Source organism: Otolemur garnettii, unplaced genomic scaffold, assembly GCF_000181295.1.
Source record: "Otolemur garnettii isolate 467f Iridium unplaced genomic scaffold, OtoGar3 scaffold00236, whole genome shotgun sequence".
In the NCBI taxonomy this organism is placed as follows: domain Eukaryota; kingdom Metazoa; phylum Chordata; class Mammalia; order Primates; family Galagidae; genus Otolemur; species Otolemur garnettii.
Window position 1 is genome coordinate 816,991 of NW_003852631.1, and position 65,210 is coordinate 882,200.

Sequence of the window (65,210 nt, forward strand, 5' to 3'; positions counted from 1 at the left end):
GTCTCTTCAAAAAAAAAAGTGTAGCATAGCTAATCCAGAGGTGTGGATCCCACGATGCCACAGCTGACTGATTTGTACTTAAATTTGCTGTCTTTCCACTCAGCCAAGTGTAATGAATAGTGAGCCCACTGAAATTCAGGGAAATTCAGGGAATTTCAGCATCTGCAGCATAGCCCAGGCCAGAGGCCCCGGGAGAAGTGGCTTCACGGGGAGCAGACTTTCCTCCGCTGCTGCCATACGGCTGCCCCCGCCCTCTGCTCCTTTGCCCTCACGCTTCCCCCTCAGTCTCTCTGGCAAACAAGGCTCTGTGCTGTCCACCAGCGCTGTCTTCTTTTACTTACAGCTAAACGACATTTCCCAGCCTCCTTTGGAGCTGGGGCTGTGGAGTGAGCCTGCACCAATGAGATGAAAGTGACCTGTGCCATTTTCACACCTGGACCTGAAAAATATCTCATGCGACCTTCCAACTCTCTCTTCCCCTGGAGCTGCAGACTGGGCAGCCGTGAGATGCCAAGGGAAGGCTCCAAAACAGAGGTGGCTTCCTGACTGCCTGGGGCACAAGCGCTGTGAAGAAACTTTCTCAGTAAAGCCACTGTGTTTGCAGGGTTACTTGTGACTGGGCTTGGCCTAACAGCCTAGCCAGCAAGGCCCCACTCTCCAGGAACGCTCTTGTGCTTTCTGGAAAGAAATGCTTCTCTAGATTTCTCAAGGGGTGAAGGGGTACCCTCCACCATCTCCATTTGGCCACTGTCTGTGCCTCTCTCTGTCCTTTGTGGCCCCGTGGGCACATTACCCATCACACACCGAAATGAAGACTACAGAGTAAAGAATGAATTCTCCGCATGGTTATGTAAAGAGTATGAACTCCGCTCGTGCCAGTGTCCTTCAGAATTCTTTCTGCATGTGGATTAATTAATTCTTTCTCATTATTCAGAAAGGATTTACCTTGCACCTGCTATAGACACAGCTGCATGACAGGCACAGACGATTGGGGGAACTAATGTAAAGAGTCAGGAAAAAATGTCTTTCTTGATGTTTTGTTGAGAGCAGAGAGGAATATCCTTCAAGCCTCTCTTCATATTCCTTTTAAAACTTCCATATATCATTAAAGAAGGAGTTTTAAAAGTTTACCAGTAAAAGAAAAATCAAATGACATTCCTTAACTACATACATTTTTTAAAAATCCAATCCTAGGGTTTCAGTTTTCACAAATTGCTGGAAGAACTGTGTTACTTAATGCTTAGAAGAAGTTTTTGCTTTTTCATGTCTGTCTAAAAGAGCTGGCTGGGAGGTGGGGAAGGCTTCCATCACCGTTCAGATTTGGGAGTTCACCTGCTTCTGTTCCTACTCAGAGCAGAGATTCCCTCTAGGAGGCCTGGCTGCTCCCTCCACCCTGACGGGTGGGGCATTTGGATGACAGATTCACTACAGCTCCGTGTCAAACTACATCTTGGGGCATAGATAAGTGCCCCTCCTGCAGGTCCCTTACCTGTCCCCTGCCATCAGCTCCGTCTCACCTGGACAGCAGTGAGGAGGCTCTGGACACTGGTGACTCAGTTTTCCAGTGTTCTCTAGTGCTGGAAGAAGACGGCCCCTGCTCTGGCAGAGATTCTAAACTCTTAGAGTATTTCCTCTTTACCTCCTGCCCACCCCAAGCCCTTGGAATTTTCCAGCTAGTTTAGACATAAAAACAAACTCACCCTATAAGAACATACCTGACTGTTTTACACCTAGCCAGTAACTATGGAACTTAAAAATCGCTTTTGTCCTGTGGATCCAGAGTCACCCCCTCCTTCTGAAAGTTTCTGCCCCTGGCTGGGCAGAGTACAGGTGAAGTAAAGTGAACACAGGGCAACGGAAAAGCACATTGAGAAGAACCAGTGAAATATTATTCCACCACATCCACGCTAAACCGGAAACTTTCTTTCTTTTCTTTTTTTTTTAAAGAGACATAGTCTCACTTTATCCCCCTCAGTACAGTGCTGTGGCAATCCCAGCTCACAGCTACCTCCAACTCCTGGGCTTAGGCAATTCTCTTGCCTCATCCTCCAGAGTAGCTGGGACTACAGGCGCCCACCACAACGCCCATTTTTTTTGGTGGTTGTTGCAGTTTGCCGGGGCCAGGTTTGTGTCACAGATACCACCCAAAACTGGAAACTCTTTCTTTCATTTTTTTTTTTATTCTTTAACAAACTTCATAGATGCTCCCCCAAAATATGTTTGTTATTTCCTTTAAAAACACATGACGATATAAAAATAGAAAACATATGCATGCCATATCAATCACCTCTCTATTCTATGCCCCAGAGGAAAGGCTTCCTATTTCACTTACTGTCCTAGTCAGGGAGCATTTAATGTGAGGACAAACCCACTTACACCATCTGAAAGAGCTTGAGAGTGAGAAGCAGAGAGCCCGCTGAAAGATGCAAGGACATGGGCCATAACAGGGACACCAGAGCATTCAGGCCCCGTGAGGAGCAGATCCAGGAATCAGAAAGTCCGTAGCTTCCCTTGCTGTCCTCTGCTTCCCCTGCCCCAGCACACGGCATGACACGCATGTATGTGTGTATGTACTTATACGTGTGTGTCTCCAGCTACCTGCCTCTGGCCCTGTTTTTCTCTTGTGCCTCTGAATAATTTAGTTCTCTGTCTGCATACCGGCTTTCTTTTTCCAAAGCACAAGGGGGAAAAACGTCTCACCTTGGGACCTAGATCATATCCTAGAGTCAGCACCAGCTACTAACGCCTCAGTCTCTCTGTTGCCCATTGCCACATTCCAAAGGGAAATAGAGAAGGACTAGAATAGTGCCGCCCAGCCTCTGGATCAGTTCCCCTTGATCGGATGGCCACCCTTGTGCCCCACAGCTCAATCAAGGGCAGTACCTCTCATGGCTGCAGGGGCCAGTGCAGAGGGTGGGGGTGGGGGAATTCTCAGAGAAGAGACGTGAGCCGGGCAGGTATCCAAACCCGGCCATCGTGGTTGGTATGAAATATGTGATTCTGCATCCTTTACATTGATATGCCCTTGTAGGGGCTGTTAGGTCCAGTTTCTTGCCTTATAATGACTGATCAAATTGTTTTCTCATTTTATTATTTTCTCAAATCAGAGAAAGAGATTTTCCATGTAGCTTTTTTTTCTATGTGTCTCATTCATAAATATCTCACTTAGCGACCAGTACCTCCTTAAAAACAATACATTCTCCATGGTTTCTACTTTATCTCTAAATGTATTCATTCTATTCTAACATGACAGAATATTTCCATCCTTTCCCTGGTCTTCCCTCACCTACATCATAGCACACCTACAAGGCTGGACAATTAAGTTCACAAACTCATTCTAGAAAAAGTGCTACGTACCTCATTGCCAAATGTCACTATGGTCACCAGATGGCCAAAGGGGATACTTAGAAGGTGACTATAGTGACACTCACCAATGAGGTATGTAGCACTTTTTCTCGGATGAGTCTGGGAACTTAATTTTCCAACCTTGTATAGTCAAGCCCACACATAAACCAAGAATGAGGCTTGAGCTGCGATTGTTCTGACTGAGTTTATGAACTCACATTTCTCTGCAAGGTACCGACATCAAGGCTTCTTGTCTCACTGCCCACCTCCAGCTATTCTGAGAATCACAGTACAGTTCTTCACCTCACGAGATGCGTGCAAGACACCTCGTCTTTGCCACATAAAGCTAGAAGGACTCACTTACCAAGGCATTGCCTGGAGACTTAATATCAACTCACAAAGACCTGATCATTAAATTCCAGGTGACAGCTCTACGTGGCATTTTGTTCCTGATGTAGTCCAGTGGCACCTCTACAGAGCGTGCTATTTTTGAAGGATTCTTAGAGACGTTTCTTGATGGTCTTAGCATTGGGATTAGTTTTCTTTTTCCAAAGAGAGATTTTCATTTTTGCTATTCTTTTATCTTAGTGGGTAGTACCATCATTTGCTACTGATTTGTCACTGCAAGGCCTGTGGTGGCATCTGTGGCTCACTTGATGGGGTGTCTAGAATGTCATGTGTGGGTTCTGCTACTGGGAACCAACTTTACTCCTAGCTTGGTTTGGGTTCCAATTCTTTTTCTTTAATTTTTTTTTATTTCTAATCCATCTCTTCAACTTCTGATTTATAATCTTTTCATGAATTGCATACACCTTTATAAGTTGCTTTCAGGGTTTTAGAACAAGGTGGGATACCCATTTTACAGATACAAGTCTTACTGTTCTACTGTCCTAGGAGACAGTAAATAAAAGAAATTTATTAAGGAGAAATGTAAATAAAATGTAACCTCAGTCTCAAAGGCTTTCATTTTAAGTCAACTGTTTTGTCCCCCACTAAATCCTGGTCCCTAGGGCAATGTTTGACATGCGCCAAACACTTGACAACTATTTCTTGAATGAGTAAGGGACAATTTAATCCTTTCTGCTGCAGTGACCTGACTTCTTCCAACCTTGGCTGAGGTCCCTAAGGCCAGTCAGCTTCCCACCGTCTTGCATTTACCATTTTCCTTAATTTTCATCTAGCTCCAAGTCTGACAAAACTTTCACTCCTTCATTTTGAAGGACGTGATTATTTTGAGACATGGGATCTATTGTGCTGCCACATCTTTCTGACGCTTTGCCAGTAACTGCCCACAGCCCTCGAGAGAAGATGCTGATCCCGGCTCTAATGAATGAATCAAATGACTCATAAGATATTGATTAAGCTTTAACCATGTGCCCTGCAGGAAAGAGAAATACAAGGCATGACCCCTGCTCTTAGGACTTAAATCAATTTCTAAAAAGCTCAGAAACCATGCTGCCGCTAAAATACAGACTGTTTTCTCAGTAGGTAAATTTGGTTTGAACCAGCTTGATCAAGTGGAAAGGTGGTAGCTTTAGACCCAACCTCTTCCTCACACCAATTCTGTAAGGTTGGGAAGTCACCCAGTTTTTTCTGAATTTTGTTTGCTTATCTGAAATGAATCTAAATGTCTCCATAAATAAATCTTCCATCCTCCATATGTGAACATGACTCACCATCATACTAGCCTTAATTTCCAAGTTTGAATGGCCCTTCCTAGCCCCTCAAATAGAGAATGAAGGCATTGCCCCTCCTCCTGCCCCAGTCCTGCCCTCTCTTCCAAGTCCCTTCCATTTCATTCTGAAAGTTTCTGAGTTCTGTTCTGTCCTCAGAAATGAGTTTATCATCCTGGTTTCCACATCGAGGTAGCTCACAGCCAGCTTGCCTCTGAGGCCTCGGTGAGAAGACCTCCTGGCCAAGGGCAAGGAATTGTTCTAGAATGCCCTGAGGACTGTGGCTGATAGAATAGGGGCAGGGTGGAGGGAGCCCCTCCCCAGTGCCATTGTGCCCCGAGCCAGGCTTGTTTCTGTCTGGAAGCTGCCACACATCTGCTCATATTCCCTCTTGTCACAAGTCCATCTTTTCTCCTCTCCAGGCACCTGGTTACAAAATTTCCTTCTGACCAAAATGAAGCAGCCTCATGCTTATCAGCTCTCGTCAGGGTCTTCCCGATGCATCCAGAAGGGTCTTTATCCAATACGCTGCCCAGTCAGCGTTCAGTCCTCAGCTTCCTCATCCACTCCATGAAGGAGGATCTATCTCAGGGGTTCTCAACCTTCCTAATGCCGTGACCCTTTAATACAGTTCCTCATGTTATGGTGACTCCCAAACCATAAAATTATTTTCATAGCAATGAAATAATTGGTGCTGTATGAGCTGCTGTATGAACTCCAAGTGCACAAGCCCTGTCCCTCATCCCTGAGACCTGTGCTTGCATCCTCCATGCTTCTGTGGCAGGGTCAGCCTCCACTGGAACACCGAGCTCTCTCTATGTGTGGGGGGTCACCACAACATGAGGAACTGTATTAAAGGGCCGTGGCATTAGGAAGGTTGAGAACCACTGATCTATCTGAAAGATCTCAATGTTCCCCCATCGCTAACAGGGCCAGCGGTTCACAGGAATCAGCTCTGCTTTGGGAGCACTGTACCGCCAGATGGTGTCACGCATCACTGGGAGCATGTATTTCTGTCACGCAGTGGTGAGCAGGAGGCGCCGGAGCAGCCACAAACTGGCGGTCTCAAGTCACAGGCGTCTGCGAGTCGGTTCCACGGATGGTCCCACCATGCAGAGTGAGGAGACAAGAAGACGGGCAGGCAGGGTTTTCAGCCTGGCTCTCCCTCACTCGTCTTTAAGCTTTCTTCCTCCCTTTTCTTCTTTTCTGCATTGGTACTACTTTTCATTTTTCTTTTAGCAGTGAAAGGTTTACATCATATTTTTTAAATGCCTCTCTTCGGAAATTGGAAGTTTCTTTGTAAGGCACCTTAACGACTTCCCACATCTGCTCCCTGCTCAGAAAGTTCAAAGCTGTATCTTCAGTACCTCTTAAGCTGCAAATACTCCAGATTCTAAGTCACATGAATCATTGCCATCAGCATCGTCCTGACACCTAGGGAGGACTGTGTTGATTTAGCAAACTGATAGAGCCTAAGGAAGGAAGGAAGGTGTTTGCGGTGCTGATTTAAATCTACCCAACCATAGAGAGAGCTCCGTGTTCCAGTGGAGGCTGACTCTGCCACAGCCGCATGGAGGATGCAAGCACAGGTCCCAGGGGTGGGGGGCAGGGGCTGTGCACTTGGAGTTCATGCAGCAGATCACTGAAGGGAAATGACATCCTCAGATTTGCATTACAGAACAAGCTGTTGGGGCCTGTCAAGGAGGGAGAGGAATAAACTGGTGAATCAATTAGAGCTTTGAGAAACTCTCCCAGGCAGTAGGGGAATGCGGAAGGGTGTATCATGCTGATGTGTAATTGGGATTTGCTGATCAAATGCGAGGCATCAGGAACAGGCTATCTGCCACATTTGGCGTTGAGCTCAGTTCAGTATTGAAGTCTTTTTCTCCCACTGCAGTAGTTCAAAAAAACCCTGTCGTGTTTTTTTAAATATATTTAAAAGAAGCAATGTCTTGCTATGTCTCCCAGGCTGGCCACAAACTGCTGGGCTCACTCAATCCTCCCACCTCAGCCTTCTGAGCAGCGGAAACTACAGGTATAAATCACTGTACCTGGTTGATTTTATTCTGTGTTTTAGAGGTGAGGTCTCACTAGTTGCCCAGCCTGTGTCTTGCTGGGTTTTGTTGTTATTGTTTTGACTGACTCACAAGCTGTCGCCCTGGGTAGAGTGCCATGGCATCATAGCTCATAGCAACCTCAAACTCTTGGGCTTAAACAATTCTCTTGCCTCAGCCTCCTGAGTAGCTGAGACTACAGATGCCCGCCACAACGCCACCTATTTTTGTTGTTGTTGTTGTTGTTGTTGTCATTGTTTGGCAGGCCCAGGCTGGATTTGAACCCGTCCACTTTGGTATATGTGGCTGGTGTCCTAGGCGCTGAGCTACAGGTGCCGAGCCTTTGTGTCTTGCTGATTTTAACAAGTGTTCAGTGGAAAACTTTTCTATTATGTACAGACATGCCACCCAGATATTACAAGGTGCAGGAGGAGTCAGAAGACAGAAGGTAGAATTGGCACCTCAAAGGTGGGGCCAAAAGTCCAATGAGGCACCTGGGATACCACGCAAGAGGTCAAAATGCTTGGGTGCTGCTAAAAAGGGCAAGGAGAAATAGCCAGGTCAACACAGGAGAAACTAGATCTTCTGTCTGCAGATCCGGTCTAGCTAAGCTCACCTGTTACGGCACACAGTGCAGTGCGGGTGTGTGCAAATACATGGATGCCTGTATGCGGCCATGCACACAAGTAGACAGGACAGCGCTTTGTATCTCCAAAAAGTCCACTTCCTTATCTCTTTCCTCATATGTAAAATTCCTTTATCAGGGAAAAATACATTTTATCATGTAATTAGAATTGAAGCTTACACAGTCACTCTGGGGAAAATATATAGATCTATAAATTCACATTTTATAGTGGTAATGATTACTGTCAGAGCCTTTTCTAGTTTTCTAAGTTCGATGGGGGAAGAAACTGGAAAACAGAAGAAACCACAATTTACTTTTCACCTTCAAGGGGTGGAAAGAGCATAGATTTATACACCTAAAGAATCAAATGTTAAACTTTATCAATAATAGAATTGCTTAGTTAAGATTCTTCTAAGAAAGCATGATTACCCTAACAAATTTAAGCAAAGAAGGGGAATTTATTGAAGGAATGAAGTATGTGGCTGGTGCCTACAGACCTCAGCTGTTAATAGGACTCAGTCATCATCATATGACCCTTAGGCTAAAATGCCGTATTCCTAAGAGAAACTATCAAGTCTATCTGGGACAAGATTCTATTCCCAGACCAACCAGCTGTGACTGGGATAGGGGACCTGTGCAGATAAAAAAGGTGATGTGATCATATTAAATCAGTGCACTGGGGCACTCCCCACACATTACTTCCCATCCATGGTGTTCTTTACCCTTTATGAAGCCCAAGTCTTCACAACTCTCTCTGGAGCCTCACGATTATCACATAAGGTAGGCTAACCAATGATACAATGATGCTTTCTTTGAGATGAGGAAGATGAGGCTTACAAAGGTTGGTCAACTTATCCAAGGGAACAGGTGACTAAATATCCACATCTCCTGGGCTACAAAACCAAGTATGTGAATGTGGATATGGCTGTTAGGCAACAAGTGACTGAACGGATAGATATGCAAGAATAATAGATGAGTCCTTATCAGAACCACCAGGACTGAACAAATGTAGTCAGCTCTCTGTTGGGGAGAGAGGTATCAGAATACAGATAAAGAGGAAAAGGTAATACATAGGCTCATATCAAGAGGGACGCTCCTAGAGTTCACATGTAAAGTTATCTGTAAGGTAGGCAAGGCAGAGGCTGCTCTTGTCCCCCATCAGTTATTCTACCCTCCTGTGCAGTAATAATATTCTTAGTAGAATGGGTGGCTGCCCTGCCAAGTCTACATCTCTAACTTCCTCTGCAACTAGAGGCCTCACGATTCTGATCTATGGGACCCAAGTGGAATTGACATGTACAAATTCTGTCTGATTCCCTCAAAGAAAATGCTCTTTCTTTCCTCTTTCTATACTCTGACATGCAGAGTTAATGGCAGGAGACAAAGCGGCCATATTGGATAAGGATGGCAGAGCAACAAAATAGAAGGAGCCTGGATGTCTGATGATTGACAAGCCATCATATCAATCACTGCCAACCTAGACTTATTTTCAAGTCTAAGAAATAATTGTATAATTCTCATATTGAAGAAACATCATGTATCATGCACAGTATCATAGTGAACATTCTATAAATGCTAAATGTTCTCATGATTGATATATGGGCTAAAAATATAAAAGAAAAAGTATTTGACTAGGAAATTAATAGTAATTTCTCTGTTCCTAATTTTTTATCTACTTAAAAATTTTAAATGACTATATATCAATAATAAAATATATTCTATCATTGAAAATGTTTAAGTGCTTGGAAAGTTGATACAATCATTCCTTTTCAAGGAATTTTTTTGGCCATAAGGAAACTTGTTCTCAGGTATTTCTATTATAAACACAGCTATAATAGCTGTGTTATACTTTTGGCACCTATATGAGATTTTTCTTGAACTAAACTCCTTTAAAGTACAAATTTTTAATTACTGAACATCAAATATTTAAAAAAAATTCTTATGGAAAATTTCAAATATATACATATAGAAAAATTTCAAATATATACATATTAGAAAAAGTAGTATCATGAATCCCTACACATTTTCAACACTACCAACTCCTGGCTAATTTTGTTTCATCCATATGGGTAAAAGGTTGGAATGAATGAAACATTCACTACCTGGATTATCTTGCAATAAATCCTAGACATCGTATCATTTCATCCATAAATATTTTAGTATGTATCTCAGGACTCTATTTTAAAAAACATGAACCTAATATCATTTTCATACTAAAGGATCAATTCTTTATTATTATCAAACATGTGGTTGTTTCAATTTCACCAGTTATCTTATAAATATTTTTTGCAGGATCTAAATAAATTCAGTATATTGCAATCAATTCATATGTCCCTTTTAATGCATAGGTTACCTAAACGTTTATGGGAAAGATCAATAAGCTTCTGGCTTCTTTCAGCCACTGTTACTTGGAATCTCTCTGTCACAGCACCCACATCCTAAGCCCAGAACCTGTCCTCAGGAAAAGCTCATGGTTTATCTCCCTGGTCCCCAGGGCTACACTAACCGAGAGCGAGAACAGGGACAGAGGGGAGCATCTAACCTCATTTCTGGTCAACAGACCTCCCAGTCCTTTCAAGGACTTTCTGGAAACAGCCCAAGCCTGGAATTTTCTTCTCAGATTATGACAGAGTTGTGCTGGCAATTTAGGGACCTCAGAGACCATCTCACTCAGGGGTCAGCGAACTTTTTCTGTAAAGGGCCTCATATGTGGAAATAACTCAGATTTTTGCCTTTGGTCATATAGGACAATGATACAAATGTTATGGTTTTATAAAAGTTTCTCTACAAAAAAAAAAATTGAAAGATAATCACAAGTCAAAATGTATCTTTGAAAGAATGAGTATGTACCTTCACAATAAAAATAAAACAAGAGGTATCAAAGTGAAATCAGGGATACCAACAGTCAAAGTTAATACTTAAGGAAGTCAGACATTCCATACTTAATAACCTAATATTTTAGGATCAGCGGGCCATAGAGTCTGTTCACCTCTGCTGTTGAGTGTAAAAGAAATCATAGACAACATGGAAACACAGTTCAATAAAACTTTATATATGAACACAAATTTGACTTTTATAGAATTTTCATAAGTATATTACTACATATTACATCAAATAATTATACTAATATACTGTTATATGATAATATAAAACAGGATAATATTTTGGGTCATGAAATATTCTTCTGATTTGTTTTTAACCATTTAAAAAAGTAAACACCATCCTTAATTTGCAGGCCATATGTATACATAAATAGACAGCGAACAAATTTGACCTAGGGACCATAGTTGGCCATTCTTCTTCTAGCCAAATGTTCTCATCTCTTTTACTGAGGATTAAACTGAGGACCTGAGAGGTAAATTAATTCACTCAAAGTCACAAAGCAAGTTGATGACAAAGGCCTAATTAGAACCTAAGTGTTTGTTCCTTAAAATACACAAAAGAATACCCTAATATGTAAGAACAATATGCTCCAGAACAATTTGAAAGGCCAAAGGCAAGAGAACCAGAGCTTATACCCCAAGCCATATGGATGCGTGATGACAACAGAGAGCCTGACTGCAGTGCTGGTTTCCTAGTAACCACAGCCTCTCTGATGAAAGATCGCTCTGACTTGTTATTTATAACTTATTTCCCAATAGGGAGGGTGAGTGACTTGATTATATTTAGTTACAAGAGCCAGGGAAATCCTGCTCTACCGTCTTAGGATAGATAAAAACCTTATAGCCACAGCTGCCGGGAGCTCGGAGGAAGCAGAGAAGGCTGCCGCGTACAGCGCTGTCCCTGTTACTAACAACAAGGGTCACATACAGCAATGACTGACTGCCTGACACGAGTAACAGATGGTGTGAGGGGGGACAGGGAGGAGAGGGATGGCTTCCTATTTATACTCCCCTCGGAGGCAGTCATTATGAAAACCTTTCTGCACCTTGTTCATCACTCCAAGCATCTGTTAATTCTGCCTCCCTTTTGACTCCGTTGGCATTACTTTGCTTCTGGCTCCCAGAATTATGTTGCTGAACATGAATTCTGCTGCCTCGGAAAGGGCTTTTTGGATTCTATAGGATGACTTCAAGTCCAGGGAGGGGACGCAAAGCATTACAATACCATGAACAGTCTGTAAATAGACAAGGTCTCCTGGGCCTCTTCTAGGGCTCAAGAGACTCCAGGGGAAGTTAAGTAGAATTGACCAATGAGGCAAAATCAGAGATGGTAAGGCATGAAGGGGTTATCAAAAGATTATCTAATGTTGTCCATCCTTATGTTTTACCTCCCCAGGCCCAGAGAGGGTACACGACTTGAGAAATATCACACAGCAAATTCAGCAAACCCAGATCTTGTTGCTTGCTGACTCATGACCTTTCTGATGTCTGAGCGGCGTCTAAAACAGGAATGTTCAACCTATGACCCGTGGACTGCACACTGATTTTGTGAGAACTTTTTTGCTTATCTGTGGTGTAATACAAAAAGTATGCACGGACTTATTTATTTACTTAGTTAATCAGCTTTCATTAGGGTTTCTGTATTTACTGTGTGACCCAAGACAACTCTTATTCTTCCAATGTGCACAGCAGAGAAAAAAAAGGTTGGACACCCCTGCATAAGGCAGAAAATATCTCAGAACAGACAGAGGAACAGATGTAAAACGCCAACATGATGAATCACGAGCCTTCACTTCCTTCTGTCCACAAATGTAAACAATTATGTGTCATTGCACAATTATAGGAAAATAGAAGAAGAGGCAGCATTTGTTAAAAGAAGAAGGAACAAAAAGAGACTAGAGGTCACCAGCTGCTGCAGGCACCCCAGGGGATGCCTCCAACACATCATAGAATGTAGCTCTAAGTTTAGTGGCTCAGTCTGGGCTCTGGAAGTACACACACGGTATCTATTCTTTGAACAAAAGCCATAAACACTCAGGAATGTTATACAGTTTGTTTGAAACAGCTACTGTCTTTTTCCCTGTCCTCGTTCAGGGTACAATATGGTTTGAGGTGTATTTTTTATAATATGCATACATATACATATGTATTTTAAGTGAGCAGCTACATATCAAGGATAATATAACCCATTGTCATTTTAGAAGTAAATAAAACACTCCCCGTTCAGTTCCCCACTAAGCTCTGCCCTCATCACACCCCATATACACTTGAGGTCTGCAAGATGGGTAATAGGGGCCAGGACAGCAAGGACAGGAGGGTGATAAGCACAACCATGAGCAGACTTAGAAAAGCAAGGCTTTTGTATAGAAGAAAGAATAAGAGAAAGACAAAGCCACTGACAGCATTCGGGGGTGCTGGCTGACCGTCTGCAGGGACATGGGAAGGGGAAGTTGACTAGATGGCTTCTGTGGTCCTTGCATCAGTGATGGTCTTTGACTCAACAGGAGAAGACCACATGCATTTTCAGAAATAGCTCTTACATTATTTTTATTCTTTGTTGGAGGGCAAGTCTATTCTTGGTGTCCATACTTTATAAGAGTACAGCGAGCCTCTTTTGCAAGCAAACATCCATTCCCCAGTCTGGCCCCAGCACTTCTGTTTTCCACTGGAGATCCATGCTCCCTCACACGCAGACTCTGTGGTTTAGGGAATCTGACGTCATCCTCCAGCTCCGAGAGAGCACACAAGCCAGGCCTGGCCAACCAGCGCTTCCCATTGCCCTAGCCACAGAGATTGGGCAAATGACCTGATAAGAATCAATCCTGGGATTCTGGTGGAACTACTAGAAATAGGTCATCTACCCGCCTACACCAAAAAGTCAAACTTCTGTGGAATCCTGTCCCCTGAAGGAGGGTGGTACATGTACTTGCATCTTACCAAGGGAACATGGCAAAGTCAATGATATGTCACTCCTGTGGCTATCTATGGCGAAGGGCTGGGATTTTGCAGATGTAATTAAGGTCCCTAATTAAGATGTAATTAAGGTCCCTAATCACTTGATTTTGAGCTAGTCTAAAAGGAGATTACCCTGGGTGGGTCTGACCTAATCAAGTAAGTTCTAGGCTTTTCCCAGCAACAAAGACTTCAAGCAGCTGAGACTCCCTCTTTCTTGCTGGCCTTGAAGAAACAAGTCCTATAGTCACAAGGAAACGAGTTCCTGCCAAGAACTGCATGAGCATAGAGAAGGATCTCAGATGGAGATGTTGGTGCAGACCCAGCCAACACCTTGACTGTAGCCTCATGAGACCCAGGGCCCAAACCAAGGGCTGCTCAGCCCAACTAAGCCCTACCCAGGTTCTTGAGCCATGGCAACTCTGAGATAACAAGGGGTGGGGGGTTGAGCTGCCAACTCCATGGCAATCACTTATTCCACTGTATACAACGGACACAGAAGAGGAACAGAGTCCCACCCAGACCATCTGACTTCAGGACCTGTGTGGTAAGTACTGGTTGTCAGGCACCAAGGAGAGGGGTTTTTGTCTGTTTGTTTGTTTGTTTTACCACACCAATCAATTCTCTAATTCCTCCAAATCAAGTGAGTGTCCAGCAGTTCAACTCTGACACTAACTACCCAGAGTTACTGTCAGACTCCCTGAGTTTAATAAGCTCAGTTCCACAAGACTGCTCTGACTGCACCTGTACAGACTGGCAAGAAATGAGGGGTTCCATGACTCTCGTATAATCTGAGAATCTGCTAGAATGACTTAGAACTCAGGACTTACTTACGTGTACCGGTTTGTTATAAAGGGTACAAATAAACAGTCAGATGGAGAGGCACACAGGACAGAGTCCAGAAGGGTCCCGAGTGCGGGGACCTCTGTGGGATGCACCACCCCTAGCACAGGGGTGTGTCTGTCAACTTGGAAGTTTCCTGAACCCTGTTGTTTAGGGGTGTTCTTAGAGTTTGCAGACAGAGGCATTAATGATTAAGTCACTGGCCATCAGTGATTACTCAATTTCCAGCCTCACTTCCCTCCCCAGAGGTTGGGGAGTGAGGCTGGATGTTTCAAACTTCTAATCAAGGGTTGCTCTTTCTGGCTGCCAGACCCTCTCCTGAAGCTACACAGGGATACAGCAAGAGTCAGCTCATTAAAACAAGCGATGCTCCTATAGCCCTTATCACTCAGGAAATTCCAAGGCTTTTAGGGACTATGACAGAGACCAAATACATATTTCCCATCACACCACCCTGGTGTTTAGGCCTTTCCCATAGTGACCAGGGCCTACACCAGTGACTGAGTGACCAGACAAAGGCAGATACTGAGTACTTGCCTGTGTATCCTCACTTTGGGACTTTTGGCTTCCAGCTCCTAAAGAGGAGAATTTTACATATAAGATTACAATTAAGATTTAGGAGTTTTCACATAGGTTATAGTTATTATGATTTTATGAGATCAGTTAAAGGAGTGTGGAAAGGGAAGCTCAGAGACAGTAAGCAGCTTCTCCAAGGCTGCACAGCCACGGAGGAGGGGCTGGGATTTGACTTTGAGCCTGGCTCCACCTTCCAGCCCCTCCTCACCATACCACCAAAAACAAAGGAATACATCAGCCATCTTCTGGTTTCCAGTGGATAGGTAGAATTCTTTTACCAAGGACTCTAATCAGGAAATTTCCATCTTCACAGAAAGTGGAACGAAAGAAAATGAATGATAATTAAAGCGTAAAGGATTTAACTTAATCCTAAGGAAGAGCTTTCCAGGGATAAGGTTAATTAAATACTAACAAGATTTCATTTAAAAAAAAATCAAAATCCTCTAAAATTCTGCTTCCAGATTTCTGTTTATGACTCATCACATGAAAACAGCAAGAAGAAAAGTTGGGGATAATTTTGCAAGCTAGTCAAAACGCTTGCAAGCCTAAGGTTTTCAAATTTGACTCTAAGGCTGGATTGAGTAACTGATTATAAAGATTAGACACAGCTTTCCGGGAGACTATGTTAATGATATTAAATTTTTATGTACTAATATCCAAGTTTGGAACGCATACTGGCTTTTCTCACGATATCATCAGTATTATTTTTTACAATTATCATCAAAGAAAGAAAATAGTCTTCAGCACAGATCTCTGTACTTACATGGTGCATTTCCTTCATAGATGAATGATTTTCGACCTTCCACAATCCCCCATCGCTCCCTTGCCAGGCTGCAAAATCTCTCCTCCCACCCCACGACCCTCGACTTGTACATTCTCTTTCCTTTTGCTGCTGTAGACCCCTTGCTGCCTGAGGCCCCATATTCAGCCCTAATCCTTTGCTGCATCAGAGGTAGTCAAGATATTGAGGTGAACTCACAGGCTGTGGGGTAGGAGCAAGGGCATCAAAATGTAGAAAAGGAAAATCTGAGATTCCACATATCTCTGTACCCTCCCTGGGCCCACCCCTGCAGACCCAGTTCAGAATCCCTAAGCCCACCTTTTCTTTCTACACTGCTTCTTACGCACAGGGCTCCTACTTTAAATCTTTTAATAAAATGCCCAAGAGAGTAGAATTTTCTCTGGATGTGTCTGAATCACATTCTCAACTTAGTGCACTTCAGAGACCAACCCTTTCCATCTGTACAGCCCTTGTCAGCATCAGCTGAACAGGGAGGGACAGGCAGTGAAGTGGAATCATGAATTCCAAACTGGGGATAAAAGTAATAAGAGGGGCTGGGTGAGGGGTGATCACACACAGTGATGAAACTTGTCCATATGTATCAGCAGTCTTTAAAGTGACCATATCATCTGATTCGGCCACTCCACCTGTGGGCATTAAGTCTAAATAAACGATAGGGAGATAAAGTCTGAACAAATGAAAGTGGTACTCCATGTTCCTAAAATAGAAGTCTCCATATGCTCAATAGATGAAATTATCCTCATTTCTCAGATGAATCAACTGAGTCACAGAGAGCGTAAATAACCTGCCCAAGGCCATACAGAGATGTTAAGAGGTGAAGCCATGACTCAGAACCATCCTCAGAGCTCCTTCAGTCCCCAAGATACTGTGCTCACAGCACTCCTCCCCTCCCCCAGGTGTCTGTTTTCCCCACTAGAAAGAGCAGAAACCACGTCTGATTCACCTTGGAATCTCCAAGTGCCTGCTATGCGGGGAATATTCAAAATATATTGTTGACATCCCCCCAACAGAATGGTTCAGTGGTAAATTGTCTGGTTATTGAGATTTATGCTTCTACCTTTATGGAATTCTTTGTAAATTAGGGCACAAACTTACCCCAAAATATACAGATTTAATAATGATTTTTTTTTTTTGAGACAGAGCCTCAAGCTGTCCCCCTGGGTAGAGTGCTGTGGCATTACAGCTCACAGCAACCTCCAACTCTTGGGCTCAAGCGAGTCTCCTGCCTCAGCCTCCCAAGTAGCTGGCACTACAGGCACCCGCCACAACACCCGGCCATTTTTTGGTTGCAGCTGTCATTGTTGTTTGGTGGGCCCAGGCTGGATTCGAACCTGCCACCTTAGGTGTATGTGGCTGGCACCTCAGCCACTTGAGCCACAGGCACCAAGCCTAATAATGATTCTTAAGAAAAATAGTTTTCTTAACTATTCTTCTTTCCTGGGTTTGGATTATTAAATAATTTAAATGGCAGATCCAGAATTTATTTTTTAATATTACTTTCAAAATAGAAAATTCCAGAATATTCCTCATTATTTTATTATTTGAGGGCAAGAATCATGTACTTTATTTTTTTCTACACTGAGGGTGCCCGATAATATTAAACACTTATGCCACCATTAAAAGTATGAAACTATGAAAAGGAGAAAAATAATGCTTTTTAAAAAAAAAAAGAAAAAAGGGGGGAATGTTTACGGTTAGATATGGGAAATAAGAAAAGATTTATTTATGCCTCTTATGTTTATAATAATATCATACTTGTGAATATGAATGGTTAAACAACAACTAAAAATTAGCTTAAGAGCCCAGGCATAGTGGCTCACGGCTGTAAACCACAACCTTACAGTACTCTGAGAGGCCAGGGCAGGAAGATCACTTGAGGTTAGTTTCAGACCACCCTAAGCAAAAGAGAGACCCCTGTCTCTGTTAAAAATAGAAAAATTAGCTGGGTATTTTAGCTGTAGTCCCAGCTACTCATGAGGCTGAGGCAGGAGGATCGCTTGAACCCAGGAGTTTAAGGTTGCTGTGAGTGAGGCTCAGGCCATGGCACTTTAGCCTGGGCAACAGAGTGAAACTTTATTTTCAAAAAAAAAAAAAAATTAACTTAAGAAACTAGTGGTAGAGCATGCCCAAGCAAAAATGTGGACACCTATATTCACTTTTGGTTTATTTAACATCTTGTTATAGTTCAAGGTCTTTGCAATATTATAAATATCCAATCCCTTCAGGCCTAACCACTCTAGGTACAATAAATCCAGATAGCCCCTTTGCCTTGACCTTCTAGCATTCCTGGAATTTTAACTCATGATTAAGAATTTATAGAGAAAATGACCTCCTGCTGAAGAGGTTCAACTTTGCTATTCATCCAAGTCAGAAGTGGCAAGAAAACTTTTATTGATAACCAGTATTTGTTTTTAATAAACATCACTGTATTAGTCCCAGAGAAACAGAATCAATATACAATAGAACCTTTGTAGGTTAAGGTTTTACTTAAGTTGAGTAATCCCACCCAAGGGACTCTAACAAACTGGTCAACACATGGAGGTGGTCAACATAAGGAACTAGACCCACTATACTGATATGTACATGTGGTGCACATCCAGTCTATAAAAATTAGGTTGGGATGTGGTCAATGTAGAAAGATTAAGTCAACTACGGAGGGTTGACTATATATTCGGTGCATATAGGTGCACCTAATTATGAGGCTGGTGAGTCTGGAGTCTGCAGGGCAGGTCAGCAGGCTAGAGACCCAGAGAAGGGTCGATGTTATAGTCTCAATGCCGAAGGCTATCTGGAGGCAGAATTCCTTCTCCTTGGGGAAACCTCAGTCATTTCTCTTAAAGCCTTCAACTGATTGGATGAGGTCCATCCACATTATGAAGAGTGATTTGCTTTACTCAAAAGTCTACTGAAATAAATGTTAATCACATCTTTAAAAAATACCTTCACAGCAATATCTAGGTTGGAGGCATAGCCTAGTCAAGTTGACATGTAAAATTAGCCATCACACCCATCAATATCTTTTATTGTGCCAGTGGCTGCAGCTATAATTTATTTCACCAGTAGGAAGAGACGTAACATTTGGATTTCTCTGTGGAACAAATGAGACCAGTTCTGCTTCAACTATTCATGATTTCTGTGTACTAAACTCTACATCAAACACCTGCTGGCCAGTGTCTTCCTTAGCCTGTATAGTACCCCATAGTAGTTGATAAAGTTTTGCACTGTCAGCAGGATGACATTTGCCCACCCTGGCGATGTATTTCTGTTTCACACACACATCTGAGGAGGCATCACAGCCTAAGGAACTATCACATTCCACCACCAGTCTGGTGTCCCTCACCAGTGAAATTATCCCAGTTGCTTTGATACAAGATAAGTAATTGCAAGCCCTTTGTTTATAAATCTTTGTCTTAGATAAAACATTCATGATGCCTATACAGTGAAATAGATAAAGTATTCCACCTCTAATGAAAATTTAATCATGATCTGTCAGCGTGGGCTTACAGTGAACCCAGAGGAGCCGATTGTGTGGAGTGATCCCTTTGCTGGTCCCCGGTAGGGACAGCACGCTGATCCAGCCGTCTGTGCCGGCCATCTCGCTGGCTTCTCCACATCTCTATCTCTGTCTCTATCGATTCCTCTTTCTAATTCCTCACATTATCCAAATGGATACGGAGGTCTCCAGCCAGGAACAAAGCTCGAAAGAGCTGGATTTAGAGGAGATCACTAGGAAAATTTCATTTCTTGACAAGTGGAGGGAAATTTTTAGTTTTCACAGGTAAGATGCTCTCATTTTCTCATTTCTCTAGAAACGGGGATTTTCTGTGTTTAAGGAATCAACTTCAACGCTGGCAACGCGGGAAGCTTCCATTACAGGGGTACCTATAACGTGCTTCGGGTACCGCTGTTTGTAGACAGAGACTTCCCTAGCAAGGCTGAGGTTTGGGGAGGTTTGGGGAGGTTTGGGATGTGAGGTTTGAATAGAGTCATTGACTTGATGTTTTCTCCTTTGCTTATAGGCTGGGAACCAATAATACAAATCCTCAGGTAATTACTTTTCTCAAAGCCAGACTGTTTTCTTCTAGTTGCTTCTTCAACCAATCACATTAACATCATAACCTGCATCTATTCTATGCAGGTAATGTCACTCAGGCTGGCGTTTAACCCCTGAAAACATACAACTACAAAGCCTGTTAAAGACTTTTTTCTCGTGCTTTATTTTATATATATATGTGGGTATGTGGGTACACATGCATATATAAATTTCTCTTCCTACTTCTACGAGCCACTCTTTAATCATTAAGAGCATCATATGTTATTATTTTAGAAAAAAAATGTAACATTCCAATCTCGAGTTCCCAGACTTGTGAAATAACATTCGATGCTGACAGCCAAGTGCTGTAGTGCCCTCCAGGAGAAGTAGTTTTGCAAATAGTTATCATCTTTATTCAGCTTTTGAAAAATTGTCTTCCTTCACCCTTTTCAAATAAGCTAAAGATGACTGAGTTCAGGTGTTCAAAAGGTATTTTACAATCTGATATACACCCTAAGAGGAAAGGTGTTTGTACTCCGTGTAAAGGGGAAGGTTAGAACGTAATGGACTTTGGATTTCACGTATTATTCCAATCACTGAGCAAACAGACCTTGATATTAAGGTGTTTTTCTTGGCACTAGCATATGTGATAAAGCACTTGAATTATTAATATTTTAACGGTAATGCTGAAGCATCTTGCAGCAAGTAGCCTGTGATAGAAAGCTTTATTTGTACTAAAACGCTCTTCACCGTGGTCTAAATTAAAATCAAAGAGATAAATCTTTCTATTTTCGTCCTGGAAATATGAAACAAAGATAGCAACCATTTACGGGGATAGAGAATTCAAAAGACAAAACAATCTTTGGAAGGAAAAAGAAAATGTCAAGTTACGGTTTACCCAAGGTAGGGGAAAGCCACTGGCACCAATGTAAAGATTTTCCATCTGATTTACAAAATGCTTCTTATGCTATCAGTAGTGTGCAATTTGGATGCTGAGTTTCTGAGATAAGAATGCATCTTTGCTTCTAGGAATACAGGAAAACTAAGAAGGCATTTTCCTTCACGTCTCAACTACCAATAGGGCAGATCCATTTGGCTAAGGAAGTTGGAAGGAAAGTTGCTACTAACTTATCTCGAAATGTCATGAGAATCAGTCAGGAAAAGGAAAACTAGATTTTTTAAAAGATGGAGGGTGAATTGTTTAAAAAAAAAAAATGATTATACTTACTTGTTGGGGAAAAGGAATCTGAAAGAATTAAAAAGAGATAATCCAACTCCATTTATTTAACACCATAATGAGACAGATCTGGAGAGACAGGAAAGAGTCGTTCAATGTTTACGAAATGTCTCCTCAAAACAAGAGACAGTGACATTTACATTCTTCTCGAAACATAATTTCAAGCCAAGGTCTTGATAGCATTAATTATGTTTCCATAGTTACACTTGACCTCTCCAAGTCACATAAAACTTACGAGAAACCCCTGTGACACAGACGTGGATTTTTCTGCCTCTTCTATTGCTACTTATCACAATTTTCAGACATCTTTCAAAGTGAGACCACATTTTATCTGTGCTGGCATTTCAGAGAGAGAGAGAAAGACAAAAAATTTACAAGGTCATCACTAGCTGTTTGCTTTGTTTTTTTCTGGGGGGGGGCAGCATTTTACACAGAATCATGAAGGCAGCCACATATATGCTGAGGAAACTGAAGCTGGACCAGGAATTCCTCAGCCTACGGGACAAGGACATTTGCCATCAAGTAGCCTTTGTTCTGTTCCCAAACCCTCCATCATCTCTTCAAAATTGGGCGGCACTCCTATCTCCCTGGCAATGGCCATGGTAAGTATAGCTTGTCGATTAAACATGAAATGAAACACAATCTTCCCAAAACAACAAGGCTGGGGAATCTTATCTGCTGTCATGTGAGAGTATTATTGAAGATAAGACCACAGACAGCTGTTATTGGTAAAGGGAGAATATAATTAAGATGACTTATTTATAGTATTTTTCAAGGACGCTGGCGATGGTACAGTCTTTTCTACCCAAACTCTGAGAATCTCTTTATATACCTCCTCAATTTGACAGGTACATTTGACAGTCGGTTACAGTGAAACAATCACTCTGTAAGGTCGGATAGGACAGACCCTCTGAGCAGCAGACCATAGACAGCTGCCCATGTGTACAGGGTTGTCACTGTGGAAAAAACGCCCCTGCCCGTATGTGGGAAGGAGGGAGAGAAGTGGGGGAACCTGCCAGTCTGAGTCCTGGGCAAGGACCTGACCTCAGGAAGGACATGTTTTCTGGGCTGCCAACTAATATGCATATTTGCAAAGAACCTGGCATTTGAGGATCCAAGTGTATTTCTAAGCTCCCAGTCCCAGGGGCTGCTCACTCAACCCAGGACTTGACCAGGGTGGGGGCAAGGGACCGAGGCAGAGATCTAGGCGGGAAGCAAATCTGGAGGCAGCTCGTGAGGTCAGACAGGCCACAGCTGGAGGCTACGCCTTGACAAATGTCCAAAGGACCAGCTGTCACAGTCAAAAGGGCAAGAACGGAAACTGGGGAAGACGAAGCAGGGATGAGGCCAAGGTGAAAGTATCAGAGAGGATGAGAGGTCCTCACTCTGGGACTGCCTCCCAAAGTAACCCTTTAAATCAGAATGAAACTCGGGGCTCCGCAAGGCGATTCTCCCACATTCACCCCATTCTCCCCAACCTCCACACTACATTCTAGAAGCTCAGGCTGAAACCTCTCCTTGGGGTCCTATGAACAAGAGCGGTAAGAGGCACTTTTCCTGAGGACGTGCTGGTGCGCACCTGGGCATGTTTTCAGAAACAGCCTGGGAGCAGCCTAGTCATCTGGGCAAACGTCGGCCACATTCGCCCTGCACTCAGGCCCGCCTGTATGCCCAGTTGCACGGTTTGTGCGCTGCACCCGAGATCCCAGCTGACAGGATGAGTGGGGATGAACACCTCTTCCTAGGAAGCCACACAGAACCTTTATCCAAAGTCTCCATCTGCATTTTGAGCAGGGAGGCTGCTGACTGCAGCGTTTCCAACACTCAATACAACCTTTCCTCAAGTTCCCTGGGGAAGACGCCATCAGATGTAGAGACTCCGGCCCCCAGATTCCTTTTTATCACACGTATCCTCTCGGGCTGCATGGAGCAACTTTCCCCACTGTTGCTCTTGCAGTTCAGGCATCCTTGGAGGCCTCATTTGTTCTTTCTTATTGTTGAAAATCTATCCACCTTGATCCACCTTCCTGCCCTCTTTTGCTCAATGCCTGAGGAATGTCTCAGGAGTGAGACAGCAGGGACAGACCTCTACCGAGGCCCTGCGCTCAGCTCACTGGTCTTGAAGGCCCTAGATGGAGCCTTAGCTGTGTCTTCTGTACCCAGCTAACCGCTCTCCTTTCAAGCAACAGACAGGGTGTGCAACCCTCTTAGCGCCCTCAGGCCTCAGTGATTATGCTACCTGTACTGTAGGTCCTAGATCCGAAGTTAGAGCATTTTACTCTACAAGACAATGTTTTCAATGAAAAATCTTCAGTAAAAATGTATTGTGGCCTCTATAATAAATTTCTATGGAGAATGTCATTTTAAAATTTACACAGATCTGAAAAATAGGCCATCTTTTATGTATGAGAGAAAACTATGTTTCTATGTTGGTATTTGATGAAAACAAAGAAATGAATTGCAGAAGTCTTCATGAGACGCAACAGTGGGGTGGGCGGAGACGGGGACAGGAGGGATGGGTGCCTGCCCAGCAAACCTCTATGTACTCTCTGGTTTTTGAACTACGTGAATGTAAGGTCTATCTTTGAACCCACACACAAATTTAACAAATAGTAAAAAGCACTCAGAGTCGTTTGCAAAGTCTCTCTCTACACTGGGGAGGCGGGAGACCCTGGGTCTGAATGCTCCCTCTTATCTGAAAACGTAAATATGATGCCCAGAGCCCTCCCCAGTGGCTCTTCCCAGGTAATTCTCTTCCTTTGGAAAAGGCTGGGAGACAAAAGATTCAGACCACTGTAGCTGAATTGAAGTTGAGGTGTGGAAAAAAAAAAAAAAGCCCCTGGAGGAGAGATAATTGATTTTAAAAAAACGGGATTTGGATTTATTCCCATTATATGGGCCAGATGATATTGTGTCCTTTAAATAGTGGTAGCATCAATTAAACACATCCTGGGATTGCAGGATGGTGAGCCTTGGGATTCTGAATACGTTTGTTCCAGGCAGGTGGTTTGGAAGCTTGACCAATTCTAATCCACGTTTCAGCAGTGCAGCCACCTGGCAAATTGTCAGAGCTACTGAATCCTAATATTCACTGGAGGAAGGCTGTGTTGTCGCTCCTTCTTGCTCTCTTTTGCAGTTGGGAAGCTGGTATTTCCTGACAGGGGCACACACTGCCTCTCACTGGGGATCTGCTCAGAAAGTGGGGCTTGGGTAAAGCACCCCCACCCTATCTTCACTTCCCTCGCCTCTCCTGTTCCCCACCTGTGTTGCCCTCTTTCCAATACTGCAGTGTTCTTACTTTCCCCAGCCTGACATCTTATGGCAGGTGTGGTGGAATAAACACTGGCCTGAGGCTGGTGGCCGAGGTAAAATTGTAGACACGGTGAGTATGTCCCCTGGGCTCTTCTACTGGGCCGCCCAAGGGGCTCCCTTCCCCCAGTGGGGCTCCCCATCCTCCTCCCCTCCCAGGCCTTTCTCTGGGATGCACACCTGTCACCTCTTACATCACCCTGGTGTAGCTGAAATGGCACTAAGCACTATTATAATAAAAATGTAATACCGGGAGACCAAACATTGTGAGCAGACAGAAATGAAGGAAATCTAATAGAAGAATAACAGGCAGGGGGTACTTGGGGGAGCAGAAGACACAGCCTATGTGCCCCTCCCTTGAGCTTAGCCCTGAGACTTAATAGATGTTAATTAATTATCCACTGCCTCCAGACAGTCCCTAGAGGCATCTCAAGCTGGGCAGCAGTATCCTCCATGTGCCCCTCCAGGTGCGCCATCCACCCTTCTCCCCGTTTCCCCCACAGGAGGCTGACCTGCAGTGGCTCCATAAACAGGGCACCCTCCTCCTCTGGCTGCCTGCTGGGTTTGAGCGATGGGGAGCCCCACAAGGAGACTGAAGGGAGGGCAGGGAAGGAAGTCAGGCTGCTCACGGCTGGCTGAGCACTTCTCCTCTCCCCAGGGCCCTCTCCTTCCTGGCTCAGGTCACTACCTGATTCAGGTCCCCTGCACCTCCAAGTCTAAGGGTCATCATGACTCCCCACTGTTGCTAGCCCTGGGACACCACATTAGCCACTGTGGTGCCCTCACACCCAGCCCACATCTTTATAAATAGTTCCTGTCTTGAACATTCTTGAGATTAATTGTCCTGACTAGAGAGTGACATCTGTTTCCTGCTGGGACCCTGGCTGGTACAAGTTCAAAGGCTGGCATTTGGGTCCCAGCACTGCCATTTATTATATTTGTGACCTTGGACATGCCACTTAACTACTCTGGACCTCAAGTCCTTTAAGTGTAAAATGAAAGGACTGAGTTAGTTTGGTTTTTTTTTTTTCTTAATTCAACAAATACATAGTCCTTAGTGCGAGCCTCTCACATACCAGGCAGTGCACAGAGGCTGAGAGATCAATGGTGGACGTTAACAGAGCCAAGAGGCCACCACTCCATTAGATGGTCTGGCACATAAACGTCTATCTAGGACTCACTAACTCTAAGGTCTCTGATTCCTTGATGGTCCAGTGGTCCAGTAATTCACAAGCCAAGAGGGGATTTGGGGAGGGAGCTTCAAAGGGAATTAGTCCACCTTGAGTCAGGGGGAGGGGTGGGAGAAGACTGCACTGGGACAGGTGGCCACAGCAAAGCTCTAAGTCCAGGGACAAGGTCCTAGGCAGTCAGGGGAAGAACATTAAACCTGTTGGGCAGAATGACTCAGGACCTCTGTCTTCGTGTGTGTGAAATGTGTGCGTGTGCCCGTCTGTGTGGGCAGGAGGATCATCACCAGTATCATCGTGACAGCAGTCACGTGGAACGCAGGGCCAGGAAAGAGAGAAGCTCGTTACAAATATTGGGAAACCAGTAACGTGAAAAAAAAATGCCGCTTAACATAAACCGTGCTTGGTTGTGTTAAACGCTGATAATCATTGCAGCCATTTATTAGGACCATTTGCATCCAGTTGCATCCAGTTCCCCAGCAGCACAGTAACACACGCACAGCATTACGTATGCTTCAGGTTGATCTCACTACAGATTGTATTTGATAGGAAAGTAAGCGTGACACAGGTAAGAAGGGATTGCTGTGGTCTCATTGGCCAGTGGGGCCTGGCTGGAGACACCTGCAGCCCCTCTGATTCTAGGTCCCACCAGAGCCGCAGCTGGAGGTGGCAACTGGCCACAGAAACAGGAGTGTGGTTTGGCGTGCAGAGTTTTTCTAAATTGAATTTAAATCCTAAGCCTTCTTAGTCTCCATGGTCTTAATCTTCCACATTTGTACACAGCTTTTCCTCCCGTATTTCTGCCAGGCTCTGGTCCTTTTCCATCTGTGTTTGGACTTTCTTCCACACTGCACAAGATGTTCTTGCATAGACAGGCTGTGTTTTCACAAAGGTAATAAAGCTACATTTACTCAGTACTTAGCATTCCCAAAGTCCTTTTCCATACTTCCCTTTCAATAATAGCCCAGGATGGGTACCAGGCAAGGGTAATCCCCTTTTCTGGATAAGCAAATAAAGTCTTAGCAGTGATTGGACATTTGTCCAAGTTGACGTGATTGATAAGGAGAGCAGAGGCTTCTCGGCCCTGACGTTGGGAGTGGTCAGTCTCTCTTCCATACTGGGCATCTCCATGTCAGGGAACCACTGTGCCAGAGTTCAATGCCTCTCTGGGGACATCCTGGGCTGACGGCCCTCTTGGCCTTACTACACACCGAGTCTTTGTCTTCCAATACTAGTTGTGTGCCTATCTGCTGCCTCTTCTCAAAGTGCTGCTACCTTGAGACATACAGTCTGGACAGTTTTCCTTTGAATGCACCCTGAGGCCCTGGCTTACACTGAAATGCACCTGCCCCTATTTCTCTCTGGAGACAACCTTCTTTTTTGAAGGTTTAAGTAGAAATGTCAGGAATTATACTCTAACCATAAAACCAGATCCTAAGCCAACATGGGCAAGAACATTCCAGATACACGCTTCTTCTGGCCCTTTCCTTTTTGGACACCATGAGGACCTGCCCTCGGGGGCCTGCTCCGTGCACAACTGGGAAGAAGGACCCCAGCTCTGGACCAACTGGGCCCACGTTCCTCCATTTGTTCCCACTCTTTAACTGGCTCCAAGAGCCTGAATATGATTTTCAAAGCCCTGCAGGATGAAGCCCAAGGTACTGTCTGGTCCTTCCACTTTCCTTCCTGCCCTTTGGCTCCAAGTCCAAAAGGACTGGACCCACTGTTCCAGTCACTCTAAACTGCTTACTCCTTGTTCCAGGACACAAGATCTTTCTCTCTGTCTGGGCTGCCCACTATTACAGCAAGGGGCTATTTTGTGGTCTGTCCCAGAGTGTGGGATGTGTGCCTCTGCTGAAACATGGGGTGCCTTTAGGGATGTGGCATTAAGTACCATAGTACATGTCACTGAGTCAGCTGGTCAGAAAGTTATCTGCTTCTCTAACGGGTCAGGGATGAAGACTCAGTACACATCCAGGCCTCTTTCATGCTTCTTACCTTCTTTTAAATTATTAAGAGTGCAGGGCTCAGTCAGAGCTTTCCCAGGCAAGAGTTTCTAGCTGTAATTCATGACATTGTTTTATTTTCATTATTTTTAAAATCATGAATGGCAAAAGTTTTTTTTTTTAGAGACAGTCTCACTTTGTTGCCCTTGGTAGAGTGCCGTGGTGTCACAGCTCACAGCAACCTCCAGCTCTTGGGCTTAGACAATTCTCTTACCTCAGCCTCTGGAGTAGCTGGGACTATAGGCACCTGCCACAATGCCCGGCTATTTTTGTTGCAGTTGCCACTGCTGTTTTTTAGCTGGCCGGGGCCAGGTTCGAACCCACCAGCCTCGGTATATGGGGCCAGCACCCTACTCACTGAGCCACAGGTGCCACCCAAGAGATTTTGATTTCCATTTAAGGAAGCAATATAAAGTGTCCTTTTAAAATAAAATAAATGTTTTCTAAGTTATAAAATGTGGCCCATGCTAGTGAAAAATATTAGATAATTGATATAAAAAATGATAGAGATCATAAAACGGCACATACGGGCTCACGGTGGGAGAAATGTGAAGACTCTGGGTGCAAATCCCAGCTCGGTTCCTACTAGCTGGGCAACCTATTCTGTTTCACCCTTTCTGGGCTGCTGTTCTCATCTCCGGATAGAGGGTAACAGCAGCACCTTCTTCTCAGAATTAAATTAACGTAACGAATGTAGAGCACCCGTCCCAGTGCCTGGACACCAGGTACTGGTGAAAATGCTCATCAAGCTGGACACCATTTACCAGCCTGCTGCAGCCACCTCTCCCGTGAAGGCTTCCTGAGTACTTCAATAGGAGTCCTCTTTCCTCTCTCTGTTCTCCAATGACACTTCATATACTTGTCTTATGCAATGTCACCCCTTCTATTTTGTACATAGTTTTGGACGTATCTATATCCCACACAGGCTGAGCACGTGCTAAATGATTAATAAGTCTTCAATTATGAATGGATTCCCTCTTGTTGTTTTATTTTTCTCTCATGTGTTTGGTTTATAAGGATCTGTTCTCTTTTCTCTGGGAAGCCCTAAAGGGTCCTCTCAAATCTCAGTGTGCCATAGAGTATCCAAAAGTATCTGAGGAGAGGTCCTGGTACAAGAGAACAGAGAGTGTTCATTGGTGTCATTTAAGTCGCTGCTGCACTCAGGCTGGAAACATGAGGTCCTGTCCATTCTTCATCTGCGAAGCAAGAGAGAAAAACCCAGAGGTGGAAGAAGGAGGGGTTGCAGAGTTGTGGATACGGGGAAGAGGCAGGGGAACAGGGGGCATCGCGTGGTGGACTGCAGAGGCGTGGCTGTCGATGGACAGCAAGACACCAGGGACAGAGATTAATCGGGGTCAACTGGTGTAGGACTCACACACCCAGCCTTTAGGACAATACGTCCTAAGCAGACCTGGTGGGAGCCTTCTGCCCAGGTCTCCACATGAGTAAAGCTGAGGGCTAGAGTAACATGCAAACCCAAATGCATGAGGCGTGTGTCCAGGAAGAATTACCTTTGACTGGATCGTGTATTTCCCCTCTTTTCAGAAGCTGCGACGGGTCCTCTTTGGAAATACAGACTATGTCTTCAACTATACCTGGAGAAAGGCCCATTTCAGGTTCCATGATCCTTTTTCTGAACTGGCTTTTGCTTTGGAAGTGGGAAAGGTAACAGTGTGTAATTTTATTTATTTATTTATTTATTTTAGACAGAGTCTCACTGTGTCGCCCTTGGTAGAGTGCTGTGGTGTCACAGCTCACGGCAACCTCAACTCTTGGGCTCAAGCCTCAGCTTCCCTAGTAGCTGGAACTATAGGCACCCGCCACAACACCTGGCTATTTTTTTAGAGATGGGATCTTGCTTTGGCTCAGGCTGGTCTTGAACTCCTGAGCTCTAAGCAATCCATCTGCCTCGGCCCCCTGGAGTGCTAGGATTATAGGTGTGAGCCACACTCCCAGCTACGGTTTGTAATTTTAAAAAGCGAATTCCATGTCCCTTATCCATGTTTCCTTCCTCCCACACCCCTGGTGTGCGTGTTTTCATTATAATCATAAGTAGAGACATATATCTATTATAAAGTTTAACTTTAAATGATAATAGACAAACACACTAAGTTGAAATAAAGTCTTAAACTCCTGTTTCATCCCACCCCCTCTGAATTCTAGCTTCCCTGCCTCTTTTCTCCATGTTTTAAGCATCCCTGAGGGTGACAAAAGGCAGGAGATCTAGGAACTTCCTTCTGGTTTTATCTGAAATATCAGTAATGCATGTCATTGATCACTAGTCACATCTAAATTTCCAGGGCTAGTCAACTAGCTCTTACCTCCTACCAATCTACAAGTCCGATGTGAAGCAGGGGCATGGAGATGGCAGGACGGAGTATGCCACATATCCCCAGGCTCCACCAAGAAGCTAAGACAGGGAAGAGTGGCACTCTTAGGGTACAGCGTCCCTTCACTAAGCCCTGGGAGCACCAGGAGGGAACAGGCTGCAGAGAAAGTAGATTGCAGCATCCACTTCTAAGAGTGCCCTTCTGTGATATTGGCCTCAGTGGTTTCATGACAACTGACCAGCTCTCGGCCTTCACACCTCACTGCTCACCCTCCCCGTTTCAGGGAGGTGCCCGAAGCGTTCAGATGGCTGTGCAAGGATTCATTATTAAATACTTGCTGTTTACCAGGAAGGGAAAGGACTGTAACTTTCACAGGTAAGAGGATGGTGGGAAGGACTTGGAAGAGTTAACCTGTTTCACTAGCACCTTTCTATTCTAAATAATCACCACTGAAAAATTCAAGTTGCCTCAGGAAGGAATCTGCCTCCCAGGGCGAAAGCGGCTCTGTCCCAGAGGCGAGGCTGGACTTTGCCTCTGGGGAGGGCTCTGCTGGAGTCACTGTCATGGCAGTGGCAGGGATGATGCTGACAGCTTTATGCTCTACTCAGCCCACACTGTCAGGCAGAATTAAGCACCATGACTCACGCGGGCTTACTCCTCCGTATTTGATGGGACGCCCTAACCTAACAATTCTAAAGAGGAACAAAAAAGATGATTATAAACTAAATAAATCAGGCATCCTCAAACTACGGCCCGTGGGCCACATGCAGCCTGCCTAGGACATTTATCCGGCCTGCCAGGTGTTTTGGCCGCCGCTGCCTGTCCTGCTTAGCAGCCGACTCATCCCGGGGCCCGCAGTCCAGCCCTCCAATGGTCTTAGGGACAGTGAACTGGCCTCCTGTTTAAAAAGTTTGAGGACCCCTGAAATAAATGAAGGATTAGTCCCCCTATTTAGCCAGGCTGACAAGGTATAATGTTTGGTAGTTGCCTATTTTTAAAAATCAGTTCAGATTTATTCAAATTTACTTTATTCTTAGAAGTTAGCAAACCTCTATCACATGCAAAGCCTTATGCTAGATATTTGAGAAAATAAAAATATATCTGCCTTCAGGCAAGAGATGTGATCACCCAAATCAGGAACTAAATGTATAATATATTCCAAGATCATGAATTACCAGGTTCCCTAGAAGCAGAGCCCATGATGGAGATTCTTTATGCAAGTGATTTATCAAAGGAGTGCGCTCAGGAGAAATCTATCAGGGAGAGAGGGAAGCAGGAGAGGGCAGGAGAAGCAGCTGAGGAAGAATGTGGTTTCCAGGATCACCAGCCTGGTGCCACGGGGAGCTCAGGTGCGGAGATTGCCACGGTGGAGCCTGTCCCACCTTCAGATAAGGGAGCAGGGCTTCTGCACCCCCTACTTAGGGAATGGGCATACCCCCAGCACTTCTGGGCAGGGTGGCGCCAATCCTTTGGAGAAGGTTAAAAAGTGGGAGCCACTAGCCCCCATACCCAAAGCAGCCTGGGGACGAGTCCACCATCTGAGTAAATTGGACCCCAGGGAATCCAATGGAACAGGCACACACCCCTGCTAAACGTAGAGCGCTTAGCAGAGCACTGTAGCTGGCACACGCACGCGTGGGGGTGTTCCTGTGGCAAATGTTAAATAAATGCGGAAGAGTCACTGCTCCTGTCGACCTACCTGCCCCTTAGACCTTGCAAAAGAGTTCTGGAGTACCAGGCTCCTTGTTACTCATTTCTGTATCAACACGGTAGATGGATTGAATATATTGTTGCTGAGTTCATTAATAAACTTTTACCATGTTTATAAAGACAACAGTGTCCATGTTAAGTTAGAAAACAAGCAGAGTAAAGGCGTCCTGCATCAAGCCCAGCTCCCACCTCCTGGAATGCAGGGCAGCCCCGGGCATGCTCAGTGCGGGGAGTGGTTGAGAGCAGCTCAGAGCTGAATGGCCCAGCTTCCTTCCAGTCACTGCCCTGTCACCCCATGGGTGAATGACCGAGAAAACTACTTCACCTCTCCGGTCTGTCTTACCTCACCTCTAAAATAGAAGGATACTATTACAGAGGGTGACAAAAAAGTATACGCATTTTTTAAGAAAGAAAAAAACTATACTAAAATTGTAATAGATGTCAAATGTGACTGGAGTGTTACCATTTTAATACAGTTTTTTCCTTTCTTAAAATGTGTATACATTTTGGCTCGGTGCCTGTAACTCTGCAGCTTGGGCGCCAGCCACATACACTGGAGCTGGCGAGTTCAAATCCAGCCCGGGCCTGCCAAACAATGACAACTACAGCCAAAAAGTAGCAGGGCATTGTGACAGGCACCTGTAGTCCCAGTTACTTGGGAGGCTGAGGCGAGAAAATCGCTTAAGCCCTAGAATTTGAGGTTACTGTGAGCTGTGACATCATGGCACTCTACCAAGAGCAGCAAAGTGAAACTCTGTCTCCAAAAAAAACAAAAGTGTGTATACATTTTTTGTCCCCTCTGTATCTACCTCATAGGGACAAGTGAGATGACATGTGTGAAGTACCCAATGCTGGGCTCAGGGAGTGCTAGGCAAGTGTGAGCTACAGATTGTTAAGGTTGATCTGAAGTGGGCCTCTGACAACGTGTAGGGCATGATGAGACCATCTTTAGTGGCCACTAAAAACCCAAGTGAGAATGGCAAGGAGGTGGAAAGTGGAACATATGTTCCGAGGACTGGTCCATCTGGGAAGAGGGTGCAAAATGGAAACCTCAGAGACAAAACTGCAAGAAATATTTGAAGTTGAGCTTGACAAGGGCTTGTTTCATTGGCCTGAAGAGATTGGACTGATCCCTGCTGGAGTTCAGGAGGAAGGACAGTGTTGGGACTCAGCAGAAGTCATCGTGCAGGGTGAGCAGGGCGGGATCACCAAGAGAAATTACACTGTGCAGTGAGGATTCCAGTCGCAATCCCAGCAGAGGACCAGGCCCTCCTGTGAGGGTGGTGGAGGGACCAAACAGAGCCCCCTGTATCCAGGAGGGATCCTCCGAGCAGACGCCCCAGCATGGCGAGGTGACTGCATTCTGAGGCTTTCCTACCCTTGCCTCCTGTGTTGCAGTTTGTGTGAAATAAGCAAGCAGGAGCAGGAGGGAGCCCTGGCCGTGGTGTTAGCTGGCATCCTGTGGGCTGCAGGAGCAGCTCAGAAGGCCACTGTCTGTCTTGTCACTGAGGACACTTATGTTGCCGCTACTCCTGACTACTCCGTGGATGATTTCACTGAGCGGGTAAGTGCACTCCCCACCAGCCTGCCAAATAAGAGGCCAGAAAGCCCTAGCTTCTGTTAGACTTACCATGGAAATGGAGGCAGAGCCCCAATCATGACCCCAATGTGGCCAGAGGCACTCAGGCATCCTCAAACTACGGCCTGCGGGCCACATGCAGCCCACTGAGGACATTTATCCAGCCTGCTGGGTGTTTTTGCCGCCACTGCCTGTCCTGCTTAGCGGCCCGCCAATGGTCTGACGGACAGTGAACTGGCCCCCCGTTTAAAAAGTTTGAGGACCCCTAAGTAATCCATGCAGCCCAAAGGAGCCAAGCAATTGTGAATTGCTCTTTCCAGAATTCACCATGCTCAAGAATGTCCCATACCTGATATCATCATAAACTGTTATGTAAATTGTAGCATACTCTCGTTGTGAGTCCAGAGCCTCGTGAAGCATATATAACTCACACATCTCTTTGCTAGGTTTTGCTAGGACCTATCTTGACCTAGCAAAACGCCACAGCCCCAGTGAAAAATGGGGCCACATGGCAGTCAGTGTGGTAAACTGCATTTCCACATTCACTGTCTTAAAGATCGCTAAATCCTACCTATTAAATAAAAAAACCTCTCTGTGGCTTTGCTGCTCAAGATGTTATATTGATTGAAAACTAAGAAAAGTAGAAGTGCTGCCGGTGGCCAGGCAGCTTTACCCCGTATGTTCCGCATGGCGTTGTGCAAGGTAATATGTCAGTTTTCAGTAATGTGATTTTTGCCATGAAACAAAAAAACCCTCCCTTGAGGTAATAACAGGGAGTTGACATCTCTCAGATGTAACTTTCATCTTTCTTTCCATTTTTCTCTTTTGTCCCTGATTTATAGCTCCAGCTGTTTGAATTTTTAGAGGAAGAAGCCACTGAGAAATTCATCTGTGATCATTTACAGTGTGTAAGTGCTTAAGCCTTGAAATAATTCCTTTATGTCGAAATGATCTCACAGGGATCTTCATTCTTTTATAAAGTCTATTTCTAATGATGCTTGTTAAGAAAACCAGGTCATTTCGAGGGCTAAGGAAGGGCAGAAGGAGAGAATGAGAAGCCCGCCTCTCGCTCCTTACAACCCAGAAAGAAGCCGGATCACACACAGGCCCACTCACAAATGCCTCCTTTTCCTTGGCTAATCAAACCCAGAGGGTAATACTTTAGAGGGCAGATAACAGTATTTCTTTTGTGGCAAGAGAGAAGGTTAAAGTAGTTTTCTCTCACCTAATGGATAAAAAACAAAAATAGGAAAAAAAAAAAAAAACAACTAAGGTCCTCGTCTAAGCTGACAAAATGACCATTGGCCCTGAGTCTGACAGGATGGCTTCTGGCCCTAGAAAGGGAGTCCTATTTAATTTCTTCTCTCAGCACAATTCATACAATGTCTTTCACTGCAACAATTCTCCCTCTCCCCACCCAGGATGGGGCGGGGACAAAGCAGAGGGGCAGGGATGATGGAGAGGAGAAGGTGCTTTTCGAAAGAGTCCTCTGTGTAGAAAGAAATAAAAACTGATTTTCTGAAGAATCAGAAACCTACCGTGTTTCCCCCCAAATAAGACACAGTCTTATATTTATTTTTTCTCAAGAAGACACACTAGGGCTTATTTTCAGGGAATGTCTTATTTGTATTAAATATTATACAACAATCTACATTTATTCAAATACAGTTAAATCATCTTCTTCTGGAACCTGACAGGGGGAGCCGACCTTGGTGGGGCTGGTGCTAGTAATGCATGAACTCCTTTCCCCTAGCCATTTGCATGTGTGCAATAGGATGCCTGCAACAGCGATTACCATGCGCATACTGGCGCAAGTGCAAACAGCTCGGAGAAAGGAGCTATGGCAGATAAAAGGTATTTCAGTCTTCCTTACTGCTCTGCGCAGAAATGCAGGGCATGGCTATGCAGATACACATCGCCACACCCATCACTAGGTCTTATGATCAGGGTAGGGCTTATATTTAACAAATGCATAGAAATCCTGCTAGGGCTTATTTGGGGGGTAGGTCTTATTTGGGGGGTAGGTCTTATTTGGGGGGAAACACGGTCTGACATTAAAGCAGAGGGCAATTAGCTGGATAACCATGAAGCTATCAACTGTAGACCATATAGAGACATGAAATGTGATCAGTGAAACTCACTGTTACTTTTTTTTTCAACAGCTATAAAGGCAAACCTTGGGTGGGAGTTCTCAGCCTCACACTAACTGTATAATCCTGCATAAGCAAGTTAGTTCCTCCAGGCCTACCTTCTCCACTATCTTATAGTTTCATTGTTAGCCTGTGTGATAGGCAAAGGGAGGAATGGTCCAAATTCTGTCCCCAGAACTTGTAAACATGTTACATTACATGGCAAAGGAGAATGCAAGTTGCTAGTCAGTTGACTTTAAAATGAGGAGATGACCCTATATCACCCACGTGGGCCCAGTGTAATCATGAGTGTTCTTAAACGTGCAAAAGGAAGGCAGAAGAAGACATCAGAGTGAGGTGACATGAGAAGAGTGCCACCTGCCTTCACTGGCTTTGATGATGGAAGGAGCGGGCCATGACTCAAGGAATGAGGGCAGGGCCTCTAGCAATTGGGAAGGACAAGAAAGCAAATTCTCTTCCCAGTCCTGTTGACGTCTTGAGTTTAGCCCATTAAGACCCATTTCAGACTTCTGACCTCCAGAAATATAAGATGATAGATTTGTATGATTTCAGGTATTAAATTTGTGGTAATTTGTTACGTCTTTATATGAAACTAATAAAACCTGTATGATAGATTGTAAGTACTGGACATGAAATGCTCAGCTAGAAGGCAGCCTCGGGACTCCTTATTGTGGGCACGACATATTGAGTGCGATTATTCTGATACAGAGGATCCATTTAAGAAATTACCCTTGAAGGAATAATGGGCAAACCTCTCCCTTTCTCCACTTGAAAACTGGGAGAGTCTAATTTAATAGGAAGAACTTCCCACATCCACAAGAAATCCTTAAATGTAGGCACGATTGAGTTCAGAGAATCAGAGTTGAAGCTATCACAGGCGTTCCCAGTCTAAGACCAAGAGTTGAGCTGGAATAAGTAATCAAGGGCATGTGCGGAAGTGGACTCCATGATGCAGGTGGCATAGGTACAAGAGTTGAACATGACCTGAGCCACACTGGGGAGGGCTGCCACCACTGGACTAATGAATGGGAACTTGATGGAATATATGGAGGATGCTGAAAAGATGTATACACATTTTAAGACAGTAAAAAAAACTGTATTAGAATTGTAATACTCGTGTCACAATTGACTTCTGCAATTACAAGAGATGCAAGAAAGATAACAAATGTTATTGTAATACCAACTGTTACAATTTGGCACTGTCTGTATATTTCTTTTGAGGGCATCCCCCCAGCACAGGTTGCACATGTGGATTGGCACCCCATTCAGAACTTTACCAACCCCCACCCCACTATCAAAATCCACCAATCCTATAGCTCACTCCATTCGGTTGGAGATCTCCAGCTAGAGGTCTAAGGGCTGCATGGGGGCAGTAGACATTTTGTTATGGGTTGAATTCTGTTCCCACAAAAAGATAACTGAAGTACCTGTGAACAGGATCTTAATTGAACATAGGGTCTTTGCAGGTATAGTCAAGTTACGATGAGTTCATACTGACTCAAGTGGGCCACAATCAAGTAACTGGTATCTTTATCAGAAGAGGGAAAACACCAACATCTGGACCTCAGACTTCTAGCCTCCACAACTCTGAGGGAAGAAATTCCTATTGTTTTAAGCAATTCAAATTTCCAGTAATTGTTTATGGCAGCTCTAGAAACAAATATACCTACCATATATGATCTTCAGTATTAACCCACACAGTGTGGCTTTTAAAAACTTGAATCAAGGAATGTCAAAAACAACCAGGAAATTTCACATAAAAAATCTAGATTGGGGGCTTTGACCTCCAAAATCTGGAAACCTGGCCATATGGGGCCTATATTCTCACATACTTTCAATTTGCTGACATAGGAGACAGCCACCCCATTAGAACAGTTTTGGGGTAGGCAGAACCTTGTCCACATCCTAAGCTCAGAAGCCTGGAAATACAGTAGTTCCCCCTTCCCTGTGGTTTTGCTCTCTGCTGTTTCACTTACCTAAGGTCAACCACAGTCTAAAAATATCAAGTGGGGCAGCACCTGTAGCTCAGTGGGTATACACGGAGGCTGGCAGGTTCGAACCTGGCCTGGTACAACTGCAACCAAAAAAAAAAAAAATAGCTGGGCATTGTGGCAGGTGCCTGTAGTCCCAACTACTTGGGAGGCTGAGGTCAGAGAATCACTTAAGCCCAAGAGTTTGAGGTTGCCTTGAGCTGTGATGCCACAGCACTCTACCCAGGGCGACAACTTGAGACTCTGTCTCAAAAACAAACAAATAAATAAATAATAAAAATAAAAATATTAAATGGAAAATTCCAGAAATAAACAATATACACTACCCACCGACAACTCACTTAATAATAGCCTTCTTAGTTATTGGATTGACTGCTGGGGTGTTGTGATGCTTTTGTTCCAATAATCTGTGTTTTGCTTAGTAATGACCCTGAAGCGTGAGAGTAGTAATGCTGACATATTGTTATAATTGTTCTATTTTTTATTAGGTTTTGCTATTCATCTCTTATTGTGACTAATCTGTAAGTGAAATTTGATCATAGCTATGTACAAATAGACAAAAACAGAATAAACAAGGTTCAGCGCTATACCTGGTTTCAGGCATCCATGGAGGGTCATGGAACTTTCCCTTGAGGGTAAGGGGACAACTGTATGTTACCTCCCTGGTTACACGGATTTGCAGATGTGAATAAGTAAAAGATCTTGAGATGGGTCAGTGAGCCTGGATGGTCCAGATGGGCCCAACTCATCCTAAGGGTCTTTATGACCCTGCAGGCAGGAGAGTCAGAGAAAGACACAGGACCATAGAGGCAGAAGGAGAAAGGCCATGTGATTGGGGCCGCTAGCCAGAGGGAATGGGGACAGTTTCTAGAAGCTGGAAATGGAATCAATCAGCCCTAAAGCTTCCAGCAGGAACACAGCTTGTGGGCGCTTTGATTTTAGCACCGTGAGACCCCTGTTGGACTTCTAACCTCCCAGACTAGGAGATAATCAATTTGTGTTGCTTAAAGCCACCCGCCTGTAGTACCTTGCTACAGCAGCAGCAGGACACCCGGCGCTCCCCATTTCTCTCACACCCTTGCACACATTCATTTCGGTTCCTGTCTGGTTCCTAGGGCACTGGAATTTGTTCTCCTGCCTAAGGGTCTTGCCCCCTGCCGGGTCACAGATCCATGTAGCAAAATAGACAAATTAATCCATAAAGGAAAAAGCATGTATATCTTAGCAAAACTCCTGATACAATGACTTTTAAAAAGGGGCTTTAACCCTGTGCTCCTGGGAAGCCAGCAGGGAGGCCACTCTCCTTGTCAGCAGGGGAGTATTGACATGAAGCTGAAATAAAGCCAACTACTGAGAGGCCCTGCATGTTGGTTAGGTACTTTAGATTTGATCCTAGAGATCGCCGGGAAGCTTCAGAAAGGTCTAAGCAGAAAAGAAACCCGGCCAAGAAAAGAGAGAAGGAGAAATGCCTTAGAGAGGGGCCAATATTAATTTTGCTGTGGATCTAGCATGTTCCAAGAACCCAGGAAAGTACGACACATTAATTACTTCATTTAACTTTCGCAACAAACTTGGAGGAAAGGTTATTGTTTAACCCATGATTGCAGATGAGATTGAAACTCAGAGAAGTCAGTAAGTAGTAGGACTGGTTTTGAATCTAGGCTTTGTCACTCCAACGCTCTTTCTACAAATGCTCTCTGCTGCCCTGAGTTGAATGGTACTGTGAGGAGGGGAGGCTGGAAAGGGGGTTGGCCCGCCCAGAGCAGCACTGAGGTGGGCTAGGAAAGATACACTACCCCTTAGCTGGGATTTGAAGAGAATCAGGTGGTAGAAGGGCAGGAAAAAAATGATAAATCGAATACCAAGAATGACAGTGCTGTTGGCAGGCATGAAGCAAGGAAGGAGAAGGAGTTTGAGAGGAGGAAGACTCAGGGAAACTAGATAGAGCTCTATTCATTTGGCAGCTAAGGGGAATAAAAAACCCTTGGCTGTAAATCCTTGACTTCATACCCATGGGTACATGTATTTGCATGGCTTTTAAGCAAAGGTGATTTTTTTTTTTTTGACTTGTTTCCCAAATAGTTCAAAGGGGAAGGCAGCCATGGTGTCATCCTTTTTCTATACAGCCTGATCTTCTCCAGAACATTTGAAAGGTAAGTTCTACAAATGTTTGCACAGGTATTTCCTATAGGATTGGACTCATATAAACAATGTGATTGTGTTTGAAAATATTGTCATCTTCATATTGGAAACATGAGTACAGTCTCTGGCCTAGCGGATACCCTTCTGCTAACAGGTCCTTTCCTATAGTTCAAGTCAGCACATTTAACCCTGTGGGCCTGGGAAGCCAGTCAGGGATGTCACTCTCCTGGTTGGCCACATCAATGGGCAAACAGATATCGTTAGTCAAGTTTGCGTCTGCGCTTAGAGGACAGAAGCAGCTTCCTTCCTGTGGTTGTAAATATTGGCAGATGACACTAAAGCTCACAAATGTATATATTTTATTATTTAGATTCACAATAAAATGTATCCTCAAATATTTACTTTGTCTCAGTAAGATACAAAAATCACCATGTGCCTGATGGCATCAGGAAAATAGTGTCCTGGGCCAGGCACAGTGGCTCACGCCTATAATCCTAGTACTCTGGGAGGCCAAGGCAGGTGACCTTTATATCTTGAATTCTGTGCAAAGTATAAAGAAAGGAAGGCGTGGCCGGGCGCAGTGGCTCATGCCTATAATCCTCGCACTCTAGGAGGCCGAGGGTGGATTGTTTGAGACCAGCCTGAGCAAGAGCGAGACCCCATCTCTAAAAATAGCTGGGTGTTGTGGTAGGTGCCTATCATCCCAGCCACTTGGGAGGCTGAGGCGAGAGAATCACTTGAGCACAAGAGTTTGAGGTTGCTGTGAGCTATGACACCAAGGGTGACAAAGTGAGACTCTGTTTCAAAAAAATAAAATAAAAACAAAAAGAAGGGAAGATGTGGCTCTGGCCTCCTGCACATTCCTTCCTGTCTGGGAAAGGCAAGTGGTTAACATAAAATTGCCAGGCAAGTTCTGCAATGCCAAACGAGGCGTACAAACGGTAAGTCTTAGTGGATTCCAGAAGAAAAAGGCTTCCCTGCAGACAGAGTAGTCAGCGAAAGCTTCAGGAAAGAAATAGACTTTCTTCTGGGCCCGGAAAGAAAGACAACATTTTGAGAGTCAAAGAAAGAGATAGCGAGCTCTCGGGAGGAATTGCAAAGCCTAAAGCAGGGTTCCCTAACCTTGTCATTTATGTAGCACTGTCACATTGCTGTGGTCTATGTTACCATTTGCTTAAAACAGCTTTCTTTAAATCAACACACATTTAAATATCAACCTCGTCCTAAACATTAATATCTTTTATAATATATTGTATATAAAATATAATATCATGTGCTATCTAAAGATAAAACCTATTAATGCATCACTATTAAACTTGTAAAATCTTCTTATCTATACCCCCCTGAAATCATACCATCCTTTGGGAAACATTGCCCTAAGCTGTATCTGGGCATGATTAACCCACATCTGTAAGTCTCATTCACAGAAGGGCATGACCTCCAGACCTGTGAATATATTCATTCAAGAACATATACAGCTCACATACCAGTACTCAGCACGTCCCTCTGGGTGACAACAGGAGTCACATCCAACCTTGACTCTATATTGTCAAGGGTAAGACCCTGGCCCCTGACATAACAGTGGAGGTGACCCTTCTGCAGCCAAGGCATGGTCTCAGCAGCCGCGCTGCTGGTTTTCATCTGTTCAGCCTTGCCTTGGGCCAGCACTCTAAGGTGGGGTCATGTGTCACCACCCTGAGCCAAGCATTCCTTGTCACCTAGAGCAAACACCTTCTCTGCTGAGCCCAGCAGCCATGCAAAGCACATACACTGGGATTCTTTTTCTTTTTTTAAAATTTGGGGTTCATATAATGGTACTTACAATTAGGTTATATCGTTTGTGTTTGTTAGGTAACGCCAGAGTTGTAGTTGACTCCTCCACTCAGAAGTGTGCCGTACACCCCTTCATTGTACCTGTTAGGACACATCAGGATTCTAATGTAACTTCTCCCTGCTCCCACATCACTCGGCAGCTCTCCCCCCACTTGCACCCACAGATTCCCAGTGACCTCTGTAGCCCAGTCCCAGGGGGTCTCCCCATGACAGATGGAACCGTGCAAGGTGCTTAGGCAGGACAGTGCCCATGAGGACCACGCACTGCTGTGTTGTGTCAGGGCTGGAGGGAGGAGAGGACTCAGGCTTCCAGCCTGGCCATGGTCTCTGATGGCTTCCCCTCCTCTGCAGGCTTCAAAAGGACCTAGACGTCACCACCACACATCTGTTACGACCAAGTGCTGGAGGCTTCTTGTGTACGCAGGTGGGTTGGGAGACTTGGCCTTCCTACTATCGAATCCAAATTAGGCTTGTTTTCTAATTAAGTGTATTCTCTCCTTAAGGACATGTTATCTTTGAAAGACTAAAAAGATGAATCTGAATTGTGTCAGAATATCCACTTTCCAATTTGTGTAACAGTCCTTCCTTGTTTACCTCTGAGAGCCCTACATCCCTGCGATTCTAGAAACATCAGAAAATACCTTGAAAGGGCCCACCAGGAATCCCTAATAACTGGGGGGAAATGCTGATAAAAGCTATGCAGACATCTTAGCTTTCTGCTTCTTAAATCACAGCCATGGAAACCAATGTTTAAAAGAAGGGTGAAGGGAGGAAGGCCAGTAAGATCAGAGTGGGGGACACAGGGAACGCTGGGGTGAGGTTCAAGGAGAAAGTCACTGAACAATGGCTTTAACTCTCCCAAATGTTTAGGACATAATATATTAGTATAGAATTCCAGAATTATATACAGAATAATTTCAGTAAAAATACTCATTTTTTAAAGAAAACAAAAATTAAGTCCTTTCATTGCTAACTGAAACATAGATATTTGTAAAATATGCCATCCAGGCAGTTCTGAACATGATTTTAACTGGAAGGGCAAGTCCCAATGTCTTCAACGGCTGCGAGAAAGGACAGTCTCAGGAAACTTTGCACGGAGTCCTGACCCGCAGTGACATTGGCTATTTGCAGTGGGGCAAGGACACTTCGGAAGATGACAGACTGTCCCAGGTGAGTGTGTTCCGACCCTCAGCCACGCTACCAGAATGTCAGCGTTTTAGCATTTTTTAAGTCCCCTATTAAGATAAGTAAAACCCGAGCCTACCTTTCCCTTTACTGCCTTCCTGCAAGCCTCCTTCCCACCACGCACGGGGACACGAGGGCTCTAAATGGAAATATCTGTCTCTCTGCTTTGCGTTCTCTTTAACGTGGTTTTATGTCTATAGGGTACAGCTAATATAAATAATACATTTTTAAAAGTCTGTAGCCATATTTGATGGCATATAGTGGGACATGAGGGAAAAAAAACAAACTCTGTTTGAAATGTGCTTTAAGAGAAGGCCAGCCTTTGCCCCCAGACCACCTTCTCCGAAATAAATCCTGCTGGCAGTGGGAGGATGTCCTCCCAATCTTTTATTTATACCAATGAATGCACGTAGTCTACATATTATCCCAAGCTTTATGGAAAAAACACTGAATAAAAAAGGGAGGCCCGACTTGTGAAACTGCTGTCAAAAAGCTTTCAAGCTCAAGGGGTTCACGACCTCCGGCAACTAGAAAGTAGACCGCCCTGTTGAAAAGCACAATGGGAGAACTAAATAGACGTGATTCTGCAAAAACAAATAGGAGAGAGAGTGGGGAAGCAAACAGACCCCGCCCGGACCACAAGGCAAATCTGCTTCTGTGATATTTTTCACGAAAAGTTGCATCCTAAAACCTAGGAAGGCGAGGCAGATTCTACTAAAAAGCAACACTTCTCTGGAGTGGTTGTAAAAGGAAAAGGATGTAATTCAATAGGCTGGGGGGTGTAAAAACCCCAGACGTTCAGGTCCCAACCTCTTCTGACCACTGGCAACAGACAAGGCCTCCCTACTTCGCACCTGTCCTGTTCTCTGGCTCTCCCGCTTCCAGCTCAAAATGCCTTCTAGGTTTACAGGATTTCACATTTCACAAGGTACCGTCACCCTTCTCAAGATACCTTCACGTAATATCGTCATCTGACTTTCCCCCTCCTCTGTGTTATCCAGGAGATCAGCAACACATACATACCATGTGTGCCTGGTGGCATCCGTAAAATAGTGTCTTGGGCCAGGTGCAGTGGCCTATAATCCTAGCACTCTGGGAGACCGAGGGGGGAGGATTGCTTAAGCTCAGGAGTTTGAGATCAGCTTAAGCAAGAGTGAGATCCTGTCTTTATGAAAAATAGAAAAAAAAAATTAGCTAAGCCTTGCAGTGGGCGCCTGTAGTCCCAGCTACTGAGGAGGCTGAGGCAGGAGGATCACTTGAACCCAGGAGTCTGAGGTTGCTGTGAGTGAGGCTGATATCAACCACAGCCCTCTAGTCTTGGCAACAGAGAGACAGTCTGTCTCAAAAAAAAAAAAAAAGGAAAATCAAGTCTTGACTATAGGAGAACTGGCACATTTTGTGTACAAATAACGTTTTAAAGTTTATTACTTGAGTTTGCAATTTTGACCCATCATAGAAAAGTGAGAAGTGATAAGGTAGGAGTCAAAGAAATAAAGTCAATCCTGTTTCCCTGGAGTTACTCTTTTCAGAAACACTTCTTTCTCTTTCTCTTACATCTTTATGACTTATTCCAATCTCCTGAAACCTACTATTCTCACTTACCATGAATATCGTCACATGTTGACAGATATATGACCTTTATTGTATTTAACGGATGCAAAGAGTCCCTCCGTGTGAACGGGAAAGCCTGTACTTTGAATACACCATGGACAAAGAATGGACTGGTTATTGTTATAAAATTCCTAATCCCTTTTACAGATAACTGAGGAATTTATCTTATGTAACGAAGAGAGAAACTAAGCCAGAAATACTTAGGAGAGGCATATATTTCATTGTACATAATTTTTATAGTTTTCTTTCAACAATGCATGGTCACTTGGTATCTATGGTCTAACATCCTTATGTGTCACAGCCCGATAATATGCCGAGACTCATTCTGGAAATAAATGGAGGGGTATACTCTAGAAAAATGGAGCAAGTTTCAGGGGTAGGGACACAAAAATGACAACAGTAATTTTGGAGTTTTGTCTGTTATCACAAAAACTCTTTCACGGTGCTACTTCACTAGATCCTCACTATAAACTGGAAAGACCGATCCAGTCGGTAATTCATGAGCTTTGCCCCTTCTCTGCCACCTCTGCAGTGACCTCCTTCATGTTTTCCTTTAAATCAACTGATTTAAAATTTGGTTCTAACCTTTTCTGCAGCAGTATATATATATATATATAAGCCATGGGCTTGATGTGCTAGCTGCTTTTCTCCTTGATAGATATTTAAATAATAAATAAGTGCCTGTTTTTTAAAGTGCGTTCTCTGGGCCACCCACTTTCATGGCACAAGCCGCCAATAAGCCTGCACACTTCTTGGAAACCTGCTGTAATGGTGCTGACGTTCCACAGCACATGCAAAGTCACCCTGGCCTGGGAATCAGCAGACTTGGTGGGTGGCCTCACCGGGCCACTCAATGTGTGTCTTGCACAAGTTGTACCCTCTCCACGCCCGTTTCCTCATCTACAAACTAGGTATACCCATGTACACCTGCCCCACAACCTGAGGAGCAAAGGAAGTCGCCAATGTCAAAGCTCATGGGAAAGACAGAAAGTCCTCTAGACACGGGAGACTTTGTAACAGAGATGACAAGGAGTAACTTCATAGTACTTTATTCAGCCGTGTTCATTTGGCATCATGAAGCTCTGTGACCAAACACAAAGGTGAGTCATACCTGGACTGATACCATAACCCGGGACACACTGATTACCGTAGGAAGGTTACAGGCAATAAATCCACGAGCGCAGTGATGTCAGCCCTGGCTGCACAGTGAAGTCACCGGGAGCGGGTTATGAACGATTACTGCTCAGCTCCCTCCCCGCTCCCGCTCAGCTCCCTTCCTGAGCGTGAGGCCTGTGCAGTCAAACAAGGCCCCAGACTTAAAGGGCTCCACACCTGGTTTAATGCTCCGGTGTCTTGAGTCACTACCTTGAAATTGTTCATAATTTTTGAACGAGGGCCCTTGCATTTTCTGTTTGCACTGGGACCCACAAATTATGTAGCAGGTTATGACCGAAGACGGTTTTATTTGGTGTGGGGAACCCCTGGATATCTGAAATTGTTAAAGCCCCGGTGAATGTAATGTACGGCAAGGATTAGAAACTTCTTTCAAAGCAGAACTTCTAACCTCGATACTGCTGACATTTTGGGCTGGGTGATTCTTTGTTGTGGGGACTGTCCTGTGTGCCCTAGGCTGTTGGAAAGCATCCCTGCCCCCTCTACCTTCCAGATGACAAAGCCACTGCCCCCAGTATGACAATCTAAACTGTCTCCAGATATTTCCTGATGTTCCCTGGGGGACAAAATAGCCCTTACTTGAGAACCGCTGCTCTGCAGGAAGGAAAAGAAGAAACCTCTTTGGGATTTCTCTGATTAAAGCCACGGTGTGCCAAACTGGGCCACTGGCTATTTCAACCGAACTTACAAGAAAGAAGGTTATCTTCTCGCAGTCAGCATCAGACAGGTGGTCAGCTTTCAACATTTGCAAAGCTTAGGAAACAGGTTTCAGGCTTCATCTTAAATTAGCATTAAACAGGTGTTTATGAAATAGCTACTAAGTTGCTCTGAGAAAAGGGACTGTATCCACCAGAACAAGAGACAGAGAGAGCACCCCCCAGAGAGTCAAGACCTCGCAGGGAGTTGGCGCTACTATTTTCTCTGGATCACATTTCTTTCCATACAAGTCAGCTCAGACTAATAGAGGTGCCAAACCGTGCTCTGCAGAAAATTACCTGCAAAGCCTAAAATACCCTCCAGTGATAAAGTGGATATTTGCTGGGACGTTAAAGTCAGACATGAGGCCAGAGGACAAGGTAAAAAGTAAGAGCTTTCCTGCTGGGAAGAGGCAAAATGTATCCAACAACAGGACCACCTTCCAAATGTGTGTTCACGCAGGGAAGTCGGGCACAGGATGGAGACTCCTGGGTTAGCTTTGAAGTCTACATAGAAATCAGCTCCACGGTGCTTCCATCTTCCAAAAAACAACTAAGGTGACTTTTTATCCTTTTTTCCTGGACTCAGCATTCTCTCCCCCAGGGATGTGCCTGTGAATCCTGCCCTCCGTGAAAATTGCCTGAAATTGTACACTAATGGCTCGAAACCCCGAGGATGTTTGTTATGTCATCTCTGTCGTGCACTTAGAGTGTGGTTTCAAAAAGAAAAAATGTATCACAGATCAAATACAGGTTGGCAGGTAGTTTTCCTACTTGAACTCCTGAGATAGCTGAGTATGTTAGATGGATGCATATGGAGGGGATTTCCCTGAAGGCACGTTTTGATTCTTTCAATATCAGTTCATTGTTTTGGGATAAAAGCCATTCCTAATTCATATACGGGTATGTTATTCAAATACTTTCATACACACATGTGTGTGTTTCTCACCATTGCTGGCAGATGGTAATTAACAGACACCCATGTGAAGCTTATTTATTTCAGTGCTGATGACCCCGTGCATGCATGTGCCAGCCCCTCTGTCAGCCACATGTGACCATACCTTATTTCATTCCATCCTCCACTTCCACTCCAAGTTGTACAGTGTTACTATAAGTCCAATGTCCGTTGCCTGGTCATTCATTTTGGAGATGAGAAGAGCCAGGCTGAAGGACATATAGGAACTTACGCAAAGCCACCAGCTAGGCAAGCGTCAGATCCAGGGTTGTGAACCCAGTCCCTTCAACATTCAGCGCTCACCTTCCATCCACTGCGCCCTGCTGCCTGCCATCATCATCTTTGTTTTCTAACGAAGGAGTAAACCATAAATGCCAGTTCTTGGAATTGTATTCTATCATCAGTGCTTTCATAATCTATTGTATATAGATATCGATTTATATTAGTGCATATCAATAGGTACACTGACGTTGGACTATCATACTTAGATGTTGACAAATCACCGTGAGGTTTTTAATGCACGACAGTCGTGCTCAACAAGCCACAAGTTCCCCTGCTGACTTCTAGGTTAAAGCAGGTATGAGTTTGTGTTGACCGTGAGTTACAGGTACTCGGGGTGTGTACCCTGTCAGCTGGTGCTTGCCCTCCTTTACCTCCTGGTTTGGCAGATTGCATCCGTCAGGTGTAAGGAAATCCTCAGCTCTAGGAGGACAAGTGCAGTGTACTCAGAAACAGGCTCCCCAGAGACCACCTGGCTGCACTGCCGTGTGCCCAGGAGTCTAGCATTTCAACATATCCTAGCAAACAATGGAAACACCTTGCAGAACAGAAGTTTGCTTGAGAAAGGACAGGATGGGGTTCTAGGACAGTGCTGTGAGTATCACTGGACTGAAGACTCCCAGAAGCCACTGCCCTTTCCTTCTTGCTCTAAGGCCTGATGATTCTTCTCAGGACCCTTGAAAGTGCCAACTATGTATATGAGTGTTTTATGGGTATTTAGTGGCTCTGCCCAGGATCGGTATGACAAAGGAGACGATATGTATATAAGGATAATACAGATCTAATATAAGAAAGATTTCAGAGTTCCAAAGGAAACCAACATGCTGCCTGACAGCTCAAGGTGAAAGCCATCCCAATGCTGCCTCTATCTTCCCTAAGCAAATCTCTTCTTGCTCTGCAATAAAACTGCAGAGATTGCAGAAACACACATCTTTCAGTCCCAATGTTACAGCCCAGTGGGTGATATTTAAAAAAAAATAGATAGAGTTCTCATTAGATGGCATGTCAAGACCCCCCCAACCCCCCGAGCCCACCAGACTCACGATTCCTGCAGGACACAGCCAGCTACTCACAAGATGAGACACTATTTTGAAGCTTCCCTGTTCCTTTTCTATTTGAAGGTACAGGTTTGAGTGTGAGGTTCCAATACCTAAGTGAGAACATAAAGCAGTTTGAGTCTAACACCATCTGGAAAGCCTTGGGAGGTTCACATTATCTTCACACCTGCCACTGAGAAGAAAAATCAACTCTGATGTTTAGAAGGGACAGAAGCCATTTAGGTCTTGCCAGAATCACTCCCACGGCAGGCTTGGCAGTGCACACCACCATCCCGGTTGCTCCTCCTTCCGTCTGTACCTTTTCCCTTTAGAGAGTCGGATAGGAAGAAATCTCACCGTAAAAGTACCAAGGCACCTCTACGCACTGCACTCTGCCACCAAGTCACGGAGGCAGCGCCCTGCAAACACGAACCGATTTGTCTTTACAGCATACCTGCAAACTCAGTGAAAGAAGTTACATCAAGTCTGTATTCCAGGTGGCAAAGATGAGCGCCAAGCCATTAACAGTTATGCACAGGAATTGTCACCAGGAATCAGCAAATACAGCACACTGTATCCAACACCTTTCTCCTGTTCAGATGATCAGCCAGGGGCCTGGGGACTTGCAACATCAAACTCATTATGCAAAGGCACATCCTGAGCACCATTGCTCTAGAAGCATGAAAAAAGAATTATGTGGACTCAATTTTCACCCTCTAGTATGTTGCAGGTGCCCATCCTCCATCCCATCCTTGTAATTTTACATTGGCTTAAATGACATATGCTATGAAAGGCTTGCTCACTGCATGTAATGCTGAAACTATTGGGCTTATTACACAATGAGTGAACTTAAGGAGAAAGGTATTTTATTTATAGAACCACTGTATCGCAATTTAATTTCCTTTTTACCATGGCAACATGAGGCAACATGCACAAATTCAGCATTGGTGGAATCTCACCAATAAAACATATTTAGAACCTTGCGTCGGGAGGAGGGTAGTAAATTGTGTCTATCCAAAAGCAGTACAAATGCTTTAAATGAAAAATTCCAGCCACTGCTTATATGATATCCCAAGATAAGAGGGGGATGGGATATCTGGCTGGATTCGATTGGTGCTTTGTTGTGATTCTACAGGGCACACATTCATCCAGATGTGTTCCCAGCTGTAATCTTAAGGCTGGCCTCTTAGAGTTAATACCCAGTGGGCCCTGGCAGTCATGCATGACATTCCCTTAGTGCCAGAATCTCTCCAAAGCAAGCAAGAAAAAAAAAAGGAAACTATTGCATTATGGCACAAAGTAACACTTGTGGGGTATCAGCACCTGCCACCAGAGGGTCAGTGCCAGCTGAATTTCACCTACATTAAAAGTATTCAGTGAAATAATGTCCTATGGGTATATATTCTATCCCATCCACCCAGACATCATTTACAGGGACTTTGATTAATTTAAAATTGACCAGACTACCCTCTGAAATTCAAACAGAATGACATGTTGTTATTATTATTATTATTTGAGACAGAGTCTCAAGCTGTCACTCTGGGTAGAGTACTGTGGTGTTACACCTCACAGCAACCTCAAACTCTTGGGCTTAAGCGATTCTCTTGCATCAGCCGCCCAAGTAGTTGGGACTACAGGTGCCTGCCACAACGCCTGGCTATTTTTTGTTGCAGTTGTCATTGTTGTGTAACTGGCCCAGGCCGGGTTCGAACCTGCCAGCCTTGTATATGTGGCTGCGCCGTAACCACTGTTCTACGGGCGCCAAGCCATAATGACATGTTATTACAAACAGTCTTCAATGTCATTAATTTATCTGAGTTTTTCAACCTTAATAATTCCGTGTCACCCTGCCTATCATATTTTGATCATCTATGTATAATCTCAGTACAGAAGGGGGCCACAGCAAGCAGTCCTGAGACAGAGAGTGCTGGCAACTAACTCATGCAGGGTGACAAAGTTATTTGGAACTTAGAGGTAGATGCTTGGAATTTAAACCCCTGGGGCTGCTTCAGTGGCACATCCTCTGTGTCTAATTCAGATGTAGCTGCTGGGCAGACTTGCCATGTGAGATGCTTCCAGTCCACTCGCCAAGAGGGACTGATTCCGCTGTGAGTGGACAGGTCAAGCCTCACTCACTGTGAGCAGTGGGGTGAGTGGGGGGGACTCATCTCGCACCTTTTTCTAAACTACCAACCAAAGCTGAGGTCATTTCCTTTAAGCACAGTGACAAAATTTTTGTATGGCAGCTAAAAGTAAAACGCTTAAAAACTAAAGCATCTCTGATTCACCCACTCGCCCACAACTAAAGAGTCTGAACTGAGGAAAACAAAGAGATTTGAATGGGACTATTGAGCAATCAGAATGTCAAGTTATTGGGCTTTAATACTCGGGTTTATAAAACACGTGATAATTTCTCAAAGCGGGATTTCCCACCAACAGAATGGACTCAGAAGAAACACAGAAGGGCAACGTCGGCTCCTTCAGTTAGAGGAAGGAGGCGGAGCGAGGGCCCTAGTAACTCTCCTGGGCATGACGTGGAAATCGTGGGTTTTTTCATGCAGCTCGTGTGTATCTCTTCGAGTAGAAAAAAATTTGTCTTAATGAATTTTGATGGAAATCTTTTTTAAAAACTATGTGCTTCCTTGCCTCTCTAAACAAAACAATGGGTATCAATTGCAGAAATTAACTATAATATCATGACCCCTTCAGGGGCTACTGAAGTGTGCAGGGCCACTGTCCCTTCACTGCAGGGCAGCCCCAGGGTGGTGGTTTGTGAATCTGATTTACTGTCCATAAGAAGGAAAGCCTCAATTGACAGTCACCTGGAAAAACAAATAAGGGGCTTGAAATAGTAATATTCGATGGAGTGCATAGTATTAAATAGCACCCTCTAAGAACATCTCAGAACCGTTACCCTGTAGATATAGGTGTGTAAGTGTGATATGTGCGTGATTCCCCTCATTTTCCAGAAGTTTTTCTTCTGTATTAAAATGGCTGGTGTTTCTAGAAGTCTGACCACCCCCTGCTCTGAATGAAATTTTGTCTTATCTCGAGAACAGGAGCAAATACACTAACCCACCACCAAGACAGAATGGGAATTCTCTTATTCTACCCCACATTTAATTTCACTTTATCTGCTTACGAGCATTCTTTTCTAAGCTGTCCCAGAGGCCACTAAAAATGTTTTTAAATGTAATTTTTTAACAGAAAAGGTGCAGCATCGCCAGTGTGCCAGATCATTGATAAATGCAAATTCATTCATGATGAAACCTTCGTTTCGGATCTGACTCTAAGTGCAGTGTCCTGCACAGCTACAAGTGCGACGAGAGGCCTCGGCGCTGCTTTCTGGTCATGAGGCTGTGTCAGCATCTGTCGCACGGAGGTGAAATCCGTGTATTCATCTGCATTCCCCTCTCCCCTCCAGGTGGGCAGCATGCTCAAGACTCCCAAATGGCCCGTTTGGCTGTGCAACATCAATGGAAATTACAGCGTCCTTTTTTGCACAAACAGGCAGCTCTTGTCAGACTGGAAAATGGAGCGTCTCTTTGATCTGTGCTTTTACAGCGGCCAGCCCTGGCAGAAAAAGCCTGTGCATCTTACAATAGGTGAGTGTCTCAGACCCCAAGCGCTGTGTACTTTAATGTCCTCAAAGAGCCGTGGCTGCCGGTGTTTAACAACTGTGTGGATACTCACGCCAGCCTTGCAGGAAAACACTCAGGCTCAGCTTCCGGAACAAAACACATGCATGGAGCCCACGGGCCAAGCCTGAGCATTGCAGTGTGGGGATTCTAAACCTGCTTACATGGTGGGCAGGGCTGGGAATCAGCCGGAGGAGCAGAGGGCTTTCAGGTAAGAGAAGAAACGAAAGGTAAGAGTCAAGTTTCCAGAAAGCTTTCTGCAAGGCCTTTCATCTTTGAGCATGAGATAGTGAATAACCGAGGAAAGAGTTGGAAAAATAAAGGGGAGAAAGACTCCAATTGGCTAATTCCATCCCCCAACCAAACACCAGATGACCACCCAGTGACATAAGTAACCAAAGCAATAGTGCATTTCTGTTCAAATTGGTTCAAGACACATGTTTGAGGGCCTACTATGTGCAGACACCCTGAGCTGGGCACTGAGAAGACGAGGATGAGTAAGGGGCCGTCCCAGCAAACCGGGAGGCTCCAGTCCATGGGAGATGCAGAAAACCAAATAAGTCCTCTCATTGCACCATACTCCTTTTGTTTTAAGACAGGGTCTCACTCTGTCACCTGGCTAGAATGCAATGGCATCATCACAGCTCACTGCAACCTCAAACTCCTGGGCTCAGGTGATCCTCCTGCCTCAGCTTCCCGAGTAACTAGAACTACAAGGGCGTGCTACCATATGCAGCTAATTTCTGAACTTTTTGTAGAAATGGAGTCTTGTTGTGCTTCTCAGGCTGATCTCAACTCCTAGCCTCAAGGGATCCTTTTGCCTTGGCCTCCCAAAGTGCTAGGATTACAGGTGGGAGCTGCCGTGCCTGGTCATAATCATACTTACTCGGAAAAAAGACTAACCTTAAGATGTCTTTAAACATTGGGGGCACGGAACAGGTATTAAAAGGGGACAGACTGGGAGTTTGTCCACAGTAGCCCTGGCTCAGTTTAAGGCGACTTGCTCAGGTCTAACTCTTCACGTTCAACATCCCAGACCTGGCATTAAGTAATCGCCCGTTATCGTCACCCCATGTGGACAAGTATCTCAGCAACTATATTATCTGTGCAGCCCCCACTTCTTTTCTTTAATTATGACAAACACACATTAGCTAATTTATTTCAGTGTGACACTGACAGTATGCTCTTGAAATATATCATTTCTACTTTAACTTTTTTTTTTGAGGAAAACATCCTTTCTTTATCAGCACACAAATATCATACACATTCTGTTGTGGACTCTGAGCAGCCCATAATATATAGTTAGTAATTGAGTAAATGAGGCTTGGGGATAGATGTTAGGTACCTTTTCAAAAGTCACCTGGCTTCTATGGAAGAGGCAAATCCAGACTCTGAACCCAGTTCTTGAATAGCCCCCTAGGATGCCCCACCCTCTACTCGGAATGCAAACGTTCACCTAGAAGCACAGACAAGCACTGAGCTTTGCCTTTTGCTGTGTTTTCCAGCAATATCCAGTTACCTACTCCTAGTTCAACTTACCAATGTTAACCTCCCAAAATATACAATGATTCAGGTTACAAGTAACTTACTCCGTATGGGGCATTTGACATCCCATCTCCCGGAATCCCCCTCGTCTTAACCTGTTGTAGGAGCACACCTTGTGGAGCCCAGCTCCTGGCCACCTACCCGCTCATCCTTCTCACTTTCTCCAGAATGGCACCTGCAGGCTTGGGTCTAAATCCTGGCTGTTTCCTCCTCAGATACTCACTCCCATCCCTGGGAAAGGCACCAACAGGAAGATACACACGGAGGAGGAAGACGGTTCTCTCCGGTGGAGATGACGATCAGAACCAAATGGAAAGAGGCCACCATCAACTGGGATGGAACTGTTCCCTTTTTCTAAAGAGAAAACCGGGCTACCTGATGAAGGCTGAGGTGTCAGAACTGCCGGAAGGCCAAAGCCTAACATGGTTGTGGGGAGCAGAGACCAGTCATTGCTCCACTCCTCATTCAGGAGCTCCAAGAAAAAATACCATCCGCAGGGTTTCCATTGTGTTCTCTGGTAAACCCTTTGCTATCAGTACTATTTGCTGGCTTTCTACAATTGCATAGACCAATTTCTTTGCTGCATTCAAAAGAGAAAATGAAATCTCTTTTCTGCATGCTTTTCCAAATTAGTCTTTTCTTGGTGTGAGGATTATGGAAATAGTCATAATCCTTCCATGAGGATTCTGGGAGCAGGCAGCTGGCTTTCATTTGGGGATGAAGTCATCGGCCGTGCAGCAGCAGATCTGAAGCTATGGCAAGAACGCAAGCCTTCTAGAGACGTCCTGGTAGGGACAGCATTCCTTTCCACGGATACGTTTCAATGCCCACGTTAGCATGTTCCTGTCATTAAAATAGTAAATGAATGGATTCCTTTGGGCTGGAAGCCGGGGCTATTCCTGGTCCAGTGGCAGCCACAGCAGTTGACCAGGGTTCAAGAAGTCACGGCCAGCAGACAATCAGACAGGAGGAGATATTCTTTCTACATGTGCTGTGTTTGTTTCTTTCTTCATATGCTGGGTATGAATACCCAGATAAACAGGAAAAGCCTAATTCCTACATCAAATAAAATTACATACAAAAGGAAACTCTTCTTATGTCATTGTTCAAAGGGGAGAACAATTTTATTCAGAATATGTGTATAATCTTCCCTGTCCTGTTAAATGCCTACTTTTTTCCCCGGAGAGATTCACAGAGTTAGACACAGTCTATCTAAAGGGCACGTGAGAACCATTTACACGTTTTTCCTCCTCTCCCCCCCACGTGTCTGCGGACTCACAGACTTGAGGCTTGATATTCACAACACGAAGGTTAATTCTCAAAGAGCTTTTCTGGGTTCATTGTCCTAAGTAATTTATTAAATGAATTTGGCTCAGAGAATAAGGTGTTAAGGAGGATGTAGAGAATGAAACTACACAGTAAATAATAAATTATGTCAAAAGACAAAAGGCAATTTGGCTTGAATTGCTGATTATAGTGTCTTTATCATCGGTGTTTTCACTTGGGATTTTAAAGACATTCTACAAATGAATGGATTTCTACAGACCGTGGTCTTATTTGGTCTTAGTCTTAGCCATATAATGCCCTTCCCGACGTGTGGGCCTTTTTCTTTTGGTTTTGTCTGTCTGTTTGTTTTTATGGACACTGAGTTAGTTCGTACTACGTTATCTCTTTTGGAATTGATGGTTAGAAGACCTAGGGCCAAATGAGGAGCCAGGCTGAGTGCGTCAGTGAGGAAGGGCTCAGCTGTAAGGAAGAGATCTCACTAAAAGTCTCCAACAATAGAGACACTCCTGCTAACAAGAATTGGCAGGCTTGGGGACCTATGAGTCTTAGACTAACCTCTGTGATTGAGAACGAAACATTTGATATTGGAACAAAATCAGGGTTCTGTAGAGGGAAGGCGTGTAGGTTGGTCTTTAGGTAAACAGCCAGCAGTGTATGGCTGGCAGTGTATTGGTCCTTACAAAAGGCATTTTAAAAGTTGACCTCATTCCTGTGTCCTTTTTCTGTTCCTGCCCTTATCTTTGAATTTTTTACTTGTTTATAATTTATGTTAGTTTTCCATTATTTTATATGTTGTTGTTATAATTTATCTGTGTTAAATTATTCCTGAAACAAGTCTATAAAGAAGATAACGGGGAAAGACTATGTTTCATATGTAAAAATATAATAATTTGACATAAAGTTATTAATCACTATCTGTATCAGTGTTCAGTGGAATAAGTTTTTACTTTATCTTATAAACAGAGCACCCATGCCAGGTGTGGTGGCTCACGCCTGCAATCCTAGCCCCTTGGGAGGCCGAAGCAAGAGGACTGCTTGAGGCTAGGAGTTTGAGACCAGCCTGGGCAACATCGTGAGACTCATCTCTATTAAATAAATACTCAGTGCCACAGAAATAAATGGGGCACCCAGTAATACTTGATATTTTTTCAAGGTAGAGATATGTTATTTATAAATAGCTAATAGCCAGTCTGGGCATAGTGGCTCACACCTGTAATCCCAGCACTCTGGGAGGCTGAGGCGGGTGGTTTTCCTAAGCTCAAAAGTTTGAGACCAGCCTGAACAAGAGCGAGATCCTGTCCCTAAAACCAGCTGGGCGTTGATGTGGGTGCCTATAGTTCCAGCTACTTGGGAGGCTGAGATAAGAGAAGCACTTGAGTCAAAGAGGTTGCTGTGAGCCATGACACCACAGCACTCTACTGAGGGCAACAAACTAAGACTCTGTCTAAAAAAAGAAAAAAAAAAACAATAGCTAGTAGCCAGGTGTGATGGCTTACACCTGAAATCTCAGCATTTGGGGAGGCTGAGGCAGGAGGATGGCTTGAAGTAGGTTGCACAGAGAGGGAGCAGGAACAGTCAAGAACGACTCCGAGGTTTCTGATTTCTGGTTTGGATGAAAGGTAGTGCCTTCACTGAATTTGGAAACATTAAAAGAACACCAGATTTGGAGAGGAAGAAATCACAAGCCCTGTCTGAAGGCACGAAACATTCATGTGAAGAAGTAGACTAATGGATTAAAAATAGGAACCGGAAATCAAAAAAGTTTGAACCAGAGAAATGAATACATTTGGGGAGGAGTCACTGACAGTCCATGATGGTCTGGGATAAAACTACCTAAAGAGAGCACGAAGCAAGACGTGCTGGGCCTAACACTGAGCCCTGAGGATTCCAATGCTGGCAGTCAGGCAGAGCGTCATGAGCCTGAAATGGAGGCTCAGAAGGAGCGGCCAGAGACCCCCGAGGAAAGCCAGGATTGGGTTGTGTCTAGAAACCACACCCTACAAATGAGGGCAAGAATTTCCCCTGTTAATCATCTGGTGAAGGGGGGAGGCAGGCCTGGGGAGAAGGAAGAAAGGGTCTCCTCCCCTAAACCCCCTTGCCAGAGTTGGAGGCCCGCATGGCCCGGACCAGCTGTGGGGATGCTGCCAAGTGGCCAAGAACTTGGCAGCACCCCAAAGGGCTTCCTGTAACAGACAGAGCAAGGAGAAGCGAAATGTCCGGTCTTCCTGCATTCTAACGCCATTGTGTTTGAAGTCAGGTGTTAAACAGTCTGGACTGATATGCTCTGTGCTTTGGGGAACTAAGACAGGACCCATTTCACATGGGGAAATACCTGGAGAAGCCAGTCTTGGAAGCAAGAGGTCTCCCAAGAAGCCAAAAGCAACAGAATGGAATAGAATGCCAGCTAGAGGACATGGTAGGAGGGAAACACATCACTCCAGGGAAAAGAAAGAACCACAGAGAAAAAAAAATTATACTCAGGATGGAGGCACCCAACCTCGTAGGGTGCAATTCTAGATGAGTTTATAACTTAGGTGAGGAATTAAACCCATTTCTATCAGGCTTGACATTGATACAAAAGCACTTACCCTGATCTCAGGAAAATCAATGGCAAATGCATTGAAGAAACATATTCTGGCATAAAAACAAAGAATATTATTCTAGCTGTCGAGGGCTATCTGGATAAAAGATATTTTTAGTCAATGATTCTTTACGTTAAAATCAACCAGAGAGGATCAGTTTGAATGAATTTAACGAGGTTTTTTTTTTTTCAGGATATCCAATTTATCTTGGCTCTGTCGAATATATTCATACCTTATTTCCTTCCATAAAGGACTTGGGGTGGTTGGTAACCCTGTAAACTTTCCGGAAAACTTTCTGTCTTTTCAGTGATTTGAACCAAATTAAAAACAAAACAAAGGAAAAAAACCAAAAAACAAAAAACCTTTTCACTACTGTCCACAAGGTGGTGCTAGGAGAGTGACTTTTCAATCTTAGCTACCAAATAGAATTACCAAAGTAAATGAGGGCAGTTTAATTGCACACGCATGCACAAACACACACACACACACTTTGAATATTTGCAAAATTGATGTAATGGATACTTAATCTATGGGATACTTTGGATTGGTGTCACTTGCATGGTAGGTAAGTCTGCTCTGGCACAGGAGTCATCCCCTCCCTCCCACTCTAATAGGGCCCCATTGTAAATAATAGCTTCTAAGGAACTCCATCTGCACTGGTGCCCCCCGATGCAGCCACCACTGTCTCTCAGCTGGACTATTACAGTAGCTGTCCAGCTGTTCTCCTCACTTTCTCGATTGTCTCCTTCCAATACCTTTAACACAGCAATCAGTTATTGCTGATTATTTAAAATTTCAAGTCTGATTAAAGTAATTCATATTATGGTCATGTCTATGCACTTTGAACAAAATGCCAAATTCTTCACACGCTCAACAAGAGCCCGTAGGATCAGCCCTTGCTTCGTGATCTCATGCCAAACTCCGCTGAGGCCACTTGCCTTCTCACCACCCTGCTCCCCCCAAGCCAGCCTGGTCCCCATCGCAAGGCTTTTTTCCTCTCTTCCCACGGCCCACAGTGATGTTCACCCCTATCTGCTTCTTCAAAGGGGCCATCTCTGACACCATCCCCCATCTAAATGAGCTGTCCCGGTACCTCTCTCTCAGCACCTTGCTTTTTTCCTTTGTATCATTTATGGTGGTTTATAATTATATACTCACTTATATGTCTAAGTGTTAAATACCTGACCACCCACTAGACCGGTGGTTTTCAAACTTTTTATACTTATGCAGTTAAGAATTATCAAGGACCTCAAAGAGCTTTTGTTTATCTGAGCTATAGCTATTAATGTGTATCCTATTAGAAATTAAAACAGAAAAAAATTTAAATATTTGCCTATAAACGCATGTAAAATAATAAAACCTATTATATGTATATTAACCTAAAATAGTATTTTATGGAAAACTATGATTTTTTCAGAAGAAAAAAAATTTGTGCAAAGAGGGGCATTATTTTACATTTCACTAAATCTGTTTAGCGGCCAGCTTAATATAAGATAGCTATATTCTCGTATCTGCCTCTCTGTTCAGTCTCTTATGATATGGTGTTTAGGTAGAAGTACATGAAGAAAATTTTGCTTTGCATAGATAGTAAGTTGAAAAAAGGGACGAGGAATTTAATAGTTTTTGAGGCTATTCTCTCTTTAAAACTACACCGAAACGCCACAAGTGTCATCTCTGGAGGGTTAATTGCAATGTGGAAATTAAAACCCTATCAAGGAACTTTTCAAATCTGTTCCATTAAAATTCATCACTGTATCTTGTACTTTGGTGAATCTTTCTCATGCCTTGGTCATACTGGTTCATTGAATGACAAAGATCATTAAATGTTGGTGTATTTTACAAACCAACATTTAAAAAACCCACATTAGTTATTATCACCACCAATGTCATCAGAAAAGTCTTGAAAAGTATTAAAAAGCTGTCATTAAAGTACATTACAGGACGTGTAAATCAGATAAATAGACTCTGTTCTAGAAAAAATCACATTCAAGGGTTTCTTCCTGTTGTTCCTCAGTTATCTCACTCCGTGGTTTAGAAATTTTCAGGAGAAAAATATGGGTTCACCTGAAATTTCACATGGAATTCCAACATGCCAAACAAACACAAATCTGACGTGGATAAGACAGAGCGGGGCCCACGGTTCTGGCACTTCAGTCTCCTTGTCCACTCACGGTGCTATCTCAGCACCTTCCTTGAATCTTAACGCCCTGGAGAAATCATGTTGAAAACCACACTGATATCTACAACTCACGCCTTGCCTGTGAAATTGACTAGATTTATTTTGGTAGCAGAAACCCAAACCAAATTGGCTTACACATAAAGGAAATTTGTGGACTCACAGAATTGACAAGACTAAGGGCAGCTGTGGCTTTTAGCACAGAGGAACTGAAGAATTCCAGTGTCGCCGTGGGGACTCAGTCTCTTCTCTCTGCTGTGCAGTTCATCTCCTTTCTAAGGCAAGTGCCCTCTCTTGCTAGCGAGATGGCCACCCATCACTTGCCTTGACTTCGTGCCCTGATTAAGCTCTCTCCTCCCTCCCAGCTTACCAGACATTTGACTCACATCTCAACATGAGTACTCCTTGTCCACACCCTGATTTCCTGTGTGCAGTACTTTGGGGTCACCCACAAATGATGATGATGTCGGCAAGGCATTGCCAGGGTTAAGGCAGAGCCTGGAGCAGGCAGCAGACAAGTGAGAGCCTGGTTGTAGGAGCTAAGACCTGAATTCCGAACCAGCAACAGGAGTAAATGCAAAGAGAGAACTTGATAGAAGCCATGGGGTTGTCTAAAGCCGTAGGCAGGAGTCTGGGCGGGTGGTGCCGCCCCAAGTGGCTTGCACAATCACTTGCTTTATGATATTTTATCCCTACTGTGGAAAATTAAGACCACGACCTGAGGACTTATAATCAGACTCTGTTATTTTCTAAGAAATGGATTGCAGAGTGGGAAAAGGTCATGCTCACCAGGCAGTGGCTAGGTGACCACACTACCCCAGTTCCTTAACCCATTAAGATTGTCCTCATGGGTACAATCTTAGATCGGGATACCACTTAATACGCTGATATTTGTCACGAAACAAAATACGTGTGGGGGGGGGAGTGGTGAGGATTGCACAATCTTGTGATAGTGATCAGAGGGAAAAAAATATTACGGTCATAAACTAGTAAACTTCAGGCCAGGCACAGTGGTTGACACCTATAATGTCATCCCTGTGGGAGGCTGGTGCAGGAGGATCACTTGAGGCCATGAGTTCAGGATCAACCTGGGCAACATAGCAAGACCCCTTCTCTATAATCAACCAGCAAACTTTAAAAGGCTATTTGCACCTATTTAAACTATCTAAAGAGGGCATTAGAGTTTCTAGTTATTCCACCTTCTTGCTAACATCTTCATTATTCTGGCGGGCATATGTACTACACTGTGGCTTTAATTTACATTTCTCTGGTGACTGATAAAGGGGAACACCCTTTCAGATGTTTATTGGTCTTTTTTTTTTTTCAGTTTTTTTTGACCAGGGTCGGGTTTGAACCTGCCACCTCCTGCATATGGGGCCGGCACCCTACTCCTTTGAGCCACAAGCGCTGCCCTATTGGTCATTTTTCTCTCTTCTTTGTGAAAGTGCCCATTCACGTCACGTGCCTTTTTGTTCTGTTAGACTCTCTTGTCTTTTCATTGTTGATTTGTAAGAGTTCTTTGCTTATTCTGATATAAATATATCTTCTACTCTGTGACCTTCTCACTCTGTTAATGGCATCTTATTTACATGTAAATTCGTGCAGTCACTTTGAGAAACTGATGGCGTCTACTAAAAGGGAACATACGCAGTCTCTGTGACCTGGCAATCCACTTCTAGGTATACATAACTTGCTGAAACAGATTTATGCTTACGACAAGACAAGTTTATGTACGGCAGTACAGCTCTAAAATTCCAAAACTAGAAACAACCCAAACATCCATCAATGGTGTACTGGATAAACCAAAAGTAGAATTCCATATAATACTATTCAGCAGTGAGGATGAATGAACTATTAGCTACGTGCAATGGCGTGTATGGATCTCACAAACATAATGTTAGGGGGAAAGGCCAGACAGCAAATAGTATGTGTTATAGGGTTCCATTTACATATGACTCAAAAAAAGAAAACTAATTTGTGGTAATAAATGTCAGCAAGGTGTTGACCCGTGGGGACCATGACTAAGAGAGGCATAAGGTGGTGTGTGGGGTGCTGGTTATGTTTCTAAGTCTCAGTACTAGCTAAATAGTTGTATTTACTTTGTAAAATTCATCAAAATTATACATTTAAACAATTTAGTCATAAAAAAAAGATGGTGACTTCATATCTCTTATATTAAGCTGGATGGAGTTGAAACACATTCCTCAGTAAAGTATCACAAAAGTGGAAAAACAAATATCCAAGGTACTCCGTTTGAAGCCACTAAACAATCTATTTCATGCCCACATAGGAGAAAAACTCATTTCAATTCAAGTTAGGGACAGAGAGGATGAGGAAGGGGGGAGAGGAGGGTTTGGGTGTGCTCTCACTGAATGGACACAATGCAGGGGTGTATGGCCCACCTTTGGGGTGCAGGACATAGCTACAAGAGGGACTCTACCTACCAAATTCAAACACTGTGATTTGGTTATTGTACCCTCACATTAACCTGAAATTAACAAAATAAATAAATAATACATTTAAAACTTATGCTATTGTCTATACATACACTATAGTTAATGAAAAGGTTTTTCTGAAATAGGACACCTGAGGATCAACAGAATAATGCTGGGGACCAGAAATCAGCCCTAACCTTTGCCCTCAGTTGATTTTTGACAGAGTCTAAGACAACTCAATGGGGGTAAGAATGGTGTTTTCAACCAGGGGTGCTGGGCCAACCAGCAAAAAGAATGATGTTAGACCCCTGCCTCACACCATACACAAAATTTAACTCCAAGTGGATCATAGACTTAAATGTGAAAGCTGAAACTATAAAACTCTAGGAAGAAAATGCAGAGTAAATCTTCGTGATTAGGGATAGGCAATGATTTCTTAGATACAATATCAAAAGCATGAGCAATAAAAGATTGGAAAGTTGGACTTTATCAAAATTAAAAAATTTTGTGCTTTAAATGATGTCAAGAAAAGATAATCTACAGACTCAGAAAATATTTGCAAATCATATATCTGAAGAGGCTTGTTTCCAGAGTATATGAAAAACTCATAAATCAACAAGAAGACAACCTGATTTTAAAATGTATAAATGATTTGAGTAGACATTTCTCCAACAAAATTGCTAAGTAAGCCCATGAAAAGATTGTCAACATCATTAGCTGTGAAGCAGGTTCCTAATTACCAATCCCAAGGGATGACTCCCACTGTGCGGAGAACAGCAGAGATCATCACCATGGCAACCCCAGGTAATCGTCGTCCAAACACTTCTGCCTACTGCATCTTGGGCTGCAGTTTTATTACTTTTCCAAGTTCAGGAAGACAGACACACGCACATGCAAGAAGTTATATGAAGTAGATTTATTATTTACAAATAGTCAACAAGGGACAAAAGAAGCCTACCATTCACTGAGAATCAGTCCCCCAAGGCCTGATTATGCATGCCCATCTCGCGTCACAGCTGAGATACCCTGAAAGGCAGCCTTCTCTGGGTTAGATACTTCAAGAGCATACAAATCACTGGGCTAAAGCCTTGAAGGACATTCTGTTCATAGGAGAGAGAGAAGCAGAGCCCAAGGCCCAGGCTGTCCCCAGCAGCTCTTCCCAATATAAGATGTTACATTCCCTAGTAGGGACAGGAACAAAGTGTGGGTATTTCAGGCAGGTCCTCCCTATTTCAGGATGTTACATTCTCGGAGCATTCAACAGTTATTTCGAGAATTACAACCAAGAAGAGGAGGGAGAGGCTGGGTTGGCCATTAGGGAACTGCAAGTCACAACCACGTGAAATACCAACTCGTACCCGCTAGGATGGCTATAACCAAAAAGAGGATGGTGTTAAATTGAATTACATTTGGCGTAAAGATGCCTCCATAGTGATTTTAAGTTTGGCCTACAGGTTTCTTCATACATCCAGATCTGTAACCTAAATTAATGTGTAGATAGACTATAACCTACTCTTGTAACAAGCGGCGGAGTCTCAGCCAATTGGGAGCAGCCAACTGTTCATATCACGTTCAGATAAGGCAAAGGTTGAACTGTAACCCGTCTAGTTTCCTCACTTCTGTTCTCTGCGTATCACTTTTCTTCTGTCCGTGAATGATATCTGACCACGCAGCATCCCTGGAATCACTCAGAACCTATTTTGGTTCTGGGTACTGCCCAATTTGTGAATCATTCCTTGCTCACTTAAACGCTATTATATTTAATTTGTCTAAAGTGTTTAACAGATTGGTGTCAGAAGTGAGATCAGAAATAGAGCTTCCAAGGAGCCCAAGGAGCAATGAGTGACCAAGTGAGGTACCTACCAGGCCCTTTGTGTCCACTGCTTACTCACAGCAGCTGGGATCAGGAGTAAGTTTTCTTTCAGATTCCAAAGCTCCACTGATTTGTGTTTTGAGCTATTTAAGGTTTATTGTCCAGTTTGTTTTTTGTTTTGAGCAAATTTTTCAGACTTCAGACTTAGCTCAGAACTTGATTCTGGAATCATGAATAAAAGCCCATCTTTAAGATCTTTAAGCTAAATTTCTTATTTTAGCTTTTGACAGTTTTGGTGAAGCAATGGGAGGTGACTTCTGAGGCCCCTTGTGGATGGCTGGATAAGTGCCACTGACCCATCCTGAGGTCCCCTGTCTTCCTCACTGAGCCCTGAGGGTTGTGAGTTCCTCTTGAACCAGACACTGCTCTTTTCGCATTGAGCCTCCAATCCTTTTTTTTGGCTTTTGAATCAAGGATTTTGTGTTATGAGAGGACAGATGGATTTCTGGGATTCATAGTGGCTGACGCATCAAAACTGGACAGGCTTCTGAGTTGGACTGGATTTGACAGTTAACTGAAATGGACTCAGGAGGTCTCAGATTTCTGACCCAGTTAGGCAGAAGAAACTAAACTGAGTTCATGGTCAAATGGGAGTGTCATGATTCAAAAAGTCTGAGACTCTACCTTCTGGGACTCTGCTAATTTTATACATTAAAATTGCAAGCCCATATTGTGTGCATTTTAGAATTAACCTCACTAGAAATAACTCAGAATTAAAATGGCCACAATGGGAAAGTTTCAACTTGGATAAAATTATTTACTTGTGAGGTACATCAGGAAAGAAGGCATTGAAAACCCCAGAAAAACAACAGAATGCATTCTCTAACTGATACATGGGGGCATCAAAAGAGTAAATGAATGGAAATTTGCTTTCTTAAAAAGTTCTTTGCAAAAGACTGATGAAAAGTTAAAATAACAACTAAAGATGTCATGACAGATGTCTGCACTCTGACTGAACCAACCCCAACCGCTCTTGTCTATATCCATCTTCACCTCAACACTCTGAGTCCACTAATCTCTTTGCCCAATTACTTTTTCATTCTGAAGATAATAAAAAAGAGGAAGTTAGTAGTAGGGAATGAGCATTTTTTGCAAGTTCCACATGCTATGGAAAGTTTATTATAAACTTTGTGTTTTTCAGTAAGTAGACTAACATGAAATCATTATTTGGTTAACTTCTAAACCAAATTTAAAACAGTGCAACTTACTTAAGCCTGCTGCTCTGCTGCCTCTCCCAGACAACGGTGAAGACTACAGATGTGTGTATAGTATGAGAACCAGGGGCCCTTCGTGTTGATTGACTCCATTGGATAATCCTGAGTAAATACCTTCTGTTGATGGGCTTTATATCAAAAATTCAGAAAGCAGGCTCGGCGCCTATAGCTCACCCGGCTAAGGCACCAGCCACGTACACCTAAGGTGGCGGGTTCGAATCCCCAGCCCGGACCCGCCAAAACAACAATGACGGCTGCAACAAAAA

At 44.0% G+C, this 65,210-nt stretch overlaps 1 protein-coding gene across 1 annotated transcript; it reads left to right on the top strand.

Annotated features, from left to right (window-relative positions):
* Window positions 1–27,164: 27,164 nt before the first annotated feature.
* MINDY4B (MINDY family member 4B) lies at window positions 27,165–53,735 on the top strand. The gene is made up of 10 exons (XM_023508276.1): window positions 27,165–27,176; window positions 29,070–29,189; window positions 30,138–30,229; window positions 32,963–33,128; window positions 33,986–34,051; window positions 39,367–39,437; window positions 41,611–41,683; window positions 42,268–42,429; window positions 51,619–51,799; window positions 53,593–53,735. The coding sequence occupies exons 1-10, from the start codon at window positions 27,165–27,167 to the stop codon at window positions 53,733–53,735; spliced, it is 1,086 nt and encodes a 361-aa protein (XP_023364044.1).
* The last annotated feature ends 11,475 nt before the right edge of the window (window positions 53,736–65,210 follow it).

What these genes read in the sequence shown, in the direction of transcription:
- MINDY4B (XM_023508276.1), top strand. An exon ending in AAGGACTGTAACTTTCACAG is followed by an intron (nt 30,230 to 32,962) that starts GTAAGAGGATGG and finishes CCTGTGTTGCAG; the next exon opens with TTTGTGTGAAATAAGCAAGC. An exon ending in TCTGTGATCATTTACAGTGT is followed by an intron (nt 34,052 to 39,366) that starts GTAAGTGCTTAA and finishes TTTCCCAAATAG; the next exon opens with TTCAAAGGGGAAGGCAGCCA.